Source organism: Juglans microcarpa x Juglans regia, chromosome 8D (genome assembly GCF_004785595.1).
Source record: "Juglans microcarpa x Juglans regia isolate MS1-56 chromosome 8D, Jm3101_v1.0, whole genome shotgun sequence".
NCBI classification, from domain to species: Eukaryota; Viridiplantae; Streptophyta; class Magnoliopsida; order Fagales; family Juglandaceae; genus Juglans; species Juglans microcarpa x Juglans regia.
In genome coordinates, this window is record NC_054608.1 from 7,954,104 (window position 1) to 8,026,192 (window position 72,089).

Genomic DNA, 72,089 nt, shown 5'->3' on the forward strand with positions numbered 1-72,089 from the left:
TCTCCTCTCCCGCGCGCCGCACTCTCTCCCTCTGTCTTCCCGTTCGTCGCCCCTCTCCCCCAGTCCGCCGCCGTGAGCCGGCGGTGGCCGTCACCTCCCAGTCCGTTCGCCTCTCCTGCCACCGGCGACCTCACCCCACCAACCTCACCTCCATTCGTGCTGCCGTTAACCACCAGCAGCCCTTCAAAGCCGCGGCGTCACCTTCGCTCCAGCGCCGCCGTCGCGCCACCTCCGGCCACCATCTTCTCACCACTTCATCCTCGACCTCTTGGCAACCCATTGGACCCAACCCCACCTCCGATCTGTCACCGGTGAAGCCTCACCATCAACATTTCCGTTTTGGGTGTTTTTGCACTTCAACCGCCTCTTGCGCCGCCACCCACAGCCAACCACCACCACCACTAGCCTCACCGACATCCCTAAGCCCTACCCTATCAATCTCGGGTCTTCGTTTACACCCGTTCAAAAGTGGGTTTTTGAGACCCACGGCCACAGTGCTTTTGGCACTGTTTTGTTGCTGCGTTGCCACTTCTAGCACCTCCGTGATCTCTCAAAAATTATATTATAGCATTGTAAGTATTTTTTTCGAAGAACTTTTGAGATTTAAATGTATTTCTGCGCTAATTCATATTTACTGTGAATTTATTGGTTGTGCCGGACTGAGTCCGAGGAGTAAGGGGATCGGTTAGATTGGATGATGGAGTTGTTTGTGTGAGATTGGTTTATGTTATGAAATTTGTTGGCTGTTTCGGGTTTAAATATTGGTGTTTTGAGTTTGACGTCGGTCATGGTGAATATTGATGATTTTTAGGAAGTGATATATTTTTGGATTATTGGTTTGATGTATTGGAAATGTTTAGAAGGGTTTGTTGGGGCCTTTTAACATGTAGAAGTGTTGAGATATTTTTTTTTCCTGTTGTGGAGTGTGAACGGAGAGAGAGTAGTGTGTAGTGTCGTCCTGATTAAATTGCTAGTAATTGTTTGGGACTGCGAACTGTAGGAATAAGTGTGAGTTATTGGAATTTGAGTTGACATTGGTTTTGATGCTTGTATTGGACAATATTGAGATTGGTATAGAATATTTTGGGTCGAAGTGCGGGCTGTCCGGATTATTATTTGGCTGATTGAGTTTGATTAAACTTACTGAATTATGGTCTAGAAATTGGGTATTAAGTTGTCTAAGACCAATTTTGTGTTGTTGGACTTTAATATTTAGTTTATATTATTTTTATGAATAGGTGACGAGACGGATAGAGACCGTATCCAAGTCATAGATAATGCGCTACAGGAGTCAGGTAAGCGGGGTTCCTATGCTAGGCCTTACACGAATTATTTGAGACTGAGGTTGATTTTCTGAAAACTTTACATATTTTTGTGGTGAAATGAGGACTTTGGAAAAACAAAACCAACCTCGGTCGTTTATTTGCATACTCATGAAATTTGTACAAACAAGAGAAAAATATGTTTTGACATGCATTGTGTAGACATGAGCTAAATTCTGTCATGTGATTTCTGAAATCTGAAAAATGAGCGATATTGAGTATATGAAAAGTTGTGCATTTATTTGAAAAGATGTGCTGGCTTTTGTGTTCAGTGTGTGTAAACTATCTGATTCTGTTTTGATACTTTGTATTATTTTGATATAACATCTGAAAACCTTTGGCATGGTGAACTGGTTTTCGTATCTGACTCTGTCTCTGCTTTGCTCTGCTCTGCTCTGTTATGCTCTGCTCTGTTTGGGTTGGTACCAACTTCTCTGTCTCTGAGTGCACCCACTTTGGAAACAAAGTGTTTTTATTGTGGTCTTTCCTGTGTGCACACTCGGGGCTTCGAGAAGAATAAAGGAAAGATTTCACCTCTGTCTCTGCCTGGTTTGGCCACCGGGGTTAGCACAACCCTACCACGGGGGTGAAACATGGTCTCTGCTCTGTTTGATGCTCTGTTTTGATCTGATAATGATACTCAGTTTATGTTATGCCAAAGCACTATGAGTTTTACTTGTCTTAAAACCATCGCTCTGTTACTTTTGAAAATATGTTCTGTTCTGCATGATAACTCTGGAAAATATTTTGTTCTGCATGCTTTACTTTGTAAATGCTCATGTTTACACGCTAGCATATGATTTCTGCTTACTGAGTTGTTGATAACTCACCCCCTATCTTCATAATATTTTTCAGATGATGTGGAGAGTCCAACTGAGGACCTGGATTAGATTGGTGAGCATGATTAAGCTGAGAGAGGATGTTAGAAGAAGGAATTTTGATGTCTTATATCTTTTAGATTTAATTTTATCTTGGGCTTGGGTTTAGTAAGACTTTTGAAGTTATTAGTTTGGTTTGTTATGACTATCGGGCGATTTTGGACTCCTTAGCTTATTTTGCTGCAGTAATAACTTTGTAGAGTTTCAATGTGGTTATTTAGAATACTTGAGATTGAGTTTTGCTAAAAAAGTTTTGGAGTTTTATTTTAGTTGTGTTGGAAAATATATTCTTAAGTGATAGGTAGTAATTCTTCAGGCTAACTGGGTTTGGGACGTTACAATAAACATCAAGTTTCTTCTCCATTAATGGCCATGCAAGGATCATCAGGTCAGGTTTTTCCGGTGCAATTAAGCATTTGACACAGGTTTAATCTATATATATATATATATATGATATAACCCCAGATCTAGATCTGAGTATGTCATGAATTTCTTAAGTTGTACGAAGCCTTAATGAATCATAACTTCAAACCATCATTGGTCCAGATTATAATTGCACATGAAGGCCATTTCCTGGTCAGCTTAATTATTACGTACCCATCATGAATATTTATTATTTTCTATTCATGTGCATGCATGGCACTACAACAGTTGTGATTGAGGAGTTTTGGAGGATTCTAATCAATGTTGGACAAGCTGGAAATGTGCATGATCATTACATGAAGACTTCCTAACCCACTTACAATACTACCATTCATTCCTACCACCTTTCATTTGTCAAGATCACCAGATCATCATTAATTCCTTCTCACAATAGTACTATTGCTCCAAAATACATAACAAATATATATATAAATATATATATATCGAACAGTACTGATGAGACAAGACTTAGTATTATTGCCCCCATAAGCTTTGTCTCCTGTTGCATGCATGCACCCAAATCAAATATAAAATGCTTATTATCATATATAGTCATGGGAGGAGGCAAACCTTTATCAAATTCTATTCTTGCTTTGAATTACCATTAATGTTATAGTCGAAGCCCGACCCCAAAACTTGGTTTCCTCAGCCCTCAAGTGCATCCATCTAAAACTCTTCTGTGGATATATATATATATATATATATATATATATATATATATATATAATTATAATAAATCTCAAAACAAGTGATGCATTGGATACAATGACTTGTAACAAAACTTAGGCTTCGTTTGCATTCAAAACCCACATCAACTCATCTTATCTCATCATTATAATTTTTCTAAATTTTCATACAAAAAATATAATAAACAATTCAACTTTCAAATTCCAAAACAACTTTCTCAAATTCTCACACAAAATATAATAAATAATTCAATTTTTATTCTACTATTCATAAACCATCCCAACTCATCTCTGAATTCAAACCACTCATTAGTTTATGTATTAAATTTTGCATGTCTTTCCAGCATTGTCAATCAAAAAATATATTAAAAAATTAATGTAACATCGCGTGATATATATGTTAGATTTATTTTATAATAAAAAATTTTGTTACAATCTAATTACATATTACATTAAGCCGCGTCAATTTGTGAGTTTACTTTTCTAACATTCCTTTATGATTAAAATATTTCTCTTGCCAAAATTTCATTTCTCTTGTCAAAACTTCTTTGGGTTCCTAGTGTTAGGTACATTCAGATCTTTTTTTGTTGTAATATGCTAACATTAGATAGGAAAATGCTAGTTGAACTTGAACCAAGAATCCCTACCAACAAAATGGACCCATTTTTTAAAAAAAAAATATATATTTTTTTTACTTAATAATTAAGGAAGTATGGCTGTAAATGAACCAGTTTGTTCGATAACCTGCTTGGTACTCGCTCGGTTAAACTCGAATCAAACTCAACTTGTGAAAAAAAAAATCGTTCATGAAAGTAGATATCTGCTTGTTTTGTATATGACACATACCCGACAAAACTCAACTCGACTCGGTTAAATTTCATTAACGCTCGCTCGTTCATGCTCGAATCGACTCGTTAGCTCGACTTGATTAAAACTCTTTTATATATTGATAAATATATACATACACAATACACCTATGTATATATGCATATATATATATATATGTGTGTGTGTGTGTGTGTGTGTGTGTATATTAGCTAATAATATAAGCATACCACTTTTATAATTAAATATATAATATGTAATCTAATTACTTATGTCTATATAGTGAATATACTTCATTCATAAGTATATTTTACAATTTGTATAATAATTAATCGATAAAATTTAATAATTTCATAAATTAGTATGTGAGAACCATATATGAAATAGATATATGCTATCATCTTAAGTGTATATATTAATAATATATATAGGCATATAATATATTGTTATTTTGGATAAATATCAACTAGTTAGATATTAATTATTTATAATTTTTTTTAATTTTATAATTCAATAGAGGTTTTACTTGTTAGTTGTATAAATTCAATATTAGATCTTTTATTTTTTATTTATTTAATTTATTAATTATTAAATCTTATTTAAAAAAAAACAATTTGAGCTCAAGCTCGAGCTCGTTTATGGGACAAGCTTGAGCTCGAGCTCGAGTTGAGAGTTTAGCTTATCAAGTCGAGCTTGAACAAAGAATAAAAAAAATTTTGAGTTCGAGTATTTTGAGTCGAGCTGAGCTCAACAAGTCAAAGAGGCCCTATAAGGAAGTGATTATTAATGAATTTGTTTTTTTTTTAAATATTTAAAGATATATAAAAAATGTTTGAAATAAAAAAAAATAAAAAATTGCATTTGGATTTATCTGTAACACCCCATATTTTAGTGTATTATTTTTATTGAATGATTATTTTATTAATTCAAAAATTTATTCTCTTATTTTAAAATTATCAGATATTTTTAAATGGTTTCTTTTATGATCTTTAAATTGTGAAAATTAATTTGTTATATTTTCTTAATATTTATTATTGTGATGCATTTAAATTGTTCTTTATTTTAAATTAATTTATTATTGGATTAAATTATTTTATTTTCATTGTATCATTACGTTTAAATTATTTTAATTGACTTGTTTTGAAATAATTTTCGTTGGATCATTTTTGTGACCCAAGATGTGAGGATTGGACCTCATTTCTTTCCCTCCATTTTCTCTTTCCTCTCTTTTTTCTTTCTTCTTTTCCTTTCTTTCTTTCTTCTTTCTTTCCCCTGCTGCTCCCCGTGCGCGTGACACCATCTCCCTCTCTCTCCCCGTGCATTGCTTCTTCCTCACCCAACCCACCGCCATCGCGCCGCCGCGCGCAACACCGCCCCTCCCATCAGCTTCCCCACCAGCCGGAGACCACCTCCCTCCGTTTCCAGCTCCTTCATCACCGCCAATAGCCCTCACGCCCAACACTAAGTCGCGACACCTCTTGTGCTCGCGCGCCACCTCCGGTCACCATTTCTTCATCATTTCATCATCGACCTCATAGGAACCCAATGGACCCAACCCCAGCTCTGATCTGCCACCGATAAAGCCTATCTATCTCCATTTCCGATTTGGACATCTTTGGCCTAAAACCACCCTTTGTGCCGCCACCCACGGCCAACCACCACCACCATTGGCTTCAACGATCTCTCCAGGCCCTACCCTATCAATTTTGGGTCTTGATTTGTCTTCGTTTAAAAGTGGGTTTTTGAGACCCACGGCCACAGTGCATTTTGCACTGTTCTGCAGCTATGTTGCCACTTCTTGCAGCTCTGTGATCCTTCAGAAATTATTATATAGCACTGTAAGTATTTTCCTAAAGAACTTTCATGATTTAAATGTATTTTTGCACTAACTCATTTTATCTGTGAACTGGTTGGTTATGCCGGACTAAGTCCGAGGAGTTCGGGGGTCGGATGGATTGTGGACGGAGTTGTTGTGTGTTTGGTTTGCATTGTCGGTTATTGTTATGGCGTTGTTCATGTACATGGCATAATGCAAGCATGATCATGTTTGTAAACGAAACTGGGTTTTCGTGCACATACATTCATGTTCATGTGTTTATTGAAAACTGGATTTTCATGTGTTTGTTTGAAAATTGGATTTTCATGTGAAATGATTTTGAGTGTGTTTGAAACGACTGGATTGACTGGTTTGAGAAAAAGGAAAAGAGACTGTATGGATGGTGGTAAGCAGGGATGGTGGTTGTGTCCCGCCTGTGATTCCTGCTTACGGTGCACGCGGTAGATGTGGCACCCCCAATCCCCCTTACATAAATACACAGGGATCGAGACGCCAGGATGGTGACAACACGATCACACATCCCAACGAAGTGCCAGTGTGTGTACATGCAACAGTGTACAAATAAAATAACGCAGCGGATAGTCAACTAAGTACCAGAATTTATTTACAATCAAACATCAGTAAAAATTTAAATAGCAGTTATACAGTCATCCATAAAAATATAATACAATAGTTTTCAAATAAACAAACGAGTGATCCTAGATCACTCCTCAGGCAGAGCCATCTCCTCAGGCTCGCCCTCCTCCTCCTCATCTGCATCAAAATCTGCGTTACCACAAAATGGTATCGCAGGTAAGTATAACCCAAATAATCCTCAAGAATAAAATGCATTTAATGCAACCAACATGCATGCATATGATGAAATATGCATTTTCCCTCAAAACATCATTTTTCCCGAAAATGATAATTTTCCAACATATGCCAAAATCCCATTGGCCTAAAAATAATCCATAAAACATTTTCCCAGAAAATGATTTACATAAAATCCAGCGCACACTATTTTCCCAGAAAATACCCAATTAATCCGTTATTACCCTATGCACCATGGCCTCCCCTAGGGACCATCCGCACGTCCTGGCTTCGTAGCGGTGCTCAGTTCCGCGCCCGGTGCGTACATGGCCAAGCACCCACATTACGCAATGAGTAATGCCCAGTTCCGCGCCCAGCGCATACGTGGCCAGACATCCTCTAGTCCCCGCCAGCAGAAGGACCACGGAGTCGGCACGAATCTCTCGTCCGATCCCATTGTCGCCTGGCGACAATCCAGGGGACGTTACTCAGTTTATTCCGCTCCCGAGTAACCAGAGGAGCTCCACCGAGATAATGCCCCATCTCGGCTTGGGGTCATGATACACACGCACCCAAATTTCATACTCACATGAAAATCCAGTTTTCATAAACACATGAACATGAATGCAATACACGAAAACCCAATTTTTCTCTACAAACATGATCATGCGTGCCAAATGCAATGTACATGAACCAACACAATATCCAAACCAACAATTACCAATCCAATCAAACAACTCCAATCACCAATCCATCCGACCCTGTACTCCTCGGACTCAGTCCGACAAAACCAACCAACAGTTCAAATACAGTGAATGCGTTAGTGCAAAAATACATTAAATTCACAAGAATTCTTTGGAAAATACTTACAGCGCTATATAGCAATTTCCGAAGGATCACGAAGCTGAAAAAGGTGACGTCTTAGCAACACTACAGTGTAAAATACACTGTGGTCGTGGGTCACAATATCTAACTTTTCAACGGGTGCAAACGAAGACTCAAGATTGATAGGGTAGGGCCTAAGGAGGTCGGTGAAGCTAGTAGTAGTGAAGGTTGGCCGTAAGTGGCGGCGCAATGGGCGGTAGAAGACCAAAATACCCAAATCAGAAATGTAGATGGTGGAGCTTCACCGGTGGCGGATCGGAGCTGGGGTTGGGTCCAATGGGTTGCCAAGAGGTCGAGGATGAAGTGATAGGAAGATGGTGGCCGGAGGTGGCGCGACGGAGGCGCAGTGGTGCATGGAACGCTGCGGCTTCAATGGGTTCGTGGTGGTTAACGGCGGCGATGGAGGAGCTGGAAATGGAGGGGGGTGATCGCCGGCAGCAGGGGGAGCGGAGGAGCCGGGCGGTGTCGACCACCGCCGGCGCATGGTGGCAGGCTGGGGGAGAGACGAATGCACGGCGAGAGAGAGAGAGAGAGAGAGAGTATCGCGCGCGGGAGATGGCCAGGAGTGGAAGAAAAAAAAGAAAAAGAAAAGAAAGAAAAAGGAAAAAAGAAAAAGGAGAAAAGAAAAAAAAAAAAAAAAAAATCTAGGGAAGAAATGAGGTTCAATCCTCATAACTTGGGTCACAAAAATGATCCAATGGAAACGATTTCAAAATCACAAGTTAAATAAAATAATTTAAACGTAATGGTAAAGTGAAATTAAAATAATTAAATCTCACAGTAATTAATTAAATATGAAAAGAAATTTAAATGTATAACAATAAATAAATATTAAGAAAGCACATAAAAATAATTTTCACCAAATTAAAATCATAAAAATAAACTCACTAAAAATCCAACCAATTTTAAAATAAGAGAATAAATTTTGAATCCATAAAAATAATTCCTTCAGTAAAAATACACTAAAATACGGGGTGTTACATTCTCCCCCCCTTAAATAAAATTTCATCCTCGAAATTGGCAAGGTCAACATTAAGACTAAGACAGGAATAAGATTCAACTAAGAGCAGACTTAAGAACATACCGCCAAAATAGTCCGGTAAAACCACTCTATAAGCAACCAGCAAAACCTTCCCTACGATCTGAAAAAAGGCCAACATATCTTGGGCTAAGTTTTACTTTCTTATCAAAGCGCTTAACGCCTTCCATAGGAGAGACTTTAAGATAAACCCAATCACCTACATCAAAGGATAAGTCTCTTCTTCTTGTATCTGAGTAACTCTTCTGGCGACTTTGCGCTTCTGCCATTTTAGTCCTTATAAACTGAACTTGATCCTTCATTTCTTGAAGTATCTCAGGGCCCAAACAATTTGTTCTCGCCAACTTCATCCCAACATAAAGGCGATCTACACTTCCTTCCATACAAAGCTTCATACGGAGCCATCTGAATGGAGGAATGAAAACTGTTATTATAAGAGAACTCAATAAGCGGTAAGTGATTCTCCCAACTTCCTTGGAATTCCTATGACACAAGACCGCAACATAACCTCAAGAGCTTGAATAGTATGCTCTGATTAATCGTCTGTTTGTGGGTGATACGTAGTACTAAACTTCAACTTAGTGCCTAAAACGTAGTGCCTAAAACTGCCTGCAAGCTCTTCCAAAAACGGGATGTGAACCGCGGATCCCGATCCGACACGATATTCTTGGGTACTCCATGCAAACGCACTATCTCCTTGACATATAATCGAGTCAACTTACCCAAAGAGTCAGTATTAATAATGAGCACTCTTGATCAACCAATCAACAATCGCCCAAATTGAGTTCTTCCCACTAGGAGTCCTCGGCAAAACCACAACAAAATTCATAGAAATATTATCCCACTTCCACTCAGGAATAGGGAGAGGTTGAGGTCTACCTTGATGCTCAACCTTAACTAGACGGCACGTGGCACATTCCTCAATGAACATGGCATTATCCAACATACTCATATTAGTCTCCCAGTGGCACATCACAACCAGTATTCCCAGGGTGACTATACTATCCAAAATCTCATTTCCTCGAGAACCTTAATACCACATCCAAAAATTTCCGATGATCAAAAGCCCTTACAATAATATGTGCCAACTGCAATCAACTCCTATGCTCCAACTTCTAAACCTTCATTGAATTCTACTATTGGAAACCTAATAGCCACTTCCAATGTTAACCATCAGTAACAGATTTTGCACAACCAAATGATTAATCTCCAATTACAAGTATCTTCTCAAATTTCAAGTCACCATTAATTCTTCAAATCAGCACAATTTGAACTTCTGACTACAACAAAAATACCACGCTTCTGCTGCGCACTCTAATATTCGCCACATGCATAAAACTTACGTCCTCATGAAACTAACACCATTGAGTACAAGGTGGCTCCATTCCTACTAACCAAAACTCTTATCACAATTTGGTAGAAAAAATACCCTCTCTCCCAAAACCACGAGTTATAACTCAAATTCCTCAATTAACTCCAGCTGTCTTGATCAAAATCAAATTCCATAAAATACATCCCTGATCAAAGACAGAAACCCAATATCAAACAACTTCAGCATCCCAAATTGAAAATAAGCAACCTCAACCCAAAATACACTCATCTCCTCTAAGATAAGAAACATACTTTAAAAGACTCAATTCCAATCCGACCAACTAATAAGAGCGCCTATAAACTCCTACCTAACAACCTAAACCCAAAAGCTAATCACATACATTCTAAACAACATCTAATCTAACGGTGATTAACTCATTACGAACCATTATTGACTTCACCAAAACATTAACAAAACCTCCTTGGTAACTCGCCCAGCTACTTCTACTCCTATAAGCTAGTATTAACACAACTAGTTCCTTCAATAGCACATCACTATTAAACCTCAGGGCAAACCATACTGATCAAATCTTCAATCTACCAAAAGCCATTGCAAAGCACCCAAGGATCCTAATGCTTTATTACCCCACATACTTGATCATATTATCCACTGTTGATGCCTAAGCTTCAACTTTGAAGATCTTTTCATACACCATACATGACATCCCATCAATCTCTCTTCAAGTTAAATAACAATGTCCTTCATTCAACCAACTAGATGCTCAAACTCCAAAAGAAAGTATAGCCTCAAAAATTTAAATTCCTAGGTGACCTCAAGTCACAATTAATTCCTGAAGATAATCACAATAACTATTCCCAACCATGATTTCATTGAGTAACCCACTCGACTACACACTTCGATCAACTCACCAAAAACTCCAAGCCAATGTCTCTTAAATTACTACTATTGTGTCGACTCCTCTTCTACACCTACCAAAACCACTTCTTTCAAACCAAAATGAGACTAGGACCTGAACTCTCCGAAATATCCATAAACACTCACCACTACCATGCATCGATCACATGCACCCTTAGCCAAAACCAAAAATGCTCCAAATGTGCAAGTGATCATCATTACCATTCCATCACTAAACCTATATCCTCGAAATCAACAAGAATCATTTCTTAAATCCTCACCATCTATTATCCTTAAAATTGATATAAATTAAATCCTCAACCTGACACTGTAACCTCAAGCTAAAAACAATTATTAACCGAACTAGATCAACATCTTCCATCTCCAAAGAAATTCTCCCTAAAAAATTCTCATATCAGTAACTTAACTCAGATCAATCCTATTTTAATTCAGCCATTCAACTCTGCAATTCTAAAACCTTAACCCAGATATAAATCATTTCCTGAAATCCTCAAGATCGATGAACTTAAATCTAAAACATTCGCCTTATAAAACTTGTAAATTCTAAAACCCCAAATGTTATCAAATTGCTTATCGAGGTCGGCAAGATCAAAAACTTTTAATCTAAGTAATCCCTTAATTGCTTGTTGAACCTACCAGCTTAAATCCCATTAACTTATTTCCTAAAAACTATGGGGCCACAAACCTTAGATGAACTTCTCATAAATCTAACATTGACATTCGTTGAACTTACAACCTCCTACCCATAGACTCACTACATAAATTCTACAGAACCTAAAACCCCAATTATTCTAAGCAATTAAAAACTATTCCCCTCCCTAGCAGCAACTTGAGTACCTAATCCAAAGAGTTCACCCAGACCCTGATATTCGAGCCTTGATATTAAAACAACCAATCACCAAGAGTTCAGACCTACTACACCAATGTTTAAGTCTAACAATGGCATTCTCAGTCGTACCATCTTCCTGTCATAACATAACCCTTAACCCGCCTTTCAATTTCGAACAAAACAAAAAAAAAACAAAATTCCATAAATAAAATAACATACGACAAAATGCATAAAACCAATAAAGTAGTTCACAATAAAATAAATAAAACAATAAAATAATCCGCCATAAAATAAAACAATTAAATTAAAATGACATACAATAAAATAAATAAACAACAAAATTATTATACAATAAAATAAATAAAGCCAATAAAACCATACTCAACCAAAGGTAAACACTAATTAAAGCAATAAAATAAAATAAATCAAATAACATCAATTAACATAAAATAAAATAGCAATAAACTCATAATATAAAATAAATAACTTAACTTACACCACTTAAACAAAAATTTTATTATTTTAAAATAATAATAAAAATAATTTTCTGGTACTATCCTAAGGGACATGTGGTTTTACCCAGAGCCGAACTGCTCTGATACTACCTGAGGCGCCCCCAATCCCCCTTACATAAATACACAGGGATCGAGACGCCAGGATGGTGACAACACGGTCACAAATCCCAACGAAGTGCCAGTGTGTGTACATGCAACAGTATACAAATAAAATAACGCAGCGGATAGTCAACTAAGTACCAGAATTTATTTACAATCAAACATCAGTAAAAATTTAAATAGCAGTTATACAGTCATCCATAAAAATATAATACAATAGTTTTCAAATAAACAAACGAATGATCCCAGATCACTCCTCAGGCAGAGCCGTCTCCTCAGGCTCGCCCTCCTCCTCCTCATCTGCATCAAAATCTGCGTTACCACAAAATAGTATCGCAGGTAAGTATAACCCAAATAATCCTCAAGAATAAAATGCATTTAATGCAACCAACATGCATGCATATGATGAAATATGCATTTTCCCTCAAAACATCATTTTTTCCAAAAATGATAATTTTCCAACACATGCCAAAATCCCATTTGGCCCAAAAATAATCCGTAAAACATTTTCCCAGAAAATGATTTACACAAAATCCAGCGCACACTATTTTCCCAGAAAATAGCCAATTAATCCGTTATTACTCTATGCACCATGGCCTCCCCTAGGGACCATCCGCATGTCCTGGCTTCGTAGCGGTGCTCAGTTCCGCGCCCGGCGCGTACATGGCCAAGCACCCACACTACGCAATGAGCGATGCCCAGTTCCGCGCCCAGCGCGTACGTGGCCAGACATCCTCTAGTCCCCGCCAGCAGAAGGACCACGGAGTCGGCACGAATCTCTCGTCCGATCCCATTGTCGCCTGGTGATAATCCAGGGGACGTTACTTAGTTTATTCTGCTCCCGAGTAACCAGAGGAGCTCCACCGAGATAATGCCCCATCTCGGCTTGGGGTCGTGATACACACGCACCCAAATTTCATACTCACATGAAAACCCAGTTTTTATAAACACATGAATATGAATGCAATACACGAAAACTCAATTTTCCTTTACAAACATGATCATGCGTGCCAAATGCAATGTACATGAACCAACACAATATCCAAACCAACAATTACCAATCCAATCAAATCCAATCAAACAACTCCAATCACCAATCCATCCGACCCCCGTACTCCTCGGACTCAGTCCGACAAAACCAACCAACAGTTCAAATATAGTGAATGCGTTAGTGCAAAAATACATTAAATTCACAAGAATTCTTTGGAAAATACTTACAGCGCTATATAGCAATTTCCGAAGGATCACGAAGCTGAAAAAGGTGACGTCTGAGCAACACCACAGTGTAAAATACACTGTGGCCGTGGGTCACAATATCCAACTTTTCAACGGGTGCAAACGAAGACTCAAGATTGATAGGGTAGGGCCTAAGGAGGTCGATGAAGCTAGTGGTAGTGAAGGTTGGCCGTGGGTGGCGGCGCAATGGGCGGTAGAAGACCAAAATACCCAAATCGGAAATGTAGATGGTGGAGCTTCACCGGTGGCGGATAGGAGGTGGGGTTGGGTCCAATAGGTTGCCAAGAGGTCGAGGATGAAGTGGTAGGAAGATGGTGGCCGGAGGTGGCACGACGGCGGCGCAGTGGTGTATGGAACGCCACAGCTTCAATGGGTTCGTGGTGGTTAACGGCAGCGATGGAGGAGCTGGAAATGGAGGGGGGTGATCGCCGGCGGCAGGGGGAGCGGAGGAGCCAGGCGGTGTCGACCACCGCCGGCGCATGGCGGCGGGCTGGGGGAGAGACGAATGCACGGCGAGAGAGAGAGAGAGAGAGAGAGTATCGCGCGCGGGAGATGGCCAGGAGTGGAAGAAAAAAAAGAAAAAGAAAAGAAAGAAAAAGGAAAAAAGAAAAAGGAGAAAAGAAAAAAGAAAAAAATTGTAGGGAAGAAATGAGGTCCAATCCTCATAACTTGGGTCACAAAAATGATCCAATGGAAACGATTTCAAAATCACAAGTTAAATAAAATAATTTAAACATAATGGTAAAGTAAAATTAAAATAATTAAATCTCACAGTAATTAATTAAATATGAAAAGAAATTTAAATGCATAACAATAAATAAATATTAAGAAAGCACATAAAAATAATTTTCACCAAATTAAAATCATAAAAATAAACTCACTAAAAATCCAACCAATTTTAAAATAAGAGAATAAATTTTGAATTCATAAAAATAATTCATTCAGTAAAAATACACTAAAATACGGGGTGTTACAGTAGAGATGGTGGTATAGTCCCGCCTGTAATTCCCTCCTACAGTGCTCTGATAAGTATTCATTGTGTGTGATAAATATTCATTGTGTGGAAATGAACTATAGGGATGGTGGTAAGCAGCAATGGTGGTAGAGTCTCGCCTGTGATTCCTGTCTACGGTGCACGCGGTAGGGATGGTGGTAAGCAAGGATGGTGGTTGTGTCCCGCCTGTGATTCCCGCCTACGGTGCAAGCGGTAGGGATGGTGGTAAGCAGGGACGGTGGTAGAGTCCCGCCTACGATTCCCGCCTGTAGTGTCCGATAAATGGTTTGTTTTGTGTGAATCATTTTCTGGGAAAATGACGGACTATATTTTTGGGCCAAAATGGGATTTTGGCGTATGTTGGAAATAATCATTTTTCTGGAAAAAATGGTATTTTATGGCTAAGTGTATTTTTTCATATGAATGCATGTTGGTTGCATTAATATGTTTTTATCCTGAGAGTTGTTTGGTTTATACTTACCTGTGGTACCATTTTATGGTATCGCAGTTTTTGATGTAGATGTGGATGAAGAGCCTTAAGCTTGATTTCGTTGGCGGAGTGATCTGGGATTATTCCTGTTTATCGAGATTCGATTTATCAATTATTTATGTATTTGTTTTGTAATATATTTTGGGATGACTATATAACTTTTAAAGATGATTTATTTTGAATATTTGTATTTAAAATTCTGGTACTTAGTTGACTTGCTTAATTTATCCGCTGCGTTGTTATTTGTACACTGTTGCATGTACACACACTTGACACTATCGTTGGGATGCATGACCGTGTTGTGATCATCCTGATGTCACGATTCTCATATTTTTTTATACGTGAGAGTCGGAACGTCACATTATCGGTCCAAACTATCAGCACCTTCTCCTGGTACCGGTAGCAAGACTCTATTAGATAACCACCCAGAGTAAAGTACAAGCATGAAATTAGTAGATCCTCAATACAAAGATCAACAAAAAATGATTTTTTTTTTTTTTGTTAACGTAGGATGTCCAAAATAAAATCTTGACTAATTTTGGATTGACATAATATAATTGTCCATATAAATATTATAGTCTTAAGATTTTTTTACTATGAGCAGGAAGCTAAATACAAGTTATAAGTAACAATAATAATAATAATAATAATAACAATAATAATAAGAACACAAGACATGAATGTTGCAGCACAGAGCAAAAATGACTAGGAGTAGTAAATTTTTTGTTGTCAGAGAAAGTTTGGAGAGCCGAGATCCAACAAAGTTCGCCTAAATTTGGCTAATCAATTTACTTTTATAAATTTAACTAGTTATTTTTTAACAATATCAAATAATAGACTCTCCAAATCTATCATTATTTTATTCAAATATTGATTTTGATATTTTTATTTATTTTAATTCTAATTATAATTTGAATATTTATTTGTTACTAAAAAATTACATATTAATTTTCTAACATTCATATTATTCCTAATGGATATAAGTTTCTAATGGTATTTTTTTTACAACGGTCATATTTTTTCAATTGATATATTTTTTTAATGGTCATATTTTTCCAACGGTCATATATTCACAATAGATATATTTTTTCTGTAATATTTTTGCCAATAGCTTTATTTTTAACGACTATATTTCTCCTACCAATATATTTTTTTAACGATTATATTTCTTGAAGCACATCAATTGAAGTTGGTGTTCCTTCATCTTTCTCTTCTTGCGTGGGAGTAAGATGAATTTTTCTTTATCTTTTCTTCTTGTGCAGGAAGAACAGCAGGCAACGAAAAGAAAATTTTTTATGGTGAAAATAATATTTGGCTAGCCCTTGATTTGGCCAGTTAATAAATTTTGAGTTGAAATTATTGTTTATTTATTGAGTCAATTATAGTGGATTTTTGTGCAACCTACCTAAACTTTGGTCAAAATTTGACTAAGTTGAGTCCCTATCAGTGCTTTTAAAAAGGAAGAAAAGATAAATTATATTTGTAGTTATAAAGTGTGTAAATGTAAAATAATATTTTTTTTATAAAAATTAAGTAAATATAAGATTTACATAAAAAAAATGTTAATCTTTTAATGATAATTCCGACTCTTTTAAAAAAGATTGTGCACAAATAGCCTCGTTTGTTTTTTGAATTGAGATGAGATAAGTTGAGATGAAAGTTAAAAATTGAATAAAATATTGTTAAAATTTATTTTTTTAATAATATTTTTGTTTTTATTTGAAAAAATTGAATTAAAATTTAAAAAAATTAAATTATTTATTATATTTTATATGAAAAATTAAAAAAATCATAATGAAAAAAATGAGAAGAATTGAAATAACTGTAAAAACGAACGAATCGCCAATCATTGCGCGAAGAAAATTTGTAAATAGAGTTTAGAAATCATATGTTCTCAATTTTGTAAAGAATAAATATAGATAGAAGTTATTATTAAGAGTAATTATTTTACATATATGATATGATATTATTTAGACTATACATCTTTTAAGTCTAAAATAAAAAAATTAAAAATTAAAAATAATCATATAATAAATACAAAATATGCACTGCAATAATAATTTTTTTTTAAGTATTACTCAATTAATTCCTTTTTAGAAAGAGAAAAATTACTCGGAAATTCAACCGCGTACATGGTCCAAGGGGCGTGTAGATCGACCTTACTAGAGTATATTGGCAACACGACAATGAAAGTAGCCTCGGTATTTGCGTTTTCTGTAGCTCCATAAAGTCTGCATGCAGGCTATGGTGGAGGTTAGGTTGGATGAAGCGGTGGAGAATACGACTTCTTTGACTTCTACACCTCGCGCTGACGAACTGCAGGCGTTCATTCATTGAAAAAGAGTGACAGAAAATCCAATAAAAAAACCCCACATGCAATCTTTCTTGCTATGGTGATTAGGGCGGGAGAGTAATCAAGATTCAAAAACCTCCATTAGAGGAGCTTAAACCCTCTTAAATGGAGCTAAGAAAGAAAGAAGAAAAAGTTCAGAATAAAGCCAAAAGGGTACGTATGATCAGAGACGGTTTTTCTGTCACCCAAGGAAGATGCGGACAACAAACGTAGCCCCCGGTTATTCTTCTTCCTTTCCCCTGGCTGATATGTACGAAGCAGCCCCATCTTCGGTCACGGGTGGCGCACCGGTGTCCGAAGAAATGTACGTGTCTACCTTTCTCGACCAGTTCTTGCACCACAGCTCGTTCTCTTCTTCGAAGACCAAGTACGGGCATTTACACCATTTACCGATACTACCACAACCACCGGAGGCGACGTCGGCCTCCGGAGTATTTTTCTCCGGGGAGAATTGTCGGGGGTGCATCCGATCGGCTAACCGGGACGAGTCGGAGTCGGAGAGCCGAGTCCGAGACCGAAACTCGGGTGCCGCTGTTGATTCTTCGTACGGCGTCAATATCTCCAATCCCGGCGGTTATTTCATTGCCGACGCGAAAGTGAGCGATGAAAAGACGTTTTCTTCGGCTGGCGTTGTGGATTCTAATGCGAAGGAAAGGAGAGTTTCGTTTGAGAATTATCTCGGCGAGTTGAGTTGTGATAGCGAGGTATTTTAATTTTCCGACTTCTGTTTGGTTGTTGGGAAAATCTGGAAAAGGAAAAGAAATTGAATTCCTCGAATGGTAAATCAATTATTTTCTCTGGCTTCAAAGAGTTCAAATTTAAATTTTCAGCCAGCAGAGTGCAATGAATTATTTCTGGTTTTAGATAATTAAGACTAAGTATTGAAAGTTTTAATTTTTCTTTCTAATTATGGGAAATTAAGAGTGAGTGGATTCTTGATGTCCAACTTAGAAGGTTGCGGGCGGATCAGAAGTAAAAGCCAAGCCAGTCCCACTTCGTTCTTCATCGAAGAGGAGTAGAGCTGCTGAAGTCCATAATTTATCAGAAAAGGTTGGCCCACAATCTTACATTCTTTTTGTGCGTAGAAATGCGTTAATTTACAATCTTCCATGCGGAACTATGATTTCTGTGTTTGTGTTAATTTCATTGATTGGTCGGCAGAGGAGGAGGAGTAAGATTAATGAGAAAATGAAAGCCTTACAGAACCTAATTCCAAATTCTAATAAGGTACATTAAATCTTCTTCTTCTTCTTCTACCGTTTGAGCTGGACTTTCATAAAGTTGCTTCAGTACTTTTGTTTTCAATTTTTTGTGATAGACTGATAAGGCTTCAATGCTGGATGAAGCGATCGATTATTTGAAGCAGCTTCAGCTTCAGGTACAGGTGAGTTTTCTCTTTCAGTCAATGGTCTTTTGGGTTTATGTCAACTGATAACTTTGGCTTGTTTCCTTTTTGTTGTTTGCAAATGGTTTTTTTTCCCCCCTCTTAAGGTCCCAATTTAAAATGATAAAATGCCTGTTCTTATATTATATGGGGTTAATTTATGAAGAGCATCTAGCTTGCATGCACAACCATTTGGGATGCAAGTAGAAGATTTTTTTGTTCAAGGATAAAAGCATGAGAGTTCCAGCTAGGAACTGTGGAACATGCAAACTAGTTACCATCATTTTCGTGACATCCCGTAGGACTGGATTTTTTTATGCTCTACAAAGCTTGAGATTTGGCAAATTTGGACTATCGTCGGATCAGATTACAATTGTACAAGGCCTTCTCTTGATCTTAATTACCCATCATTTATTGTTTTCTATTGTTACACTACAACAGTTGTGGTTAAGGAATTTCGACAGATTCTAACCAATGCTGGACAAGGCGCTTCAATTTACAAGGTCATGGTGAGGACACCGGAGAATTATAAAGTTATGAGAGGCAATGGTACAGTCATTATGACGTACAGAGGGCATAATGATGGACAAGTTTCATTTGGTGAACTTGTTTGGGCTGAAGAAAATGGAAAACACACCATGAGGAGCCCCATTGTTGTCTCACATATGTTTCATGCAAGAGACTCTAGTTTGTGTTACTCCTAAATTTAAATTTATAGGTACTAAACAAATTGATCAATGTAGGAATCATGAAGAAAAATCTATGAGCTTGTTGAACTCAGATAGGAAAGAGTTTTCCTCTTGAATCTCATGGGATGACTTTCTCGCCATTAGAAACAGGCAGTCCTGTATAACCAGTCAACCACTAACCAATTCTTAAACTACCAGTAAAAGGAAATTCTTGTAGGTACAAAATTTATTTTTTGCATGTACATGACTTGCTCGTACATGAATCTGTATCATGTTTGCACATTTTTCATGCGCCCCTTGCTTTCCCCTTCCAATTATTCAACAGGCAAGAAATATGATCTGTGGATGTGATTTATGCATGAGATGATAATTTTGCATAATGACTGATTAAAGCAAAGAGTCACCCTTATAGCAATGTAGATTTTATGAAGTGTTTTTTTCCCCATGATCATAGTAGTAATATTATTAGAAACAAAAAGGTTGAGGTATAGGGGTGACAATCCCTAACAACATTCCCATACCAGTTTCCACACTTCTACAGAAAGGGGGAAAAGCTGGAAATGAACCAAAAAGGTCTTGTGCAATAATCCCTGGGGCCAAGCCCAGGAGAAAGGCCAAAAAGGTCTTGTGCAATTTTCCTCTTGCTTCTTTTATCCAACATATAGTGCTTCTACTGTGCCAATTGCATAGAATCTTCTTGAAAGTTTTTTACCTGTAAAAAAAATTTCTTTAAAGTTTTTTCAATGTGTTCCAGCTAGCTAAGCACTATATCCAGTGGATTGACAATGTTACCTGGCAAAATTCAAATATATTATTGCTAGTGATCTCAAAATTTTATCATAAATTAATAATAACCGCAAGGCCTGTTTGCAGTTGATTACTCAAAAATTTGTTCACTGTTCAGCTCTTAATGAAAACTATATCCTGCATTAAACCGTGGGCACTTTTTTCTCTCTGTTTTTTTTCTTAGGCCCCGTTTGAATTCAGAGATAAGTTGAGATGGTTTTAGATGAGTTGAATAAAATATTGTTAGAATATTATTTTTAATATTATTATTGTTTTGGGATTTGAAAAAGTTGAATTGTTTATTATATTTTGTATGGGAATTTAAGAAAGTTGTAATAATGAAATGAGTTGAGATGAGTTTCGAATCCAAACGGGTCTTTAGTGTCTGTCTAGATCTTGTTCTCTTGTTGACCTTCCTTTCTCCTGTTTATACTCAACCTTGAATCAAAGTACTTCTTAGTAGTGATGCACAAACTTTTTATAATAGTTCTGTTGTCTGATGATGATTGATGAAGACAAGAAAGGAAAAAGAAAAAGAAAACATGGAGAAAGAAATATGATGATTATTTGGTCAATGTTTTCAGATTTGAATGGCTCACTTTTACAATCTCTGTGATTTCTGTGCAACTACTATGCGTATATTACCTTGTGTTTCTGCGCTCTCTGGGACCAACGCATAAGTTGGGTTACATTTGGGTACTTCAGAGATTGTTATGTTTTTCACAACAATTCAATATACCTCTCTCTTGTGGTTTGTTTTACAGATGCTATCGATGAGAAACGGATTGAGTTTGCACACGATGTGCTTACCAGGAGTACAGCAGCCTGCACAGTTGCCTCGGACGGGAATCAGCTTTGGTGAAGGAAATGGATATCTGAATTCAAGCAGTGGAATGGGAACATTTCCTGGGAATGAAGAAAGCTGGAGGCAACCTGTTTACAATCTTGGCAACCGATGCACCCTCCCCAGTCAGCCATATGTTATATCTTCAGGGACAAACGCCACCACTTTAGAAACCTCATTAGGTTTTGAAGAATCATCCCAGGCACACTGTGAAACACTAAATCTTTCATATTCCAAGGTAACTCTAGCATGAAGAGCTAACTACATTATCAGAGTTTTCAGATTAATTCCTTTGTTTTTTTGTTTTAATGTTAATCATTTTGCAGTCTGAAGGAAATTGATGATGATGGAACACTACAGCTAGAATCAGATACCAGTGAGATTGAAAAGATCTCTGCATCAAACATGTCTTAACCATGAACTGTCCACAAAGAGGTAGGATGTAAGAAATTGCTGCATCCATCTCAAACAACTCCAATTGAATTAATTATGGGAATATACTGTAGGTATCATGGTTTTTGTATCCATGGGCTATAACTGTTTCTGCACTATATTATATTTACTTTGGTTTTGTCATATATATTTGTCTCAATGTAATTCCTCTATACGCCTACAATGGATACGTGTAATAGAATAGAGGTGAATAAAAAAGACATATTGGCTTGAGGTTTGTACATTACAGATATATGTTCTGAATTACTTAATTTATGTTATCTTTGTTTCTTTTCCTCTTTCTTTTCTCATCTCAAATTTCTCTATGCTAGTATGAGACTCGATTTGGAGTGGTGCTTACTAGATCCTTTTAAGACAATATATGGTTTTCCCAATCATAAGGTGTGTTCTATGCTTTACATCTCAAACTATCAAAATTGATATTGTCAAGAATATAATTCAAATAATTAAATTTACTTCTTCACATCTGTTTAAGTTTTTTAGACAAGTGGTAATTTTACATGGTATCAAAACAAAGGTTTTGAATTCAAATCTCGACTCTACACTATCTCGTCTAATTAAATATTCTACGTGTTGGATTTATTCATTGAAGAAGAGTCTAGTCTATATATGAGGAGAATGGTAAGAATATAATATAAATAATTAAATCTATTTATTTCTATCCGTTGAAGAAGGTTGTAAACAACTCAAGGTTGAGCAAGCAGTACTCGTTAAGCTCGGCATGATTTTATTGAAACCAAATTCGAGTTCAACTTGAACTCAAATAAAACTCAAGTTGGGTACTCGGTTCAACTTGTTTATTGGGTATTATATTTTTTAGAAAAAAACAAAGTTTTAAAACATCAAATGCCCATTTTTTTTTTAAGTATATTTTAAAGCCAAGTATCCCCTTTGTCCATTTTCAAACTGAAAAAACCAAAATTAATTATAGAGGTCATTGTAGTTATAAGTGGAGGAGGTTTGAATAGCAAGTTGAGTTGAGATGAAATGAGATTAAAGTTGAAAGTTAAATAAATGTTGTAAAAATATAATTTTTTAATATTATTTTTGTTTTGAAATTTGAAAAAAAAAGTTGAATTATTTATTATATTTTGTTTGAAAGTTTGAGAAATTTGTACTGATTAGATGAGATTAAATAAGATGAGATGAATTAAGAGTTCTTTTAATCCAAACAAGGCCTAAAACTAGGGGGTTTACATAATATACATTACATCACATATATGTACTTCATATACACTTAAACTAACTAAAATTTTCATAATTATTTATCTTAAATATTTTTTATAATAATGAAAGAGATAGACACAATATTTAAATTTCATATTTTTTATCCATGGATAATGTAGGATTTATATGCTCTATTTAGTTCTTAAAAAAAAAAAAAAAATTGGCCTGAGAAATTGTAGGTATCCTTATACATCCTGTCTCGTTTGGATGTTGAGCTGAATTGAGATGAGTTGAGTTCTTTATAAATAATAGTGAGTTGAGATGGTGGAATGAGTTTTGTGAGGCCAATTTAAAATGAATTTAGATGTGTTTGGAAGTTAAAATGAGTTTAGATGTATTTATAGGAAGTTGAAAAAGGTTGTGGGTCCCGCGTGTAAAAATGTATTGAGTTAAAAAATATTATGGATCCCACGTGTAAAGAGATTTTGACTTGAGATGAGTTTAGTGATTTAAAAGTTAGATGTTTAAACGTTAGACTCAGCTTAAGGCTGCGTTTAGATATTAAACTGAGTTGAATTGAGTTAAGTTGAGATAATAAAATATTGTTAAAATATTATTTTTTTAATATTATTATTATTTTAAAATTTAAAAAAATTAAATTGTTTATTATATTTTATATTAAAATTTAAAAAAAATTATAATAATAAATTAAGATGAATTGAAATGATGTTTTAAACGAAAATATCTTAAGTCAGTCCAAATTGGGACATTAAAAGCTGAAAAGTGGAAATCCTAAGTTGTAGGAATCTAAGTTGATGGAACTCAATTTTGTAAAATGAGAGCAATCAGTAATTATAACAATGATCACGTGCTTCAATTTATTGCTGTTGGTGTTTGTCATTGTCATGTGTGCTGCTGGTAAGGGCACAACACAACATGCCGCAAAATAATCAGGAAGGACAATTTGTCGGACTATTTAGTTTTGTATCAGATCAGATGTTTGTTATAAAAAGATCCAATTCTATGTTAATTACAATATTTAAATGTTTTTGTCTAATAACGAGAATGCTCAGTAACAATAAAATTTTATAAAAATAAATTAATATAATTTAATGTGACACATTAAATTATAAAATTATTTTTATTATAAAATAAATGATCTGACATGTTATATAAAATCATGTCAATTTAAAATTTATTTTTACAAATCTCTTTTTATAATTGTAGTTGTTCTCATAAATAATTTGGTTTCGTGTTGATTTTATTTATTTGATAAAAATATATTACATTCATTAATAACGATTGCATTCATTAATAACGAACATTACAAACTTGGCCAAATATACATTACAAGTCAACTACAAAATTAGTAGCTTCTCAACACACACTTGTGACTGATATAGTCTAGTCCAAGCTGTAAACTTCTACAGTCCTAAAGTCTCAGAGACATCACTATTCTGTACAATATAAAGTTAACCAAATCTCATACTTTATCTAAAACAGAGTAGGGTTAACCAAACCTTACACTCCATCTAAAACGACGTTAAAGACATACTTTACAAACGAAAGTCCAAGAGATTATATATATATATATATTTTATTTTTATTTTTCTAAAAACAAAAGACATTACAAAAATTAAAAATATATGAGAAAATAATAGATTACATCTTGAAAAAATATAGATCTACATTTTCAACCTTGAAAGAAAAAAAAAACACAAATAGGACCGTGATGGCATGTAAGAGTCACGTGCCACTCTAGTGGTATGGCTGACGGTCAGGTCTGAAGTAGCCGGTGGTCCTGGACCCAAAGAAGCCGCGCGTGGTGGCAGAAGGGCATCCTGAGTGGTGGCGCGTGGAATATATGCACTCCCTTTAGGCCATGCGTGTGGCTCACTCGCTGCTCCGTTCGGTAAAATTCTTTACTTGTCTTAAAGATCGACACCTTGGGAAGCCTGCGGTAGGGCGTGTGATGGTTGTCGGACATAGGAGAGCAACAGATTAGCCTTCCTCCATACTTAACCCTGAAAAACATACAAAAATGAAAAAAAAATGGAGAAAACTAGAGATGGGGGAGGGAAGAGTGGCTCCCATTGTACCGTTTCTAATCTGGGTAGTTTCTAGAGAAAATGAGGAGTCTCTCTCTCTAAAAAAACTAGGGCGGGCTCTATTCTAGTTCTGTGTTGATTTAATTCAAGTTGGTCTCAACCCAATCTTATTTTTAGCACTCTCCACAACTATGAACACGATTTTTAACTAGTTTATTTCAATCATCTCGTTATAATCTAATCCTTCAAAGTACTTGCTCATTTTCTTCCTCAATTAAAAATATGTTATAAATTTGAAAGATTTAAATTTTCAAGGACTCGAGAATAAATTGGATATTCAAAATAAGCAAGTTATTTTATAATTATGAAAGGTTTAAATTTTAGAATTTAGCTATATATCAGTCATTATTCATTCCACCCAACATCTAATAATTTTTTTTATAGGAAATGAAGTAGTGAATAGTAGTTGATGAGAAAATTTATTCTAAATTTTATATATTATGTAATTGCATTGTAAAAATAAATCAAAATAAAGAATCGAATAATCAAATTGATTCTCTAATCATGCCAAAATTTGTAAATTTCAGAAAGAATAATGCTAGTTAGCCTCTTTTTTTTATCCTCTCAAAGTTATAACCATGAAGTTATTCCATTTTTTTTTAATGATTAAAAATGTTACTACTAGTTATTTGTGTATGTTTTTTCTTTAACATTTTAAAAAATAAAAATAAAAAACACACTGAAAACTAATTTGATCTAGTGTAACTTTGAGAGGGGCAAAATGATGAAAAATTATTCCATGCCGCCGGAGTTCGACCATTCAATTTGAATGCTAATGTAATTTGTATTTTTTTTTAAATATTTAAGAAATTGATTATTAGTAAATTAATATATATTTTTAAATATTTAAAAATATTTTTAAAAAAATACAAATACACTAGAGTCACATCGAACAAGACCGACATAGTAGCACTATCCATGAATAATTGCTAAGGTCAGATGATTCGATGGCTAGGAGTCATGTGGCCGCGGGTAGCATCTGTTATCAAACGTAATTGTCGTATTTATGATTTCATCAACTCATTTGGTGCTTTTCATTTGCTACCAAACCTAACCTGATCAATGAGGTTTCTCATGAAAAGTCGACAAATGTGCATGCTAACAAGGACAAGATAGAAAATTAATATGTAACATTCTATGTATAATCAAAACTTTCTTTTTCTTTCTTTTCTCATCTCTTCGGCTGATTGAGACATATCATCACATTTCCCATGTGGCTCGTCATGAACACTATGATTCTTAGGTGTGTTAATGATCTCTTTTATGAATTGCTTTACGTGAATTTGATACTTCTTTTTGGATATTTAAAAGGGTTTTATTATGCATCAGTTATTATTTACTTTCACATATCACATTTAACAATTTTTTTTTTATTTTTTATAGGGTGTGGAGTGTGCACAATAAATAATGATTGATGAAAAGAATTAGTTAAAAATTTATTACTTGAAATATGGATTGAAGTTACAAATCAATTACATTTATTTTTTTTAACATAATTTATGTTATATTTTAGTTTTTATTTATTTATTTTACTTTTATGTCTTTAATATAAGTTTTAATTTTGTTTATTTTAGTTATTTTTTTGTAAATTTAAGTTTTCATTGTAATTTATTTTTAAAAATTTAGTGGACCAGATCTCAAATACAACTAGAAATGCATAAATAAATACTTTTTGACAATTAAAATTTTCTGTTCAATAATTCAAATTATCAATACAATATAAAATCAACCAAATCAGCCAATGCAAGAAAAATCACCACACAGCAAGTTTGGATTGTGGAGATCAAACCACATGGAAGTTTGGTATATTCGCATGCATATATGGTTTTAGTGTCTTCTCATTTTTGTTTCTGTCTCATCACCATTGCTTCTTCCTCTCCATCTCTTTCTCAAATTAGTTTCATCACAATGGGTTTATTGTCGGCCTCTCCTCTAGGTTTTCTTTAGGTTTGGTTTAGGGAATGAGATGAGATAAGAAACCAATAAATAATAATGAAATAATTTGTGAATAGTAGTAAAATAATTTGAGTTAAAATGTTTTATTGGATTTTGGATTTTTCATGTTTCTGTTTGTTTAGCTAGATAATAAGTATATTAACTAAGACCCCGTTTGGATGTTGAGATGATCTAAAACCATATCATTTCATCTCATTTCATTTCATCTCAACATTTGAACTCCACTCAAACATAAACACTTTTTAATTTCAAAATTTCAATTTTTTCATCTAATCATTACAACTTTTTCAAACTTTCAACAAAACACAATAAATAGATTCAATTTTTTTAATCCAAAAATAAAAATTATATTCTAACAACATCTTAAGATTTTAATATTGTTATTCAACTTTTTCTCTCTTATTTTTTAAAATCTCATAAAACATCTTAATTTAAACTATTTCATTACTATTCACAAATTTATTTTCTCATTTTATCTCAATATCCAAACGAGACCTAAATGATAATAGAATAGTAGAGAATGGGAACTCCAACAAATACCCTAAATAAGCTAATACAAAGTAAGAAATAAAAACCTAAAAAAGGGAAATTAACTAAAATCTCATATTTCATAATCTTGTGTTGGATTGTTATGAAGTGTGCTCTATGGAATTTCGGTTGCGAAAAATATTGAAGGACACTAAACTTAGGTTATCAATAGGGGTGGGCTCTTTGACTCCAATTCTAATTGGAGTTTAGAGTTGGAATTTAGAGCTCCAATCGAAGTAGAAAATGGGCTCGAGTAAACAATTTGTGTGACATTCGCTTGAGTCACACTCGAGCAAATGTCATCTAAAATAAAAAAAAAAAAACTCAATTTTTACTAAAAATCAGAGTTTGGGGCCCACATGTGCCTGTGATCAAAATGTGACTCAAGCTAGCTGTGATTTTTGTCTAGTGCAAATCTAAGCTCTAGTTTCTAAAAAAAATGCAAAAATTTGAAAAAAAAGAAAGACAAAATCACAAACCATTATACACAAGCTGGGTGACAATAGTAACAATTAAAGCCCCGTTTAGATGTTAAGTTGAGTTGAAATGAGTTGAGTTCTTTATGATTAATAGTGAGTTGAGATGATGGAGTGAGTTTTGTAAGACTCACTTAAAATGAATTTATATGTGTTTGGATGTTAAAATGAATGTAAATGTATTTATGAGAAGTTGAAAAATATTGTAAGTCCTGCATGTAAAAATGTTTTGAGTTGAAGAATATTGTGAGTCTCTCTTTCTCTTGGTTTTGTTCTTTGATTGGTTGTAATAAAACAACACATGTTTGTTAAGGAATAAACCAAACTAGCAAGACCACATCAACGAAGGTCGGGATGGATGTTTTCCTCAAGTTGATCCTCTCATGCACCAAAGAAAAGGTTCCATTTACACCCCAAAATTTATTAACTTTTCCTTCTCGATTGTCTTAATTATTATTCATTTTATTATTATTTCTTCATCATCATGAAATCAAATGATTGATTTAAATATAATAAATCTTTTTAGGTTTAATATTTTAAATAAAATAATGGGAAAATAATGATGAATGGGACTACGGGTATCATTATTCAAGAATTCTATTTTATGACGTGAATTTTTGTCTGGTTCCCAAACATTTCATGTAAAGGACAAGGCATAGAAAGAGACAACAGCGGAAGATAGTCAAACACTCTTTTCCAATACACAATAATAAAAACGAAACTGAAGCTCCAATAAGCCAAATTTATAACACTATTCACACATAATATATGCTTCCATCATCACCGGAAAAATTCATTAAAAAAAAAAAAATCCATTCCCATTAATGGAGACGAGATTTGTTTGGATAGTAAGATGAGATAAGATGATTTTTTATAAGTTGAATAAAATATTATTAAAATATTATTTTTTTAATATTAGTATTGTTTTGAGATTTGAAAAAATTAAATTATTTATTATATTTTATATGAAAATTTAAAAAAATTATAATAATAAAATAAGATAAAATAATTTTTTCATCCAAACCAACCCAATCGTCAAACCAAATCTAGACGGCACCATACATTTAAACATATAATAATAATAATAATAATAATAATAATTCTTTCTATTTTTTTAAAGTTGAAAGTTTTTAGTAAAAAAAATAGATACATATAACAAATTTATAATATTTATTACTGTTGCATTAGTTTTTTTTAGAGGAGAAATCTACATAACATTACTTACCAATTTTTTAATTTTCTAATAAAAATAAAAGGTAAGCCAAATTAGCTTGATTGTTTGGCTTTGTTTGTTTTCACAATTTATTTCAATTCATATCATCTAATCGTTACAATTTTTTTAAATTTTCATACAAAATATAATAAATAATTCAAAATTTTCAAATCCTAATTCAAATTTTTTAAATTATAAAATAAAAATAATATTAAAAAAATATATTCTAACAATATTTTATTCAACTTTCATTTTAACTTATCTGATCTCAAAAAACAAACGAGGTTGTCCCCTCTCAATTAATTTTTGAGAAGTGTAAAGAAATTTTGATCCCACATTAATAATATAATTAAAATTACGAGTTATTTTATTTTTAAGTCGGTGTGTAGAGCATACTATTTACTTCGATAAAATATCTCATTATTTAAATAAATAATTTATTAAATTTTTTTAAAAATATTATTTTATTAATAAATTATAAATAAAATATATTAAAGTTTTAAGGGTATCATTATTATTCTTTATTTTTTAAGGGTTTCCTTATTTATTTTATTTTTTATAATTAAAAGAGGGAATTTCGAATTACAGATTTCCATTTTAAAAATTATGATAATCAAGACGCGTACCAGTGTTCTTTATTAAATATACTTTACTCGCCGCATGAAAATAGAATTTTAGAAATTTTTGACTGCATTTAGATATTGAATTAAGTTTATAAAATATTATTAAAATATTATTTTTTAATAATATTTTTATTTTAAAATTTAAAAAAATTAAATTATTTATTATATTTTATATTAAAATTTTAAAAAAATATAATAATAAATTAAAATGAATTAAGATGATTTTAATTAACAAGAAAACTAGCCATAGATTCGCATTTAACGATAATGTCCCAAGTCCCGAAAATATAATATATATATATATATATATATATATTAGTTGGAGTTTCTGTATTCGAAAGTCCCATCATGCCAGCTTTTTCTGTGGGAGTGTGTACTGTGCAGTCCATTTTCCAATTTGACTCATTTACAAATTTTGTCCCCCTTCTTTCTGCTTCTGCTTGATTTCTATGGTTGTCTTAAAGTAATGACCGATTTGACAGTAAGTTAAGAGGGGGGAGAAGAACCAAAGGAACCATGACTGGCTATCTGTTCTTCAACGATCAACTATCAAAGCGTACGTCGATTTTCGGTCTCCGTTTGTGGGTTGTGCTTGGTATATGCGTAGGAGCAGCCATCGTTCTCATACTTTTCCTTATATCTCTCTGGTTCACATCCAGACGCAAGAGTTCTTCTCCTTCTCCTGCTTCCAAGTCAGTTAAGAAGGCCTCTCAGAATCCCACCATCCCAAACATCTCTAAAGAAATCCAAGAAGTTCGAGTCGACCCTTCCTGGAAACCAGCTCACCCCCACCCGGACCGCAACACTAATGCCTACCACCACGCTTCTAACCCGGACCCATTGCCGGAATCGGAGCCGTTTGGCAGAGCTCAACCCCTGCTTATTCAGCAAGAGGAAGAGAGCCTGGTGGGTGGCCGGAACAGAATTCACATAGAAATCGGGAAAGATCACCGGATTTCGTACCCGGAGCGGGGTGGAGGGTCTTCTCATTGCAGTGGAGAGGCCCGGTCCGGCGACCAGGCGATGATTGTGGCCCCGGAGGTCTCGCATTTGGGCTGGGGGCACTGGTACACGCTCAGAGAGCTTGAAGTCTCCACCAATGGGTTTGCTGACGAGAATGTGATTGGTGAGGGTGGGTATGGGATTGTGTACCGGGGTGTGTTGGAGGATAATAACATGGTTGCTGTCAAGAATTTGCTCAATAACAGGTAATAATCCGTTACCGTTGCATGTCTCTATAACATCCTCAAAATCTTAATTTTTTTTACTTGTTATGTTATTAGTTATGGACCCAGTTGGGAATTTGATGCATGGTGGGGGGGGGGGGGGGGGGGGGGGGGTGAGGGGATTTGCTTTTTACCATATTATTATGTTGTTACAATTGTGTGAATGGGTGGAACCTATGTTGACCGAGTGTTGCATGGACTTTGTATTGGGGACTTATGACAGAGAAAGCTTAATTGGGGCCGTTGTTTTGCTTTAGGGGACAAGCTGAGAAGGAGTTCAAGGTTGAAGTTGAAGCAATTGGACGTGTTCGGCATAAGAATTTAGTGAGGTTGCTCGGTTATTGTGCTGAAGGAGCTCATAGGTATTTTAATTTTCATTGTTACAGTTTGTCCTTCTGATCTTTAATATTTATGCATAACCCTACAAGTTATATGTTTTCGGACTTTATAAAGGAGTGGAAAAAATGATTTAACTAAGGTGGTATGGGCTTCCACCCCCTTCGTTCCTTTAAAAAGCATGGGAATGGTGGGACTTACCATTCCCTTTCCATTCCGTTCACTGCAATCCCTTCTATCCACATGGGAGATGTTGATGTTTATAATTATTGGATTTATTGCCTTCTCATCGTTTTAACGTAAAATATAACCTTTTTATTTTTTTCAATTTATCCTTAGAAAAAGGGAACAGAAAATATTGTTGTCTTACAGGGGTGTGATGTACTTGAATTGTTATAGGATGCTTGTCTATGAGTATGTTGACAATGGAAACCTAGAACAATGGATTCATGGGGATGTTGGGCCTTGCAGCCCTCTTACTTGGGACGTTCGAATGAATATAATACTTGGAACTGCAAAAGGGTATGTGTTAGAGTTGAACAATTTTATTGAATTAAGCTTCTGTTTGTTTGATTGTCTCTCATCTATCATAACCTAACCGAACTTAATTACAAAAATAGGTTGACATACCTGCACGAGGGCCTGGAACCAAAGGTAGTTCACCGTGATATAAAGTCGAGCAATATTTTGCTTGATAAGCAGTGGAATCCAAAGGTGTCTGACTTTGGCCTAGCAAAGCTCTTGGGCTCAGAAATGAGTTATGTGACGACTCGTGTGATGGGAACATTTGGGTAAGTTGAATCTCTGTTAGTTTAAAAATGTCATAGTCACATATTGTTCTGACCTTCAGGGTACTAGCTGAGAAAATTAGAATTATATTTTTGCGGGTTCTGTTGTGTAGATATGTGGCTCCAGAATATGCCAGTACTGGCATGTTGAATGAAAGAAGTGATGTATATAGTTTTGGTATTCTTCTTATGGAGATAATCTCGGGAAGAAACCCAGTAGATTATAGCCACCCTGCTGGAGAGGTATGTATTCATTGATCAAATTTACTTCACATTGTAGAATGAGCAGCTCAAGATAAGCCTTTTTCTTCTGATATCAACTAGCAAATCAAACTTTCAGGTCAACCTAGTTGAGTGGATTAAAACTATGGTTACGAATCGAAATACTGAGGGAGTTTTGGATCCTAGATTACCAGAGAAACCTTTGTCAAGGGCACTGAAGCGAGCTCTGTTAGTAGCTTTGCGCTGTGTGGATCCAAATGCTCAAAAGAGGCCAAAGATGGGGCATGTGATACATATGCTCGAAGCTGACGAGTTCCCCTTCCGCGACGTGAGTTTGCATTTGCTTCTCCCTAATTTATCTTGCTGATTGAATCTTTATCTCCATTCCTTATCTTGCTGATGCAACACAATCAAAGATGGTACTATTAGTTCTTGTGACTTTTTAGATTTGGGCTTTGCACAGAGAGATCAAGTGCACATGTTCATATCAGGTTAAAGAAAGTGAGAAAAAAATTACAAATTTTTAATCCCATTTTTTCGCCATGTGAAAAGTGCATCAGTTTATGTTTTACAGTGTGTTACGCAACGTTTCCTATCTGGAATTAACTTCTGGTTGCAACTATTTTTAGGACCGTAGAGCTGGACGGGTTCAGCATGATGGTATTATGAGGGACACGTTGATGGAGAAGCAAGTAAATGAATCTGGTGATAGTAGTGGATATGAAAGTGGTGCTCAAATCAATAGATCTTTGTGGAGAAAGCAAGGACCTGAAGAGCAATAGCTTCTCCCTAATAATGTATAAGGTGAAATGACACACCTTTTCTTTTCTTTTTTTTGCCTCTTTATTATCTTCCAGAACTGGATTGTGAAGTATAATTTACTTTGCCAGCATGTCATTCGTCTAATATGAATTTAGTTTGTAGATTCCATATCATATTGTGCCATACACTTTATACCTATTGAATTAATTAGTGTCCGAAACACAATTTGTCCTGATGCCATCCGAATTTTGTTAGGGGAAATGCTTTTTATTTGATAGGATTTTCCTTTGTCAATCAATTTTGCTGATCTATTGACATCTTGCTAAGAGACTAGGACTTTGTCAAAGTGAAGTGGAAATATTTTTAATCAAGTTTCCGTTCTATGGAAAAACAAAATCAACTCATCTCATATGCCTTGAAAGCCTGAAGGAATTCCCTCATGAATATTATGAAATTAGGGTTCTTTTGCAGAAGCTATGCCATTATAGCTCATATTATCATTAAAAGATTTTTTCAATGAGCAAGTAGGAAGTGAAACCCCAATCATCTTTTGTGTGTGTGTATATATATATATATATATATATATATATATATATATTTCGTATGTAAGCATGTACATGTTTGAAGTATCTTGCCAATATGACTTTTATCACATTTGAAGAACTACAACATTGGTATCCAGTCAATGGCCAAAGACGGAAAGGTCAGGTAAATTATAACCGGTTACTTCATGATTCTTTAAGCAACAGGATTATCATATGCATCAGGATCAAATTCCCTTGATTAAGGGTGGCTAATAAAAAATATTTTTTTCGTGCAAAGTTAGGAAATCATGGGTTTTAAAATTCTCAGGCATCACTACTGCATTCTACGGTAGTTCTTAAAGGTGTGGGGGGGAAACATTGACAGGAGAATCTTTGGTACAACTCTTCTCTTTTCTGCTTTGCTGTTTCGATTCGAATAGAATTGTTGTAGTAAGGATCTTATCTGTTTCTGCTATTTGCTTTTGACCTTTGGTTCCCTATTAATACATCCACACTCAGCATTCTCAAATCGAAGTTTTGGTGGTTCTGAAAGTAGGAGACCGTCTAACGTTTATTAGCTTTTCAGTGATAAATACTCCAAAGCTTTTTTATGTGAAAGATAAGACAAGGTAATATAATTAAGATTAGCCTCTGAAAGTTAAGAGGGCATGACTTGTTAGCTTTTGAACTGTTCTTTAAAGTTGCCCCCCACATTCCTAATTCATTGGCATCTAGATATGTCTAAAAGCTTGAGCCAGCCAGAGATAAGAGCACAGCACTGCACAATTTTGGGGGCACTAATTGATGGAGATCTAAGACCACGGCCGGCATGTGAGAGCAGTTTTGTCTTTGCTCTTCTAGATAATGAAAGTCTGCATCTCCATGCTGGAATGCCCAGAATGGGACTTACGTTGTTGAGTGTCAACTGTAATTTCACCTTATCGAACCGCACAGCGCATAGATAGATGTATGGTAGGGGAATGAGAATTTGTTATAACCAGCTCGCATTCAAAAATGGGCTCGGAATGCTCAGAATAGTAGGGAAAAGATGCAAGTTTCCTCTGCTAAAAATAGACGAGTTTGGTCGATAATAATAGGGTGAGTATGTATATATACTGATAAGGTTCCCTTCTCATCTTGCAATTTGTGTTCCGAACCATGCCTAGCCACTGCCATAATTCCATGGCTTCTCATGCTATCCCCTTGCATGTGTGCTTTCTCTTTTTCTTCTTTTCCCACCTCAGCTCCACCTTGGGAGCATCTGAAAACTATATCATTCAAATGGACGTATCAGCCATGCCTAAAGCCTTCGCTGCCCACCATAACTGGTATATGTCCACTCTTGCCTCGGCCCTCGAAACTTCTAAAATTAGCACCACTGGTACAACCACAACCACAATCAAACCCTCTCCTATTATCTATAGCTATACTCATGCTCTAAATGGTTTCTCTGCAAGTCTTTCTCCATCTGAGCTTGAGGCCCTGAAAAGCTCTTCAGGTTATGTTTCCGCAATTCGGGACTTGCCCATTAAACCTGACACGACTTACTCGACCAGTTTTCTTGGTCTTAACTCCAACTCGGGTGTATGGCCATTGTCATACTATGGCGAGGATGTCATAATTGGGGTGGTGGATTCAGGAATCTGGCCAGAAAGCAAAAGCTTCAATGATAACGGCATGTCCAAAATCCCATTAAGGTGGAAAGGAGAATGTGCAGGTGGCCGCCAGTTCAACTCTTCTTTGTGTAACAAGAAGCTCATTGGAGCTCGGTTCTTTAGTAAAGGTCTAGTTGCTAATGATCCTGATGCGAGAGCAACTATAACTAATTCTGCACGAGATAGACTAGGACATGGCACCCACACGTCAAGCACAGCTGCCGGAAATTATGTTGATGATGCGTCGTACTTTGGCTACTCCCCAGGAACCGCTAGAGGTGTTGCTCCGCGAGCACGGGTTGCCTCGTACAAGGCAATTTGGGAGGAGGGTGCTTACACATCAGATATTATTGCAGCTATTGATCAAGCAATTATTGATGGTGTGGATGTCTTATCATTATCATTAGGCCTGGATGGTGTTCCTTTGTATGAGGACCCAATTGCCATAGCCACATTTGCAGCCATAGAGAGAGGTATTTTCGTCTCTACATCAGCAGGAAATGCAGGGCCATTCCTTTGGACTGTACATAATGGTGTGCCATGGGTTCTAACTGTTGGTGCTAGTAACATGGACCGTGACTTTGTTGGAGTTGTTACTCTTGGAAATGGAGTTTCGGTGAATGGTAGGACTCTGTATCCGTTGAATTCATCGTTCAACCAAACGCCAATGGTTTTCATGGGTGCTTGTGACCGCTTGAATGAATTGAAGAAAATTAGGAACAAGATTGTTGTATGCGAAGAAACTAAGAATGCAACCTTGCATGTGCAAATTGATAATGTTAAGCAAGCCAAAGTGGCCGCCTGTGTCTTTGTAACGAACACAGCTGACTTGGGATTTTACCTCCAAACCCCAATGCCGACAATGTTTTTGAACTCAACGAACGGAGAAATTATAAAAAACTACATCAAAATCGACTCCAATCCAAAAGCAAACCTGAAGTTTCATAATACATCTCTTGGTTCGAAACAAGCACCAGTGGCTTCTGCCTTCAGTTCTAGAGGACCATCTTCAAGCTGCCCACATATCTTGAAGCCTGACCTAATGGCTCCAGGTGATTTCATCTTAGCTGCATGGTCCCCTACATCCCCAGCGACCACGGTGGGGAATCAGAAACTATATAGTAACTTTACTGTCCTGTCTGGAACATCCATGTCTTGCCCACATGCAACAGGAGTGGCAGCTCTTTTGAAAAAGGTGCACCCTGAATGGAGCCCCGCCGCCATCAGGTCAGCCATGATGACTACATCTGACAACATCGACAACATGAACAGCCCCATCAAAGACATTGGCCGACCTAACACGGTGGCTACTCCTTTGGCCATGGGTGCTGGGCAGATAAACCCCAACAAGGCGATGGACCCTGGACTTATTTACGATGCAAAATTACAAGATTATGTGAATCTTCTCTGTGCACTAAATTACACCAAACAACAAATTCAAACTATCACCAAGTCGGGTTCGAACAACTGTTCCTCCCCGTTCTCAGACCTCAACTACCCTTCTTTTATTGCATTCTTCAACAAAAATGACACGAATCCTGATGCGATAATAACACAAGAATTTCATAGAACATTGACCAACGTTGGGGAAGAGCAGTCAACCTACATTGCAAGCTTGACACCCATTAAAGAGATTCGGGCCAGCGTCACGCCAAACAAATTGGTGTTCACGAAGAAGAATGAGAATCAAAGTTTCAAGCTGAGATTAGAAGGTCCACGATGGCTGAAACAAGATGAAGTTTTCGGCTATCTCAGTTGGGTTCACACTGCGGGTAAATACATTGTTAGGAGCCCCATAGTGGCCTCAAGGCTTAGTCTGTAGCATAGCAAACTAATTGCCAGCGTGAAGCATGATCATTTCCATTTTGTACCTCTGTTTAAGCATGTTATCATTATTAATTATTAAATTAATTAGAAGAATAATTATTTCACCAAAACAGCATTGAATTCAACAATTGGTATTTTTTGGATTACATCAAAAATAGGTCGATGAATCTTCTAAATTCATACCGATTTTTGCAATGGAAAATGCCAGTTAGTCCCCTTAAGTATACTGTTCAAAGTTACTACTAATGTATTTTATTTTAGTTTATTAAAGTTATTACTAATGAATTTGTGTGTTTTTTTAAATGATTAAAAATATTTTTTTAAAAAAGGAAGAATGAATTAGTGGTCACGCCTAGCCGTAAGAGAAATGCGGCCAACTAGCAGGACCCTTTTACAATTTGTTCCTTACAGTCGCATTCCAACAATTGGTATCAGAGCAATTCGATTTGTGATGGCGGAGTTGGGTTGCACCAATCTTCAATTCTAGTTTAAGAATTACCATCTTTGCTATAATAAGAACGAGCCTCTCTCTCTTTTTCTTCTTTTTTTTTTGTGATGTATCTGTTGGTTTTAGAATGATTGTAGGGGATTTTCATCCCACTAAAAAACTTGTATCATGTAATCCTTTAGTTTATCTATAAAATGCGAAACTTGCCTAGAAAATAAAATAAAATAAAACTTGTATCATGTAATCCTTTAGTTTATCTATAAAATGCGAAACTTCCCTAGAAAATAAAATAAAATAAAAAATAAGCCTATCCAATTTCCTTGAGAAACGATTCTCACCAAGAAGTATAACGCTAAGGGTTGGATGCGGTGTTGAGTGGAGATTTACACCATCCAATGATACTGTGACATGTATATTTTTTTTCCAAAGAATAGAAGATTTTGGTTGTACTTTCGTTCAACTTTTGTTCAATGTTTTTATGCGAAGCTTAATATTGATAAGTGCGTGCATGAGAGAGATATCTATCCATTGAAGAGTATTCTTGCATTAGGAAACTATGTTGGCAGAAATCATAGTCATGAATGAAGATGGGTACGTATCTGTTTATGTTGTGACGCAGGGCAGAATAAATTCTGAAGACTAGTTAAACAATAAAAACTAGGGATTAAGTATGAAAAAAGATGCAAAATAGAGAGAAAAATCTGAAAACTATCAATGATAAAATTTGAAATTGTTATATGAAGCTTACTTAAATACCTTCAAAATTCGAAATTATGAGAATTTTGACAAAAAGTAGAAATCTAAATTATTGCATGATAATTAAATACGTAAGTAAACAAGAATCTTACAAAAAGAATTGGTCAAAATTGAAATTAGAATCACTTCCAAAACTTGAAATGAAATATTTTCTAGGAAGGCAAAAATGAACGTAAATAGATGATTTGAGAAAAAAATAATTGATATTGCCCAAGTCTAAGAAATATTAAGCTTTTCTTGCCATATTTGTGTAGATTCACATTCTCAAGATAGTTTGGCGCATTTAACATAGAATCTGAACCTGGATACCCTATATCAGTTTAGGTTTGTATTATTCTCACCGGGTTTGAGAGAATTCATTCTCGAATTCTAAACTTTTTTATTTTGATCTTTTGAATGTCTAAAACCCACATTTCTTTTTCTTTTTTGTAGTCTCGTCCCAATGATCATAGCAAAATTGAAATTGATTTGACAAGCTTGAAATAAAATAACATTGAGCATCTTATACTCCAAAATTAATTCCTTCTCACATTTAAAATCCAAAAGCAATATTTTGCATATGAGAAATTGAAAGAAAAATTCTAAACTCCATGAAAATCAACATAATTAATTGCCTCAAAAGTTATTCCATCTTCAAATTTCAAAATTTTCATCATCATTTTCGTTATTAAAATTTTCTATGTTTTTAATAAAATAATTATTTCCTCTACTAAGTTATTCGTCTAGATAGGCATCATAAACTCGTGTAGAATCCCACTCAATGGAAGAGTATACATCTTTGAAGTCTTTTTCTCAATAATAGTAAATCCACTCAACCTCATGTATCAAATCAACAAAACTCTCGGCCTATAGAGTACCAGGAAATTCTAGTAAAACAACTTTAAAGCCTATGTCTTCATGTTTTTCCTTTCGAACACAATGCTCTCGAAATAGAGCATGATTGTGATACGGGATCTCAAAATTGGAGTTAGAATCATGGTTAGATTCATATGATCATCCAAGTTCTACGCCTCTAGGCTTAGATTAATTCCAATATTTATCTCTGCAAATCTACATCCTATTCGTTATGAAACCTATCTACGCTGACTATGACCTCTAACACCAACCATGAAAACTGTTGATAAATCAATTCGAGAAAACGCTAAACCTCTGGTGCCAACTAATGCCGGACAGAATAAGAATTATTCTAAAAGCTAGTTAAACAACAAAAAGTAGGATTGAGTCTCAGAGAATATGCAAAAAAAAAAAAAAAGAGACAAAACACTGAAAACTATCTATTAATGATAAAAGAAATTATTTTATGAAACCCACAAGCCGGGCTTAATCGCTTCAAAATTCAAGATTATTAGAACTTTGACAAAAATGAAAAATCTAAATTATTGCATGAATATTAAATATTTAATTAGTAAACAAGAATCTTACAAAAACTTTGGCCAAAATTGAAATCAAAACCACTTCCAAAACTTGAAATGAAATATTTTCTAAGTATGCAAAAATGAACCTAAATAGATGATTTGGAGAAAAAATAAATTGACTTTCTGTAGATTCACTTTCTCAAAATAGTTCGGCACATTCAATATAGAATTGAGACCCGAATACCTCCATATCAGCTTGGTCATGTTGTTTGACGTAAGTGAAAATTGAGGCATGGTAGAAAAGACAAACAAATTAAGTATTGCTGGTTTAACTTCGACTGATACGAAGTCAATAAAATTAGAATAAAAATGAAATGAGAATACAATATATAAGTTACTGCGTCGCCATCCTATCACACCATGCTGATATGGTATATATTACCCGGTAAGCATTAGGTCATATATCTTATTTTTAAGACAACAAATTCAAAATTGTATGAATAATGTCACATGAATATAATAGGAAAAAAAATATGATGATAAACGTAGCATATAACAGTTTTCTATAAGATTTATGTCATATAAGACGATTATATGATATTCTTATCTCACTATGTTGATGTGGCATACCCTATCAACCCTTAGGTCAATTAAATTCAAGAATAGATAGAAAATATTAATTTACAAGTCTCGAAATATCGGAATCAAGTAAGGATTGATTCAATGAATAAGGCGATTTGGCAATTTGAGTTGGGCGATACATAAAAATTTTGAATCGGTTATTTCAATGGTGATAAAAAAAAAAAGTATTAAAAACCATATATAATACAATTTAAATATTTAATCTTAGGTATAAAAAGAGTACAAAATATAAATTCATTGGCTAGTTTCAATAAAAATATGATATGAATCTAAATAGTTTTAATAAACATGTAATTTATATATTTAACCTCAGTTGTCAACATTTTTTTGCCTCATATATGAAGAAGATAGAATCATTAAGTTATAAGCACATGACACATGTAATATTTTATGCACAACCACAAATTTAATACAAAATACTCATTCACCTCCTTATCTTTTTATTCAATTAAAGAAAATAAAGATTTATATGTTTTATCTTTCAAATTTTCTGCGATTCTTTTTTAATACAATGATGAAAAAATTTAGTTCTATCATATTTTTGTGCAAGAATTTTTTTAATAAAAAACTTTTAGATAACTTAAAAACAAAAAATATTAGTCTAAAATCGGCTAGAATCAGCCTAAATCAGTTGATTGAAGCAGTTCAGTAAAAGATTAAAAAAATTCACTAAAATCGGTTCGATTTCTTATCATTTCAATTTGAATGGGTTGAATCAACCTAAGTTCAACCATTTTTTTCGAACCTTCGTTAAACTTGTTTTCCTTGTGAGACTAGGATCCGTTTGACAATACTACTGTTTTCAAGTATTTTCAGATATATCCTTTCCAAACATCACTTAAACACATAACATTTTTTAATTTCAAATCATCAATTTTTTCATCTAATAATTACTAAATTATTACAATTTTTCTAAAGTTCTAAAAAAAACCAATACTATTTTTTCAAATTTTAAAATAAAAATAATATATTAAAAAATTTTAATTCAACTTTTTTAACTTTATAATATTTTTACTTCACTTTTTATCTCTTTTCTCAAAACTCAATAAAACATTTTAATTCAAGAGTTCTGCTAGTCGACCGCCCAGCTCTTACCGTTGGACATGACCGCTAGTTCATTCTTCTTTTTTCCTAAAAGACATTTTTAAACATTTAAAAAAATGCACGCAAATTCATTAATAGTAATTTTTTTCAACATTTAAAAAGAATACACTAGTGATAACTTTGAGTTATATACTTGAAGGGAACTAACTAGTATTTTTCTTAATTTAAATAATTTTATTACTATTTATAAATATAGTAAGATATTCTAAATATCGAATCATATCCTTAAAAACAAACTTGTTATTGACCTTTAGCAAGGGAGAGAAGTTAAGAATAAAAATCATACACTGAAAGAGGCGGTGATTTTCTAATTTTCTATGTATTTGTTGGACTCTTGATCTCTTTGCATTCAAAACCTTTGGCTGCCAGTCTGTCCATGAGTGTACATTTCTGCTATAAAATAATAATACAAACATGCAAAACGACACACGCAGAAACATATAATTGTGGTATTCCACACGTCGTAGATTTAATCAAATTGCAATTACAATACTTTCTTGCTTAAACGCTACGAGCAAAAAAGCAGCCTTCCGCGAAAGAAAGTCAGCTGCTCAAACACTTTCTCCAACCCCTGGAGGCAGGAGCAATTCCAATCGGTTCTTTCTCAAATCTGAAGGAAACCCAGAAGTGGGAGTACTGATCTGAAATACCAGAGAATGCATGCGAAGACGGATTCAGAGGTGACGAGCCTCGATGCTTCGTCCCCTAACAGATCTCCTCGCCGGCCAGTCTACTATGTACAGAGCCCGTCGCGGGATTCCCACGACGGGGAGAAGACAACGACGTCTTTTCACTCTACGCCGGTCCTTAGCCCCGTCGGATCTCCGCCTCATTCCCACTCGTCGGTGGGCCGGCACTCGCGGGAGTCCTCCACCAGTAGGTTCTCCGGCTCTCTGAAACCTGGATCTCGCAAGATCTTGCCCAAGGACGGGAACCGTGACGGCCACAGGAAGGGTCAGAAGCCCTGGAAGGAGTGCGATGTGATTGAGGAAGAGGGTCTTCTTGAAGATGAAGAGCGTCGAAGGGGAATCCCTCGTCGCTGCTATGTTCTGGCTTTTGTTCTTGGTTTCGTCGCTCTCTTCTCTATATTTTCCTTGATCCTATGGGGTGCCAGTAAGCCTATGAAACCCGAGATCGTCGTGAAGGTATAGCATTTGACCAAAACATTGTAGTAATTTCTCCCTTTTTCTATTCAAATCTTGTGAAATGGGTTTTGATTTCCGTATCGATATTCTTCTTCTCGCAGAGTATGACATTTGAGCAATTCAAGATTCAAGCTGGTTCGGATTCTACGGGGGTTGCCACCGATATGATCTCCGTCAACTCCACGGTGAAACTCATGTATCGGAACACTGGCACATTCTTTGGAGTTCATGTCACTTCAACTCCTTTCGATCTATCTTATTCCCAGCTCACAATCGCTTCAGGAACAGTAAGAACAAAGACCCTTTCTTTCTCACAGTCACTACCCAAGATCTTAAGATATTTGGTCTCAATTTCTTGCACTTTCTCTGATCCGGTGAACTGGGTTATTGCAGATTAAGAAGTTTTATCAGTCGAGGAAGAGCCGGAGATCATTCGGTGTGACAGTGAAGGGAGACAAGATTCCAATGTATGGAAGTGGAGCCGATTTGAGCACTTCCACCGGCACATCAACTTTACCGGTGCCGTTGAAGTTGAACTTCGTGATCCGATCGAAAGCCTACGTTCTTGGGAAATTGGTGAAGCCCAAGTTTTACAAGAAGATCGAGTGTTCCGTTACATACAATCCCAAAAAGCTCAACGTCGCAATCTCGCTCAAGAATTCTTGCACGTACGATTGAATCCACAGGAGCACGGCGTTGGAAAAAAAAAAAAAAAAAAAGGAATAGTTATTTATATTTTTAATTAATTGTTGAAATTTTTTCTTGGTTTTTTTGTTTCAATTATTAAAAATAAGTGTGAGAAACAGCTAAGCGGGGGCAGCTTTTGGGTGTGTTTGTGGGAACATTGGGCAGGGAGGAAACGCGGTTTTGGACTTTTTGACTGCCCAATCTGCCCTAATTGTTGACAACAGGTTGGATTCCATTGTAACTTTTGGAGTTATGCCTTTTGCTTTTTGTGTAATTCTCAATTTATTGTAAAATTAATTTATAATTTATTTATTCTTAATGGTGTAATTTTATACTTGACTCTAGCCCCGTTTGGTCTGAAGTCTCAGTTGAGAGTAATTCAGTTTAGTCTAATTTTAAATTTAAATCTAATATCTAAACATTCAATTATCAAATTATTAAATTTATTTCAATTCAAAACTTCCTTATATATGTAATTCATAATTTTTTTCAACTCAATATATTTTTATACGTGAGACTCACAACTTTTATCAATTTTTTATAAATAGTATTAAATTTTTCTCAATATCTAAACACATCTAAACTTATTTTAGATGAGTTTTACATAATTCACTCTACCTACTCAACTCAATATTATTTGTAAAGAATTACTCCGTCACATACAATCACTTATATACTTTTGAAAAAGAATGAGACCATCATTTAAAAATATTTTTTCTTTTATATAAGTTTCATATTTGTCTATAATTTTAAACGAATACATAGTGTTTACTTATCGTAAGACTGTATTTAGTGTTAGTCAAGATTAATGTTCATACTTTTAGGTTGGGTTGGAACTTTGAGCTTTGAGCTTTGAGCTTTGAGCCTTCAAAGTGTGAATTAAGATTTTCCAATTTTTAGAATTTTCGTTATGATTTTAAGATTTATAATGTACATACGGATAAAGTAAGATTTATAATATTTATTGAGCGTTTAATATTATTAAATAAAGACTATATAGACATAAGATTTGTTTTATGTGTATATCTCTCATATTCAGATCTTAGAGTTTCAACAAAATCTCTTAGAAATCTTACATATTGTCATTTGTAAAATGAAGTAAAGAAGAAATATATATATATATATATATATATATATTTATATATATATTGTTCATGGTTTTCTTATTCATTTAGGTGCTGAATATATTAAAACCACTTGATCATCTATTATCTAGCAATCTATGATTTGTCAACAATCACTTGTGAGAAAAACTGGACGAAACAGTACGTACGAACTTTTTTTTTTTTCTTAGCTGCCTCCTCCCCCCCCCCCCCCCCCGTCCCTCTCTCTCTAAAAAAAAATAAAAAAGAAAATAAAAGACTCTAAATCTGATTTTCATTCACCTACATTGTCTATCAAAATTTCTTTTGTTTAGTTTTATTTTTCTTTCTTTAAGGTAGAAAAAAATAGATTTACAACTTTTGACAACTCTCGAGAGACACGTGCGACACAAATAGATTCACAGGTTAAAAATCGTTCGGAAGAAAGTGAGGGATTTTCAAAAATCATTGTGCATGGTTCTCACACATTGCCCACATTTGCGTGTGGTTATCACATATTGCCCACATCTGCGTGTCTCACGCGTCACCCATTTCGACAACTCTTCTCGACACGCGCCTGATCACCAGACTCGCCACCACCAAACCTTTTAGATCTGACCTTCGTAATTGAAAAGAGACAAGTGTGTTGCCTTCACGGACCGTCACAGATTCCGAAGTCTACCAGAGTTGGTCCAAATTGTAATCCGTCATTTTTTGTATTTATCTTACTGCTTTCCTTTTTGGTTTTCTTATTATTAATTAAAATAAAAAAGAATTCGTCTCTCAGACTTTTGTTTGTAGAAGTTGACCAGACTAATTAGAAAAAGAAATAGTGTACTGGTGGAGCTTCAAATGCATTATTTTAGTTTATGATGTCAAATTTGATATGAGAACATCCTAGAATATCTGGTCATGTATATAAATTTTTCTAATGAATGAATGATGACAATTTCTCTTAAAAAAAAAAAACAATCACTTGTGAGAAAATTAATTAGTAAATATGTTCTAAAAACCGAAGACTTTATTGCTGGATTCATGGGTCCAATAGCAACCAGCTGATCATAATTTTACTGGACTTTTAAGGATCATTAATTAGGTTCACGGACAATGGTGTGTATACCAACCGATTTGTACTTCTAAGATTTATGAAGATTGAAGATAGAATATTACAAGTATCCTCTGGGATCATGATTTTATATTTTCACACATTACATTTGTTTCCTTGTCTTTGGTTTGATCACTTATTATCCAAAATGGGTGCACATTGGCAGCACCCCCACAACAAAAATAATGAAAGTTAAGCAATTTATTTGAGTTTAAAAAAATAATAAAAAGGGGACCCATATAAAAAAAAAAAATAATAATTTTTTAATAATAAATCTCACTCTTTTTTAAAATAACTATATAATATTTACGTATTTCACGACTATACGTAACATTACTCACTAAGATTATGGTACAAATTAGCAACCAAGGGTTGGGAATTATCAGGCCAGGCTGAAAGAAAAAGTGTGTCGAACTGGACTCATGCTTTGTCAGTGACAGTCAGTCCATTTTTCTCACTAAGAACCTAACAATAGAGGCCACCCAAAAAGGCAGCCCAACTTGATCAATATATATTCGTTCCAGGATCTTTATACTTTCAAGCCCAAAGGCATATCTAACTTGAATTTGGGTTGCCTTTCGGGTTCTCTGCATTGGCGGACTATTTTTTGTTAATATTTTATTTAACAAACAAAACAAACTCTTTTTCTAATTATTTATACTTTTTCTCATGGTTGAAATTTGGCAAAAATGTCACCATTGAGATTATCTAATTTTTCTGAAAAAAAAAAGCACTGATTTTGAAAATATTACCGTTTAGAGAGATAAATAGTTTAAAAAAATCTCATTACAAATGAAAAGTCGAATACAGGGGTAAAAAAATAATTAAATAATTACAAAAATGTGAAAAAATAAGTTCAAGAATTTTCTTCCGCTCTTTTTCTCCGAAAGAAAAAAATTGAATAGTTAAAGTTGAACAAATAAATGAGTAAAAAAAATAATAAAAAAAGAATAGAGAAATATTATTTTAACTGAATAAAAAAAACATAGGGAGTAAGATGCAGTAGGAGGTTTTGGAAAGATGAGTAGATAAAATAGGGAAATATGATTTGTGAGTAAAATTTAGGGAAGACTTTGGTCATCCCGATGTGGATACTCTTAATGAGAAAAACGGATTGAATGATAAATACATGTATAGAGTGTGCCAGTTACGGGTAAATATTTTGAAAAAAAGTAGAATCTATTAAAAAAAATTAAGTTTTTCATAGTGGATTCTATTTTTTCTTAATGGGTCTCGCATTTTCTCAAGAGGATTGCACGAGACTTGCACCTGACCTAGGTCTATACAAATAATTTTCCTGTCAATACTGGATGTGATCTATATTTGAAAAAGAGAGGCAGTTGAAATGATCAGTACTCGGTTGAAATTCGCATATTCTGGTTCTCCTTTGTTAAAAAACAAAAGATGCCTTGCCATTAGGGTGAAAAGCTAGAAGGGCAAAGGAAGATGAATAGGAAAAACCGTAAAAATCCATTTTAATAGAGTAACAATGAGAGAATCGTAATGTGATTATTACAGTGAATTAGACCATACTCAATCATCAGTAACCGATCGACTCTAGGATTATTAATGCAATCTTATACCCTTTGAGCATAACCAATATATGATATTTCTTGCCGATGTTTACTATATTAACGTCTTGACGACATTTGTCAAGGGATGTTTGGGGATCGAATATGTCACACCAACCAATATGTCATATTTTAAGTGATTATTATTCGTTTAATAATTAAGTGGTTATTGAATTCATTTAAAATATACTACATTAATTAATCGGTGTAATTAAAGACGATAAAATTAGAAAGTAAGTACTAATATTGCTAACTACAATATTAGAATTCGAGAAGTGTTATATACACAAAAAAATTTCATAAAAGTAAATTCATAAACTGACGTACGTGATTTCTTGTGAGATGTTAGATCTATATTTATATAATAAATTAAGTACTTTACAATATGACGTACAATATCATGAAACTAGGTCAATTTGTAAATTTACTTTTATAAAATTTCTTTGCAGATAAAGTATTTCTTAGCTTAAAATTCACCTATAAAGTTTATTGATCTCCTCTACTCAATATTCTATTTAGTGCGGTAGAAGTCTTGGGGAAGCAAGCTTTTGTTTTTATTGTTGTATTGAATAAAGTGATCAATAACATGAGGGTGTGATATGGGAAATGCTTTTCTTTTAGGGGGGGGGAGAAGATTGATGAACTTTTTCCTAATCATGCCTTAGAAAGTGATGACAAAGAGGAAAGTGAATATGCTTCCCCCATAATTACAAACTCTCTTGCAATCCACTATATATTATGATTATTTTTATTTTTATTTTGTATTCCCATGCCACCATGCACCTTCCACTTTCACCTTCCACTGCAAAATCCAGCCGATCGATCTAAGTCATGTCATACTCATACCCTTTGCCTTTTTCTGCTCATGATCTCTTTTCTTTCTTAAAAGGAACCATCTAAAAAACCCTATTCCATAAAATATATATATATAAATAATTTTATTTCCCAATCAATAAAAATTGATCAAGAAAAGGATCAAGTGTATAGGTTTACTTCAGTTCAATCATCCAAAACTCCCCTCCATATTCCCTATAAAGCTGTTTCTCCTTTCCTTTCTCTTTGTGGGGACTTTGGCCCGCCATGCATCTCAAAGGCTTCCTTCCACTTTGTATCTCTTTTGCCTGCTTTTCTTAGATATTGCATGTACATCATGATCATGATCAGTGAATATATAATTTGGTACTCCTCCAATAATATATTTTCTTTTTCCATACGCTTTTTTAATCAAATTCAACATGATATTCATGTGACTTCTGTAAGTTTTTCAGTAGTATTTTTTTTCTGCCATTCTCTTCTCTTGGTTTTGTAATATATTATACAAATATATTATATAAATATATACTATTGTATTTGTGACATATTATTTGTGACGATAACGACTATTTGCCATAAAAACAGATTCATTTTGAAAGAAAATAATCATTTTTATTGAAAATAACTGATCATAATTAAACAGTTTTCTTAGTGATATATGTAGTACATACGTACCTTAATCAGAAATTCAAATACATAAGCACTTTTTCCATTTTCTCTTTCAGTACAGAAATTAGAATTGGTAGCATTTATCTTGCAACTACTTCTGCTGTTAGTTTTGGAATCTGATCCACAACTTCAGCAGCTAGCTAGCTGATCTCCATATATATAATATATTAATAGACAAGCATGCCAACTAATTAATGGTCCAACTCATTAAAAAAACAATAATTCTCTGATCTCTGCATGCATAAATCTTCACGAACTAATTAATAATATTAATTCATCCACTCATATATATTATATATGTAGTACTTTTGAGTGCCCCAATTAAACTTCAATCAGCTCCCTGAGACGGTTTGTCTCATTTGCTTGTATGTATCGTGTGTTGATCTATAGATCTTTTTTGCTTTTTTTAGTATATATATTACGTACGTATGATCCATTTGATGATCTTCTGGGTGGGACGTGATCAGAATATATAGCTAGCTTCATTGTCGATCGATCCTTCATGTATAAATAAAGCCAACAGCACATGATGAGAAGCATGAGTCGTATACCCATAGGCGTACTTGGTTCCACTTTTGGCAAACAGTGGTACTGGTGGCCCTAGAATTAGAAAACCCACCACCTTAACTTTCACGTCCTTAACCCTTTAGTCCTCCAATTCTGATCACTTTCCTAGAAGATCAGTACTCATATCATATGTATTAATCGCACTGATCTTGAATGACTAATTTATTCTCTCTTCAATCTTCATAAATTAGCTAGCTAGAAGCACGGTAACAATATGAGTTGTGTATATATATATATATATATATATATATATATATATAGGCCGGGTAGTGGGCTATCTGTTAATTATATATATATAGTTCTTCTACTTGCATGTCAGTGTAGAAAACATTGATATTAGGGTAATGCTAGGTTACCCCCTAGCAATAACCGCTGACCGTGCCGCCTAGGCAAAACCAATCATTTTTATTTTTTATATTTTTTCATTTCATATTTTTTTAAAATCTTTAAACATTTTGAAAAGATAAGAAAAAATATCAATACACTAATTATAGTTACTTCCTTAATTAGTAAGTAAAAAAAAATTAAATACATGAACGGTCAAAATGATAAGGCAAAATGAGAGGACAAAGTAGCATTTCTCAGTATGATGATATATATATATATATATATATATATATATGTAAACCACACCGACTTGTAAATGGAAGAATGATAATCATTGTTTCCTTCACGATCTCGACCGATCGATATATATATCATGATGAACTACTGAGTGTTTGGTGAGGGATGAACACCTAAAAGGTTAGTCTTGAGTTAAAAACAAAAGCATGGTAATATCATGTAGTTAATCCTATTGATGAAAAATCGTCTTACAATATGATTGGAAAACAAGAGAAATAATAATGGTTGTTCCCCTATAATTGGGGAATCCTTAAAATTACACCCTAGCTCTCCCCCTAAAAAAAATATCATACTAGTGGGGAATGATATCCTAATTAGCACCTCTGTTAAGGGGCGCGTGAGAAGAAAACATGATCAATGGGAAAGGATCCATTGTGGACCTTTCAATATTCTGCAAGCTCTAGTTGAATGATCAGCATCAGATCATGACTTGCAGAACTTTATGCTTGACATGATTGAGTAGCCAAAAGGGGTTTTCTTAGTGGATAATTAGTTGGCAATAATATTAGTATGATTATGGAAATTATATGTAAAACTAAAATCAATGAAAACTAGGCAAGCACATGAGTCGGTATCAACCCTGCAAACAAATGCAAATAGTTTTACGAAAAAGGCATATATGCATGGTAATAAACCGATGATCAGTACTCATAATTGTGATAATTTGCACCGAATTTCGAGGAATTCTATCGATCTAAGGGATTGCCATGCATTTTTATATATCTTGCATTATTGGCTGTCATCAGAACCGAAAAATTGCAACTTTAAGAGCATTTGCTTTGTAAGTAATGGGCGTGAGAGGTGGGTCTTCTATATATGCATGAAATGATGGCGAAGATGATGGAGGGACCCAGATTGGCTTGATCATCACACGCAATCCCTTGGATTATGCAGCAGCTAGCTAGTCTTGAACATTGGGACCCCTTTTTTTTTCTCCCTAAAAACACTTTTTTTTTCTTTCTTTCTTTCTTTCTTTAACGTTCATCAGCCACAGTATAAAAAGAAGAGAAGAGAAGGAGAAAAAGAATGTGATGTGCATGTGATCCAACAGCCTTTATGTTCCCCTGATCTTCTTTCTAACCAAAATACATGAGGCACGAAACCACCATTAATCCTTCTTCTGTCTTTTTTGACATTCGGTGACTAAATACTACTTTTTTTGATTAATCATGTTTTAGGTCATATATAGTGTCTTTGTTTTGTACTAAAAACTTCATTTTTGGGTCCCATCTTTAGACATGCGAGGTCGGCCATGGTGTCATCTGATCATCGACCACAACGATTAAAAAGCATGTTATTAGTGGAATTCAAAGGCCCCAAATATCACATCAAGATCAGGATTATATCATGTTTATATATAACCCTTCTTTATTTTGGAGCAAGAGTACATATACATTTCTTCTTGTAGAATATACTACTGTATTATTGATTGCAAAGATTCTGATATTTATAGAATTAAGGATATCCTTATACTTTTTCATGCACGTCGAAGTTTGAATTGGTACTACTGTCTTTAACAAAGAGAGAGAGAGGAAAGGAAAAGAGGATCATCGAGGGAAAAGAAGAAAGAAAGTGAAGAAAGATAATGGAGGAAAGACATCTCTTGTTGTTCTCTCCTTTTAATGCAACTCTAAAGTGAGTTAAAATGTGCTTTATTTATTGACATGAAACCATATGCGCCATGCATGCAAGTGATCTACAATATTATTTTTCTTTAATATTATGGAAACCCTTTCGGACCTAAGGTTTGGGGTAATTAGCTAGCTAGATGTTATACTTTGAGGAAGGAAGCTGCTTTTGAACGTCTTTTTTTAGGGGGGAAAAAATATACTTTTGCATGGAAACAAGATCCTCCATTTGTAAATAATCTATTCTTAATTTGAAAAGATGCCTTCGAATTATATAATTAATACCCTCGTCTGCCTTTTACTTCATTTGAGACAATGACTTTGTCAAAAGTGATAGCTAATAATTAATTATAACTTGCAAGCAAATTTGATCTGATCTGGAAATGGAAAATGCTAAATGTACTTAAAAAAAACTTATTTTTCCACATGTCAGTTATTGATATGTTGAAAATCATGAAATTTGAAATTCAAAATTTGAATTTAAAAAAAAAACTATCAAAATGAGTCTTGTAAGTAAAATTGTAAGTATATGTAGCACTACTTCTTTGAAAATTATTTTGTGGGAAGAACAATTAATTACGTAGACAACATATTTATAAGTACATGTACGTGTGTGCGACCTCTCATTATGAGCTTCTAATTCATGATAATGAGTAAACTTGCACACAAGTGTGAACATTATCATTGGTGTAAGCATTTAATTAATTAGTCTATAATAATTAATTAATTAGTGATTAGAGAATGGTTTTGTTTCGGCTTCTTCTTCTTTCGGTTTTGAAGGAAAGCAACTTTTTTCTTCTTTTTGCTTTATTTGATTGAAGGTAACTAATAGGGTAAGTAGGAGCTATATAGTACCCTAATTATCTTTCGGTCAACCTCCTCCTCATTTACAATGATCACTTTATTGAGAAATGCATGCATGTCCTTGAACTCTAACTCACATGGAGGAATTGGGTTTATTTACAGACAATGTATGAACATAAATACCTCTTTTTCCAATTGAATCAGAAAATTTACTTAGAAAATAATAAAAAAAATTATAAAAATTGACAGGTTATAATGAACATGTGAATATTTTCACATTTTTGCATATATAAAATGCAGCTGCCTTTCCTCAATGGGACTGGAAGAGGATTGGCTGATCATCTAGAAGTACAGATCTAGATGCCAATCTCATGCATGCACAATGGACAAAACCTGGAGCTGGGTACATTAGTGCACACAAGAAGGACAAACAGGTATCTTGTCCCGTCCATTATTACCAGATGCCATTTGATCCTCATGCAGTATGTGGGATCCAAAACTCAAATCCCCTCGTGAACCCTTAATGTTGTTTCTCTTACTTTCTTATACTCAAAAAGTTAAAAGCCTCCTGAAGAGTTTGAAAATCTCTTTGACTCGCCCCCACTAATTTCTATATCCATTAATATAAGTATTACCATAACCACGATGAATATATATATATATATATATATATATATCCAGCATTGCTTTTGATCCTCAGTTTAAATATTAACTATATATATATATATTATATATATATATATATCTATAACAGATCATGAGAATCCGAGAAGGAAAAAAAAAAAAAAAAAAAAATAGAGCAAGAAAAGATCGATGTTTGTGTTTCTGCAATTTCTCGTATTGCAGAAAAGGGTCCAATGAAACGGACAAAAGGGATTGCAAGAAGAGACAGAAGAAAGAACCTTGCAGCTTGTCGTACGTGTAGAATACTTGATTTTTTGATCACTTTCGAAAGAGTGAGAGATCATAAAGAAAGTGTAAGCTGTGTAATATAATATATATCTGCCAATATTCATTTAGGTCACCGATTGTTTTTTTAATCAGTATTCGCTCTATGTTTCAAGCTGTCTCTCCTTGAAATTCTCATTCATATTATAAAAATACAGTAAAGCTGGGTGCCTTCAGGCTTCATACAGTTAATTTATAATTAGTAGAGAGAGAGAGAGAGAGAGAGAGATGTATTTTTCGAAAGAAAGGTATCGGCGGTGGTCATGTGAGGGGCGGGGGGAGGGGGAGGTGTGTGGGGTTTGGTTTTCACTTTCACTGCGTTTTAGAAATTAGAATAGAATCTTCTTGGCTCTCAATCCTGTGCATGGGAAAGAGAAAACAGGCCGGGAAGGGTTTTCTTTTGTGTTGTTTTGGGTGATTTTGCTTGTGATGATCATCATGGTGGTGTGGGGCTCTTCAGGATCTGTGTGAGCTGCATACTGACAAGATCAAGCTGTGAGGGAAATCAGCCTTTGTTTCTAGATTTCCATACGCTCATGTGGACCCCTCCATCACACTCCAACACAGATGTCTTGCATTATTCAGGCAAAAAACACTTCATAAAAATTAATTACTACTCGACCGCTAGCTTCTGATCATCATGCTTGCTAGCTGATCATCATCAACTGTATATTCATGCTTATTTTACGCGCACCACGCTTGCTTGCTTTCTTTGGTCACCATCAATATTGAGATCATCATCATGTATAGAATATGATCTTCTCTTTCTCCCTCTCATGATTAATATATAATGGAGTACTATGATCCATGCAGCTTACATAATGGTTATTAATTCGGTTTCGGAGCAAAACCAGAATATTATAGATTATAATTAGTCTTGTTTTTTTATAGTACTTTTACACCAATGTAAAAAAATATCTATACGTACTTTTATTATAAAATGCATGCATGTCTTCTAAGAAATATTAATTAGATGGTACTGGTGGAAATAAATATACGTGTCGTTTTGGAAGAAAAAAACAAAACAAGAATCACGAGAAGGGCATAGCTGCAGATCCGTAAAAATTTAAAGGACTAGGACTAGTACCATTACACCATACTGCCTCCTCGAAAGCCGCTGCAATTACTCAGTAGTACTGCATGCATGCAGATGGCTAAGGGTGTGAGTCGAGGAGTTAATTAAATGGAAGGAAAAAGAAAGTAATCTAAATAAACCAATAGACATATATAATTAGGAGAGATTATATAAAACATTAATCTATAATTAAGTAATTTTATATGATCCGGCCGTTAGATATATTTTATAATAAAACTTTTGTAAGATCTTCTATTTTATAATAAAAATAATTTATAATCTTTCCCACCGCATCAAATCGTCAATTTATAAATTTATTTTTGTTTAATTTCTCTATTAGTAAAGTAATTCATATATATATATATAACTGTTATAGAAATGACTTTATGTGATTCGTTAGATCTATTTTATATTAAAAAAACTTTATATTTGATGTATTACATCAAGCCACATTAATTTATAGATTTATTTTTATGTATTTCTCAATATATATACACACACATATGCATGTACGTATGTCTTCTCCATTTTCCGCTCCTATAAGTGAATATTGGAACTTGAAGCTGACAGTGGTGAACTTAAATATTCGTGCTAGCTTCTAATTTCTCTCTTTTTTTGCCCCAAGGAAAAAAAAATGTTGCCTGTTAATGCTAATTTCCTGATTGAATTTTATAATTTTGCTCAATGATTTATGCATGTGGGTACTTGTAATTTCTGGCTTAATATTAATTGAACAAATATATTGCTTTAGAAATTTCCTTAATGATATTTATGCAAATGATTGGAAGGAAAACAAAAAACTTCAACGTTTTACATTTATAGGAATGATATTATAGGCAATAATCCACCTATATATATAGCATTTTGGAGTCATTATATTCTATATAATATCAAATACATATTTGCATATCATATTGATTGAGAAATAATACACGCACAACCATTTTTACAACCATATTTTAAAACTAAGTATCTATGTAAAGTGATATTATTTTTATAAATTATTTTATAAAAATATCTCTCGTTTTAAGACATAATTACATAAATGATTGTAGAAATGATTGTATTACACCTATCATTTTCTCTAATATTATAAGTTACTGTTTCTTTAACCACTTATCATTATTGTTGAGGTAAAGAAAAGTCTGGGATGATCACTATATATATATATATATATATATATATATATATTCTTCAAATGGGTTTAAATTGGAGACTTTAATTGGGATATAATTACTAATAACAATATCATTCCAAGTTTGATTTTTGAATATGGAAAAAGTGCAGAGAACATGTAAAAAAGTGCGAAATTTTATGGTGGGGAACCGGCCGGACAGTTTAACTTTGTTCTTCCAATAATGAGAATCACAGGCATGATCAAAATAATCAGTTGAGTATCTGTGTGAAATAATTAGTCATCATTTTCAGCTTATTCTTTTCACTCTGGCTTGCTTCTCATGTCCCTACCCCCATGGCAGGCCTCTTACTGTTACTCACTTATCACTCAATGAAATCCATCTCCTGCTTTTAAAATTGGATGGTCCCTCATTAATTAATCAGTACTACTACTTATTGCAATGGTTTTCATGTAATCTTGTTCAAATTGTGCCACTTGTTGCATTTTTAAAGCAGAAGTAGGAGACTTTTAATGAGTAATGTTACATGTAATTACAGTTTTACTTACAAGACTCATTTTATTAATTTTCTTTTAAAATTTAAATTTAATGATTTTTAGTATATTAATAACTGACATGTGGAGAAGTACGTTTTTTTTTTTTTTTTTTTTTTTTTTTTTTTTTTTTTTCTGTAAATTTTTCTTATATACATTTAACATTTTCCTATATATATTATTTTTCCATGATCTCTTTCTCATGCATAATCTGTCATTCTATGATCATTAGAAGGCATGCATGAAAAGTCCATATGCTGCACTGCCTCATATACAGGAGAAGAAGATGAGAGAGATGGGGATGAGTCATGAGGATCGCTATATGTACTGTGTACGTATATAAAACCAATATTTCTTGGGCCATTACAAAGAAATTAAAAAAAATGTTGCAAATTTTTTTACTGTTATTGGGAAAATAATAAACTTTTGAGGCCAATAATTTGAGAATCTTGCTGAAAAAGTGGTTGAAGAAGTGTCTCAAATTGTAAGTTTATGAGTAAAGATAGTGCTGGTGGCCAGTGAGCATGGCCCTATCCCATATACGATATTGAAGTTTGGAATATTGCGAGAGAAAGAAGTAGAAGAAAGAAAGCAGAAGAAAAGTTGAGAGAGAGAGAGATGCAATGGAAGAGAAGCATTAGAAGGTAGAAATGTCGTCACTGAGAATTACAGGCTTTAAATCCCATCACGTAGTTCGATGTATTGGATAGATTGTTTTCACCAAACTTTCATTTTATTTAATTATTATAATTTTTTAAATTTTTATATAAAATAAAATAAAAAATTTAATTTTTTTAAATTTTTAAATAAAAAATATTAAAAAAATATTTTAATAATATTTTATTTAATTTTTAACTTTTATTTCAATTCATAAACAAACGAGTTTATTGCTAGACAGAGATGAAAATGGTAGAAAATGATAGGGTTTCGAAGTTGGGGACTGTGTTGGTTGGTGACAATAAACAACAAAGGTAAAGCCACAAGTTAGAAAAGAGGACACTCGTTTGACGCGAAGTGAAACTCTCTCTCTCTCTCTCTCACTTGATTTCTGATCAAAGTATTCACTTGTCAAAGACACACCATTTCCTTGACAGAAATACCCTTTTCTAGGTTTCTTAATTTATGTGCAGCATGAGCATGTTCATGAGCTATATATAATTGATGGGTGAAAATTATATGTTGACAGTTATCCATTAATATTACAATTAATGCTAAGATCTGGAGACTGCAAACAGATCGATCTCTGCTAAAAGAAGCTGTCGTTCTAGCTTCCAAAGATGCAGAATTTTGAAAAGAAAAGAAAAGACTACGATGAATGTGGGAACAGTAGTATTGAAACGTTTGACTATTTAGTATCATAAGATAAAAAAAGCATAAAGGAAAAGATCAGGCGAAGGAGGGGGGTTGCCATGTCAATTTCCAAAAACAGTGCGCTGCCCTGCACTGCACCGCACCGCACCATCCTCCTCATGTGGTTGATTTTAAGTGGGTGTGCGCGCGCGGGATCAATGTCAGGAGTACCCGAGAGAGAGAGAGAGTGAGAGAGGGAGGGTCACGGGTTTGCCTTGAAAGGCCCTTATTTCACAGTCCTAGACAGACAGACACATATTCTTTCCTACGAAACCGAGGAAGGAAACAAAATTATATTTATATATATCAGATAAAATAAGTTAAACAACAACAGTTTAGAAAACAAAAAAACAGGAAAAAAACAACCGCATTATACAGTAGTACCACACCCCCTTCTCCTTCTCCTTCTCCAACATTTTTATCAAGAACAGTCTTACTCATTCAGTACTCAACCCATCTGTTTTCTTCTCCTCCATCTCTGTCTTTCTCTCTCTCTGATCTGCTTGTGTGGAAAATTAAAGAGGTTGTTCTTGAGCTTTCGATGGCTCTTATGTTAGATAATTGTGAGGGAATCTTACTCTCTTTAGACTCCCACAAATCAGTCCCAGCTCCATTCCTCACCAAAACCTACCAACTTGTAGACGATCCCAACACAGACCACATAGTTTCTTGGGGCGAAGATGACACTACCTTTGTGGTTTGGCGGCCGCCTGAGTTCGCTCGCGACCTCCTCCCCAACTACTTCAAGCACAACAACTTCTCCAGTTTCGTCCGACAGCTCAATACCTATGTGCGTTTATATCTACATATAGCTTCAGTCTCCCACGCACTATTAGCACTGAAATCCGTCTTTGACGTATGTCTTGTGTTTTCGCTAAATGGGTTTTCCTTGTTTTTATTTTTATTTTTTAATTTTCTGGTTTCGAAAAAATTAGGGTTTTCGAAAGATCGTACCAGACAGATGGGAGTTTGCGAACGAGTTTTTCAAGAAAGGGGAGAAGCACTTGTTATGCGAGATCCATAGAAGGAAAACTGCTCAGCCACAAGTAGCCCTCAACCAGCATCATCATCATCAACACCACCCGCATTCTCCACTCGGCGTCAATGTCCCTAGTTTCTTCCCCTTTCAAGGCCGAGTTAGCATATCCTCCTCCGATTCGGACGAGCAAGCCAATTGGTGCGACTCGCCCCCACTCTCTTCCCCAAGAGGAGGAAGCACCGCCGGAGTCTCATTCGTTGGCGCTAACTACAACAGCACGGTGACGGCGCTCTCGGAGGACAATGAAAGACTCAGACGAAGTAACTCTATGCTAATGTCTGAGCTCGCGCACATGAGGAAGCTTTACAACGATATCATATATTTTGTGCAAAATCATGTAAAGCCTGTGGCTCCAAGCAATTCTTACCCTTCCTCTTTACATCTTTGCAACCCACCCGCAGCAACGGCCACTCCAATTACTACAAATAGTCCAATGGTGCAAAAGCCTTTGAACCAGATTCTTGGGTACTATCCGACTAACCCTAAGCAAGCCCCTTACAGTACCCATGCTATCAACTCTCCAAGCAGTACTACCTCAAAGAGTTCAGTGACGATTCTTGAAGAACCCAACAGCAATAGCTGCAAGACTAAGCTGTTTGGGGTGCCTCTTCAATCGAAGAAAAGATTGCACGCTGAGTATGTTGCTAACCCAACGAACATGGAAACTAGTATTAAGGCTCGTTTAGTCTTGGAAAAGGATGATTTAGGCTTAAATCTCATGCCTCCTTCAGCATGTTAGCTAGCTTCCTCGAATCTAGGCTCTTTATTCACTTTCTTTTCCTTTGTTTGATTTATTTGATTTTTAATTTTTTTGCTTAATTTCGAGTCTGAAAGTCTGGAGATATTAATATTTGATGATATGTGTGCGCGTGCGTGTGGGTGTTTGTGAGTGAGTTCGTGTATATAACTTTAGTGCCGGTATTATCTTTGTTCCCCCCCAACCATAAATGCAGGTGGGTTTTGGTTAGAGTGAAAGATCAAAGAGATCACCAATGCCATCTTTTTCTTTTGGGCATTCTTCATTTTCGGCGTTGCAATTTATTGCTGTCCTTTATCGGATCTCTTCTGCTGCTTGATCTCCTTCTGTTTCTTTTTCTGATTTTGATCTTTAAGTGTTCAGTTCATTAACGCACGGGACACAGAGAGAGAGAGAGAGGGTAGGCATTATCCTCAGTTTTATTAAAAGGAAAGAAAAAAGGCTGAGAAAGTTGCAGGCTGGTTCATTGACAATTTACTCTAGGGCTTTCTCTGATTAATCCATAAATGGTTGGTACGTTCACGCGTGAAGGAGAAGAGACACTTCGTCTAAATTCAAAGACGAATACAAAAAATATATTATAAAACCAAAAAGCAGCTGACACCAGATGTCCACGCGTCCCTCAAAATTCTATCTTAGCTAGCAGAGTCATTATTGTTTTTATCATCGCTATTATTGTCATAAAAAGAGGGTATACTAAGATTTACTGAAAAGAAGGCTATCATGTTGTATAATCAGTAATGAAGGTTATAAACTCTATTTCTCGTTTCTATGAACTGTCAGTCAAGAGAGAGAGAGAGAGAGAGAGAGAGTGGGGGTTATTCGATGAAAGCGAAATGTAAGAAGAGATCTGACTAAACGTGTGGTTTGAAAATGTTACTATCAAGGCTTCTATGCTTCTTCTTCTGATCAGGACCAGAAACCTTTGCCTTTCCCTACTTTGAGTACCTGATCAGCATCTTAAAACTATCTTTGGATCCTATATATCCTGAGTATCCACCACTTTCCTTTCCCCTTCTTTCACCAATTCCGAGCTCTTTCTCCGCCTGCAGCGTCCAAGCTAAAACCAGAAAAAAAAGCTATATGAGCGCGCGCGAGAAAGTCTTGAAATATGGAAGATAATCAAATTACTTTTACTGATCCAGAACCCCATCTCTTTTACTGCTTTGTGCTTGTCCATTGTCCAACATCTCTATTCGAGTAAAGTTTCATATAAAGTTTGGCTACGCATTTCCACTGGCTTTTTCCCCTTTTCTTGACCCTTGTTGATAAAAGATCTCTTTTATATATATATATATATATATATATATATATATATATATATATATATGGGGATTATATGGGGATTGTTTCACATCTGCTAATAGTGATTCTGTTAGTATTTTTATATTGAGAAAGGCGCCATCTCCTTCACAAGTGCTTTTGTTGGATGAGTTCTAACCTTTTCTTCAATACGATTTAGTTGTTAACTGATAACAAGGAAGAGTTTTATTAACAAATTGTTTTGTTCAATAATTCTCTTTGTTTCAGTAAAATAGTAGCATCAAAATGTAATTTAAAAGAAGCATTTATATCTCCTCATTTATGAGAAATAATAATTGTCTCTAAAGGGCATGACTAGATCTTACGATTGTTTTCCTTCCTTCCTTGACAAAACTTATTTTAACAACATTCAAATTATTTTTGGAAACATAATAAGTTTCAACGAAGTCAAAGAATAATATATTCTTTTGTAAGGCATACATTTTGTTTAACACGTAGTTTTTCTGAATTAGAGAAAGTAATATAATAAGATTTTCTCTTATCACGATTTTTAACAGAACTATATTAATAATTGTACAAAGCAATCAAATTAATTTCAAAGTCTGTATTGATCACAATTAATTGGTTGTGATGAATAGGAACAACTATATCTGAAACTGTTGGGGATAAGGAGGAAGCATCTTCTTCTTCTTTAGCGGCTTCTTCCTTTATGGCTTTAATTTTGGATACTTTTGTATATTTGGTAGTGCAGTAAGCAGAAGTAACTTGAGAACATGTAGAAACACCTTTCAGTTTTAAATCAGGTTTAACAGTTTTGACTGAATCTTCCATAAAGTTTTTAAGATTTTGATCTCTTCTTTCGGGATTGTCAGCTGTAAGTCCAACAAAGGAACTTCCCCAGATGAAGAAATAGTAAAAAAGCCAAAATATGAAATGGAAAACTACTGCAAACAATTTGACATTCCTCCTATTGCTCATTCTAGATAGAAGCACAATCATTTTGATAAATTTACTAAAACTCACGCCAAGAAAAGATCATATAGTAAGCATGATGATTTTTATAAAAAACTTTCTGATTTTTATAAGAAAAAAAAATCTTCTTATTAGAAAAATACTTTTCAAAATCGTTCAAAAGGAAAGTGTTCTAATTAACTGTGGCAAGTATGATCATTTCTCCAAAGAATGCACCAAAAAACTCAGTAAATTTCAAAACAAGTTTAATCAATTAAAAGTTGATAACAATTACCGTGATGAACTTATTCGAATTTTAGAATCAAAATCATCTGAATTATCTGATATCAATGAGTTTAGTTCAAGTGATTCTAATTATCACTCAGAGACCGAACTATCTGATTTTCCAAATATTAAGCTTGGATGTAATGATTCTTGTTGTAAACATTTGGATAAAACAGTCAATGTTTTAACCAAGGCCAAAGAACAAGAAAATCTTTTATTAACTTCCAAATTACTAATCTTTTGCTTAAAGAAGAGTATCTTCAAAAGCTCAAGAAAACTATGGTTCGACAAGAACTTGATATTTCTAAATCCAAAATTAGTTTTCAAGAAACTTTAGGAAGATTTGAAAGGAAAAAATTTAAAAAAATTTCTGCTAATGATTTACAACGAAAAATCATTTCCATTAAAAAAGAAATTGCTGATCTCAAAACTAAGATAAACAATATCAAATCCAAAAATAATTATTTTAAACATGAAACATTATGATGAGCAACAAAATGATGATTCTGATTCAAGTCCTATATATATATATATACACACACACATAAGGTGTTTTCAAAACTATGTGACAATACACGGTTTGAAAGCAAGATAACAAAGGCAAACAGTTTTCAACGAGTAAAGTTACAAGGAATATATTATAGAATGAGAATATCTTTTTCCTGCAAGATTTTCGTCTCAGATCATGCCATAAAAAAGACCAAACCCCGATATAGTTTGACACCAGGGGTTGTCCTATGGCCCTCCCTAAGCTTTTGTCCCTTTTGAAGAGTCGCACGTGATTACAAAAGCACATGTTTGAAGTAGGATATACGTACGCCCAGTTTGATCCAATCAAAGGGCAGTAGAAAAGTGGGTATATTAATGGGCTTCAAAAGTGGATACGAATCCTGGTAAAAGATGCCTTAGGAAAGCCATTTGTATCATTGTATGCGTGTTGCTTCCTGAGCAGCTACAATAATGAACCACGCAATATTAGTTTTTTTTTCTTGTTTTTTAATGTGTAGAATGTATAACTTAGAAATGAAATGTATCACATAGTTTCATATGATATATTAAATTTATTTTATAATAAACATAATATTATAATTTAATGTATCACAATAAAATTATCGTTTACGTGTTTACTTTGCTAAATTAGTTTTTTATATAATTATATATAAGAAAGGGAAAAGAAAGAATTTTGATTTTCTTTTTAAAAAGATAAAACGCATCATGCATTTTCGCTATTTTTTTTTTCGTTGAGTCGGGGAGGGGTGTTGAACCCAAAACCTCCATTTTGGAAGTTTGGGTGTTATGCAATCAGGCCATATGCCTTTGGCTGCATTTTTGCTACATTTTGAAATATACTTTTGTTGATGTTTTTGTTCCTTGCATTTCTTTCCGGTACGTAAGGCATGACCTTAAATTTTAAAGAGTATTTTATATGAGCATTGGCAATGGTCTAGCCAAAGTCAAAGTCAAAATAAATGTTTTGCCTAAAGCCAAAGCCATTCAACATATAACCCCACATTGAATTATTCATATATTAGTTAAAATATTAATATAATATTCTTTTTTGAATAATAATATTTTTATTTTTATTTTTCATATTTTGCAACTACACTAACCATATGTTAATAAATAATTAGAGATAGAAATATTAATAACCATGCACAACATCAATTAATTAATATTATTTTTGACAATGTTAATTAATAATTGGAGATGGCAATATTTTGGAATACAATGTGTTTTGGCTATGAACAGTGTCTAGCCAAAGATGGAGAAATGTTTGGATTTACTATAGCTCATAGTCTTACTTGAAGGACTTTAGCTAATTAAAAATTAGCCATATTTTTTCCTTTTCTGGCATTTAGCTAGTCCAATACTAGTACTCTAATATGGTACTGCAAGAATGTAGAAAGTAATTACAGTCTACGTGGCAAAATGTTTAGATTAGATGCACACATGATTTTATGCTTGCATGAGAATTGGTACAAACCTTTTGCTTGGTTTTTATTTTATTATTTTTTTTTCCACTCAGAAAATGTTAAGATTATTATAATAGTAAAAACTGTAAACTACTACATGGTACATGAGATTGATTGATAAGGCTCTAACCCAGGAGATGATAATGGTGGACAAATGTATTCAGCCCTGAAGTATATTCATAGATGTTATTTCCGATATTGAAATGATAAGAGTAAGTGGTGTATGAGATTTCATATTGATTAGTAAAGAGAAGTTTTTGCTCTTTATAATGGTTTCAATTGGGCTCTAATTATATCATTGACTAGTATTTTTATATTAGAATAGACCCATTATATATGTGGCTTGGACATTTTTGGAGCATTAGAAATAGTATCAGAACTTATTCTAACTATAGATGTGGAATTTGAGACTTTGACTGTATAGATAAAAGTAGATAGTATAAGAGATTCTATATTCCTTGAGAAAGTTGCTCTTTATAATGGTCCTCGGCCCATTGTATTTTGAGATAATTTTTGTTCAGAGTATCGTAAAAATTGTTTTCAATTTCTATTTATTATGAAAGCGAAAAGCTTGCAGTCGAATGGGTATAAATTCCTTTCCACACAGGCTAATCACAACACGACACGTAAGGCATCCAACAAAAGAGAACCTGCATCTCAAAACACCCGATCTCCTCTTTTACTTCATTTCTCCACACGTAAACGTCTCTCCCTCCCTCCCATTTTTTCCCTCTCACTGCACCAAACTTGGTCCTGCACCAAAGAAGCGACTACATCTCCCTCTCCCTTCCTTTGCGACGGAACGCTACCAACCTAGAAAAGAATCTGTGAAAAACCTCTCCCTTCCTCAAGTCGACCAACCCAAACACATTGTCAGCTTTGAAGTCGGGTGCAATCAAAGGTTTGGATATTATAACCTTAATGCACTAAGGTTGTTAAATAAAAAAAAATATGATGAGAAACTTACCTCTTCTAGATCAGAATATAGCCGTGTGTGAAGGTTGAATGTTGGGGGAAACAACATAGAGAATCCTTTACAAAAGGAGAAGCATGGAGAGCCAAAACAGTTTTGGAACTTGTGTATACAAATTTATGTGGTCTTATGAGAACTCCTTCACAAAGTCAAAACAGGTACATTATCTTATTTATTGATGAACTTTTTAGGATGACTTGGGTGTACTTTCTCAAAAAAAAAATTAGAAGCATTTGAAATTTTTAAGAAATTTAAATTGCTTGTTGAGGACCAAAGTGGGAGAAAACTCAAAACTTTGAGAAGTGATAGAGGCACTGAGTTTAACTCTAAAAAGTTTGATGAGTTTTGCAAAAAAGAAGGGTTGGAACACCAGTTGACTGTTACCTATACTCCACAACAAAATGGAGTTTCGGAGAGGAAAAATAGGATTGTCATGGAGATGGCCAGGTCTATGCTAATGGCAAAATGACTTCCTAAAAAGTTTTGGGCTAAGGTTGTTAACGCAGCTGCGTATCTCTTGAATATATGTCCTACAAAAGCTATGAAAAATTTAACTCCCATTGAAGCTTGGAGTGGGATCAAACCTACTGCTGAGCATCTGAAAGTTTTTGGATGCATTTGTTGTATTCATATCCTTGAGCAAAAAAGGCACAAGTTGGAAGAAAAGTTAGCAAATGGAACCTTCCTTGGATATAGCTCTCAATCCAAAGGATATAGGGTCTTCAACTTAAAATCACAGCAGCTAGTTACAAGTAGGGATGTGGTGTTTGATGAGTATTCAACTTGGAATTGGGAGAAAGATGAAGAATTAACTCAACCACTTATCATACCAGTAATTAAAGAACCCGAGACAAGAATGAAAAATGATGATGACAGTCAACTAGCAACTCCAACCTCAGACAAAGGGCTTATAGTAACCTTGAGTTCTCAAATTAGTCTACTCCTGAAACAACTCCAAGAAGGCTGAGACCTTTGAGTGAGATCTATTAATCTTGCAACTATATGTCTTTAGAGCCTGAAAGCTTTGCAGTAGCTATAAAAGAATCAGTTTGGGTTGATGCAATGAAGGAGGAGATTAAGATGATTGAAGAGAACAATACCTTGGAGCTTGTTCCTTGTCTTGACAGCAAAGAAATCATTGGAGTTAGATGGATTTACAAAAGGAAGCTTAGTCTTGATGGTTCATTAAAGAAATCCAAAGCAAGATTAGTTGCTAAAGGGTACTCACAGCAGGCTGGAATCGATTTCAATGAAACTTATGTTCCTGTGGCAAGATTAGTTACCATAAAAACTGTTTGTGCACTTGCAACTCAAAGAAGTTGGAAGATCTCTCAACTTGATGTTAAATCAGCTTTCCTCAATGGACAACTTAAAGAGGAAGTGTATATGGAGCAACCCGAAGATTTTAACAAGGAAGATGGCAGGGTGCTTAAATTAAAAAAGGCTTTATATGGGCTTAAATAAGCACCTAGAGCATGGTATAGCAAGATCGATGGTTACTTGGGTGAACAAGGCTTCAAGAAAAGTGTGAGTGAACCTACACTTTATGTTCGAATCAAAGGTCAAAATCTACTCATAGTCTCCTTATATGTTGATGATTTAATCATAACTGGAAATGACTCAAAGATGATTGAAGAATTCAAGCAAGAGAAGATGAAGTCTTTTGAAATGAGTGACTTGGGTTTAATGGATTATTTTCTTGGTATGGAAGTATGTCAAGATGATGGCATCTTCATTTCTCAAAAGAAGTATGCTGACGATTTAATTAAGAGGTTCAATATGGCTGATTGCAAACCAGTGGCAACTCCTCTAATTTCAAATGAAAAACTTAAGAAAGAAGATGGGAGAAATTAACTGATGGGGCTACGTACAGAAGCTTGATTGGCAGCTTGCTATACCTCACTTCTACTCGACTTTATCTCATGTTTGCTACAAGCATGTTGTCTAGGTTCATGCAAAATCCCAGTCAAGTGCATATTGGTGCTGCAAAAAGAGTGTTGAGATATGTTCAAGGAACTTTGAAGTATGGTATTTCTTTCAAACCATGTTCTTATTCAAAATTAATTGGGTACACAGACAATGATTGGGCTGGTTCTATTGATGATATGAAGAGTACATCAAGCTATTGTTTTAATTTGGGATCTGGAATTTTCTCATGGGATTCAAAAAAATAAGGTTTCGTGGCTCAATCTACAGCAGAAGCATAGTATGTTGCTGCTGCCAATGCTGTAAATCAAGCTATATGGCTGACCAGAATACTTGAAGACATGGGAGCAAAGCAACAACTTCCAGTTGAGATCTTCTATGATAGTAAATCAACAATTGCAATGGGAAAAAATTCAGTTTATCATAGTTGAACCAAGCACATTGCTATTTAGTATCATTATCTTAGAGAAGTAATTACTAATGGAGATGTTGAGTTGAAGTGTTGGAAGCCAGAAGAACAATTGGTTGATATCTTTATGAAGGCACTTCCTAGAGACAAATTTCAGAAGTTGCGTTTGATGCTTGGAGTTGAAGAAAATGCATCAAGGAGGAGTATTGAAGACTGATGCAATTTTCTATACAAGCTATATTTAGTTTTCTGCTATTATTAGTCATCTGATTTATTACTCTGGCTTGGAACAATATGTTATTAATTGTTGTTATTCCCAAGATGGCATATAAGATGTATTTTGGTGAATTGTAAACAGTAGAACAATAGAATCAATCAAAGAATTGTTGGTTGAATTCTCCCCTATTTTTCTCCTTTGGTTTCACTATTTTTCTGTAATCTGGTTTCTAAAACCAATAGGATGTCACCCTTAAGCCACCACTACCGCCCTACGTTGGAAGCAGAACCATAAGCCACCATCATCTTCAGCCAACTACAAGTGCACGTCCAGACCAGTTCATGCGAACCAATTCGAGCCCTTTTGTAACACCCCGCATTTTAGTGTATTTTTAATTGAATGGTTATTTTTACTAATTTAAATATTGGTTCTCTTGTTTTAAGTTTATCGAATTTTTTGTTGGTTTATTTTTATGATTTTTAATTTGTGAAAATTATTTTGATATGTTTTTTTAATATTAATTATTGTTATGCATTTAAATTGTTCTTTATTTTAAATTAATTTATTGTTGGATTTAATTATTTTATTTTCATTTAATCACTACGTTTAAATTATTTTATTTGACTTGCTGTTTTGAAATCTTTTTCGTTGGATCATTTTTGTGACCCAAGATGTGAGAATTGGACCTCATTTCTTTCCCTCACTTTTTTTTTTCTTTTTCTCCTCTCTCTCTCTCTCTCTCTCTCTCTTCACCTGCGTGACTTCCCTCTCTCTCCCCCCGTCCGTGAGTCGTCCTCCACCCAGTGCTGCCGAGCGGCGTCGTTGCAGTCATCACCCCCCTCCATTTCCATCCCCTCTCGTGTCGCCGTGATCTCTCATGCACGGCTTCAAGCCCCGGCACCTCTTGTGTTCGCCAGCCGCCATTGGCCACCATCTCTTCACCACATCACCTGCTACCCCCAAACTACCTAACCCACTCATCCTCAGCTCCGATCCGCCACCGGTGAAGTCCATCTAAGTCCATTTCTATTTTGGGCTTTTTGGACTTCCACTACCCTTTACGCTGCCACCCACGGCCAACCACCACCACCATTAGCTTCACCAACATCCTTAAACCCTTCCATTGTAATCTCAAGTCTTCGTTTGTCTCCGTTCAAAATCTAACATTTTGAGACCCACGGTCATAGTGCATTTTGCACTGTTACGTTGCCGTGCTGCCACTTCTAGTACCTCCTTGATCCTTCGAAAATTATATTATAGTACTATAAGTATTTTTCCAAAGAACTTTCGTGATTTAAATGTATTTTTGCACTAACTCATTTTTACTATGATTTGGTTAGTTAAGCTGGACTGAGTCCAAGGAGTAAAGGAGTCGGATGGATTGGATGATGGAGTTGTTTGTGTGACTAGTCTATGTTGTGATCTGTTGGTTGTTGGATATTGTGTCGTATCATGTACATTGCATATTTGCATGCATGTTGATGTTTGTAAATAAAAACTGGGTTTTTGCTTGATTGCATACATGTTCATGTGTATTTTTGAAAAATGGGTTTTCATGTGAGAAATGGTTTTTGGGTGCGTGTGTATCACGAACCCAAGTCGAGATGGGGCATTATCTCGGTGGAGCTCCTCTGGTCACTCGAGAGCTGTATATACTGAGTGATGTCCCCTAGGTTGTCGTTGGGCGACAACAGGATCGGACGGGATGGTAACGCTCTCATGTCGACTCCGTGGACCCTCTGTTAGCAGGGGTTAGAGGATGCTTGGCTACGAACGCGCTGGGCACGGAACTGGACATCATTCGTTATGAAGTCACTTGTACAGTCGTTACCCGTGGTGTGACGAAGGGAGCCAGAGTGTGCATATGATCCCTAGGGGAGATCATGGTGCATACGGTTAAAATGAATTATTCGTTTGGACCATTTTCTGGAAAAATGGTAGATTATTGATTTGGGCCATTTTTTGGGAAAATGGCAGGAAAATGTTTTTATGGAAATATTTTGGGCCAAATGGAATTTTGGCGTAGGTTGGAAAATATTCATTTTCAAGGAAAATGTTGTTTCGGATCTAATGCATATTTCATCATATGCATGCATAATTGATGGTTGCATTAATGCATTTTTATTCTCGAGAGTTGTTTGGATTATTACTTACTTGCGGTATCGTTTTATGGTAATGTAGATGTTGATGCAGATGATGCTGAGGGTGAGCCTGAGGATTCGGCTCCGCCGGAGGAGTGATATGGGATCACTCGTTTATGTATTTAGACTTTGTATTATATTTTTGGGATAACTGTATAACTCTTTTTAAACGTTTTACTTATGTAAATTTGTATTAAACAATTATAGTACTTAGTTGACTTACTTAAACTATCCGCTCGTTGTTCATTGTACACTGTTGCATGTACACACACTTGGTACTATTGTTGGGATGTGTGACCGTGTTGTCATCATTCAGGCGTCTCGATTCCTGAGTTTCCGTACATGGGGGTCGGGGGCGCCACACCTTTTGTCCAGCTGTCGCCCATGTCCACAAGTCCAGTTACACCATTGTTCTCCTTTATGTACCACCACGGAACAAGCCTCCACGTCCCTTGTTTTCCCTTGCCAAAAAAAGAGTAGTTTTTCCCAACAGGGTGCTTAAGTCACCACACTCTCTTCTCTCTCTATACTCCACCACGAGCTGTAGCAACCTCCACATGCAGTGCCATCAATGCCCACCCAGATCCACCCAATCTTGGACCTTCCTTGTCGTATGGCTAGTTTCTTCCACAAGTGAGGTTTCTGTAAGGATAATACTAATTTACTTTATTATCCTTGGTCTGAAGGGCATCAACAATTTTGATCATCCTTTCACGTGCAACATATTTAAGTTAGGCTTCATTTTTACCTTGGCTTAATAGTGGTGGGTTTGATTTTTCAATCTTTGAATTTATACATAAAATGCTAAGGGTTTAAATTATATTACTATATATTAGTTTTAAAAACTAAAATTGTAGTAGTAAATAATAAAAGTCAAATTTATTCTTAACACTTTAAATATGAATAAGCCTATTTTATGAAATGAGTTTTTCACTATTATTTAATATATTTAAATACAATATTTTAAGTGTCTCAATCTCTCTAGTGAGTTAGATTTTTAAGTTTGACTAGTTTATAATTATGGTAGAACAACACTATAAAATTCTGTAGTGAGCTAGGCTGAAAAGAGAATTTTAGGTTTAGGATTTATGCTTATTTAAGCATTTTAGGTTTTTAATTGTAAAGTATGTGCTTAGTTAGAAAGTCACCCATGATTGAAAGTTGATGCAAGTTACGTGCATATTTATAGGCGACAATTGATATTCGCTTGGTACTGTTGTAAGGAAATTTAGATCAGTTAAAAAGTTTAGGTAAGTGGGGTTTCTATACTAGATTTTACATAAAAAAATAAAATGAACCGAGGTTGATTTTTGGTAAATATGCATGATATGTTTTGAAAAGAAGTGTGAAAACAATCTTAGTTATGTGTTCTGCATTACTCATGAAATATGTATAAAAGAGAAAGCATTTTCTTAGACATGAGAAAAACGTTTAGCATTATGTTCTGAATTGTGCAAAAAGAACGAATATGAAATTTAAAAATTTATACTTATTATATGAAGATGCTCTGGATCTGTTTGATATGTGAAAGTGATATGAATCTGTTTAGTACTCTGTTCGATATGATATGGCATTTGAAAAACATTTGGCATGACATTCTGATTCTGTATCTCATTTTGATTCTGGTTCTGATATGATGATTTTGATTCTGTTATATGGCTAGTACTAACATCTCTGATATGAGTGCACCCACTTTGAAAACAAAGTGATTTTTTCTATATGATCTTTCTTGTGTGCACACTTGGGACTCCGAGAATGAATAAAGAAAAGTTTCACATTCTGATATTGCTTGGTTTGGCCACGAGAGTTAAATATGGTATATGATATGATGATACGATATGATAAGATGAATATGTTGACTCATGTTATGCCAAAGGATCCTTAAATATTAACAATTGATTTTTGAATATGAACAGTTTGAAATGTCGCTTTGATTTTCTGATAATACATTTTGAGATTTGTATATTGAAATTGAATTTTTTTGGTTCTACATTTTGAACTCTCTGAAAATGTTCATGTTTGCATACTAATATATGATTTTTGCTTTTTGAGTTGTTGATAACTCACCCCTTATCTCTACAATATTTTCAGATGTTTTGGATGCTTCAACTGAAGTTCAAAAATGGGGAGCATGAGTAAGGCTATTAGAGCATAGTGGATTAAGTACAAAGAGCGTATTTTGGTTATTGGAGAATTTTATTTAATAGTTTTGTTTCTTGTGTTGACTTGATATTTTGAAAGGTTGACATTTATTTTGAGGCTTGGTGGTGTTCTTAGTTAACTACTTTGGGAGTAGTTGGTTTAAAACAATGAGATTTATGTATAATTGAGAAAATTGGAGTTTATATCTTTACTGTGAGATACGATTTTAAGTGACAAAAAGTAACTCTCCGACACATTCGAGACCAGACCGTTAAAATGTCAGTTTGTCGGTTTACTTTTTATGAAATATCTATGTGACTAAAGCATTTATGTGGATATATATAATATATAGTAGTGGAAGATGATGGTGGGGGAATGTAAATAGTTAAGTGAATTAAATTGGGAATGTAAAGAGTTAGATGACTAGTTGTAGTCATCTGATTCAGGAAATTAAAATGTTGTTGTCTACTTTCCCATCTTTTGAGGTTCTTCATGTTGGTAGGAATGTGATTGAGGTAACCCATCTTTTAGCTTGACATGCACGTTTTATGGATGATACTCTTCAATTGTGGCATGTACCTCCAAATTTTATTGTGGGCAGTTTTGAAGTGGATGTAGCTAGTGTATTCTGGTATGCCATTTTATCTGTTGATTATGTATTTTGAATGCTCATTATCCTGTATAGTTGATATGTTTATTGAATGAAAATATGTTTTTCTTCTCAAAAAAAAAAAAAAAAAAATGGGGGGGGGGGGGGATAAGGTGGTAAAATCGATTGTTGTGTGAGGATTTCATAAGACTTTCATATTTATTCTTTCTCATCTAGTTATCTTCTACATTAGTGGAGATTTTTCTAGATAATATTTAGGTAAGGTATTACTTTGTACGTCTTTCTCTTGAAGAAGATTTTGTTACTCCAACAGTTTGAAGAAATAGTTGCCATCAAGAGATTGAGG

At 34.6% G+C, this 72,089-nt stretch overlaps 5 protein-coding genes across 8 annotated transcripts; all 5 read left to right on the plus strand.

Annotated features, from left to right (window-relative positions):
- The first annotated feature begins 17,522 nt into the window (after positions 1-17,522).
- On the plus strand, positions 17,523-21,817 carry LOC121241822 (transcription factor SPATULA-like). Of its 4 annotated transcripts, none has more exons than XM_041139667.1 (6): positions 17,523-18,152; positions 18,400-18,498; positions 18,610-18,675; positions 18,767-18,832; positions 21,072-21,389; positions 21,485-21,817. In XM_041139667.1, the coding sequence occupies exons 1-6, from the start codon at positions 17,643-17,645 to the stop codon at positions 21,563-21,565; spliced, it is 1,140 nt and encodes a 379-aa protein (XP_040995601.1). In that variant the 5' UTR covers positions 17,523-17,642; the 3' UTR covers positions 21,566-21,817. The 4 variants fall into 4 exon arrangements, with proteins under 4 accessions (XP_040995601.1, XP_040995603.1, XP_040995602.1 ...); XM_041139669.1 differs by having other exon boundaries at positions 18,767-18,826; XM_041139668.1 differs by having other exon boundaries at positions 18,403-18,498.
- An 8,204-nt stretch (positions 21,818-30,021) lies between these two features.
- Positions 30,022-33,244, plus strand: LOC121241821 (probable serine/threonine-protein kinase At1g01540). The gene is made up of 7 exons (XM_041139665.1): positions 30,022-30,883; positions 31,159-31,263; positions 31,637-31,759; positions 31,858-32,028; positions 32,139-32,268; positions 32,366-32,575; positions 32,877-33,244. Exons 1-7 carry the CDS (start codon positions 30,192-30,194, stop codon positions 33,027-33,029), a joined length of 1,584 nt encoding a protein of 527 aa, XP_040995599.1. The 5' UTR covers positions 30,022-30,191; the 3' UTR covers positions 33,030-33,244.
- A 277-nt stretch (positions 33,245-33,521) lies between these two features.
- On the plus strand, positions 33,522-37,115 carry LOC121241823 (subtilisin-like protease SBT3). Its single transcript, XM_041139670.1, has one exon. The coding sequence runs from the start codon at positions 34,692-34,694 to the stop codon at positions 37,008-37,010; it is 2,319 nt and encodes a 772-aa protein (XP_040995604.1). The 5' UTR covers positions 33,522-34,691; the 3' UTR covers positions 37,011-37,115.
- A 4,607-nt stretch (positions 37,116-41,722) lies between these two features.
- On the plus strand, positions 41,723-43,460 carry LOC121241824. Its single transcript, XM_041139672.1, has 3 exons — positions 41,723-42,465; positions 42,567-42,752; positions 42,859-43,460. The coding sequence occupies exons 1-3, from the start codon at positions 41,977-41,979 to the stop codon at positions 43,141-43,143; spliced, it is 960 nt and encodes a 319-aa protein (XP_040995606.1). The 5' UTR covers positions 41,723-41,976; the 3' UTR covers positions 43,144-43,460.
- Positions 43,461-57,375: 13,915 nt separating this feature from the next.
- Positions 57,376-59,118, plus strand: LOC121241825 (heat stress transcription factor B-4-like). The gene is made up of 2 exons (XM_041139673.1): positions 57,376-57,847; positions 57,993-59,118. Exons 1-2 carry the CDS (start codon positions 57,599-57,601, stop codon positions 58,833-58,835), a joined length of 1,092 nt encoding a protein of 363 aa, XP_040995607.1. The 5' UTR covers positions 57,376-57,598; the 3' UTR covers positions 58,836-59,118.
- The last annotated feature ends 12,971 nt before the right edge of the window (positions 59,119-72,089 follow it).

Excerpts from the sequence above, each read along its gene's own strand:
- LOC121241822 (XM_041139666.1), top strand. The coding sequence starts at position 17,643 with ATGCGGACAACAAACGTAGCCCCCGGTTATTCTTCTTCCTTTCCCCTG. Across the intron at positions 18,153-18,402 it reads AGTTGAGTTGTGATAGCGAG|GTTGCGGGCGGATCAGAAGT; the intron begins GTATTTTAATTT and ends CCAACTTAGAAG. Across the intron at positions 18,833-21,071 it reads AGCTTCAGCTTCAGGTACAG|ATGCTATCGATGAGAAACGG; the intron begins GTGAGTTTTCTC and ends TTTGTTTTACAG.
- LOC121241821 (XM_041139665.1), top strand. The coding sequence starts at position 30,192 with ATGACTGGCTATCTGTTCTTCAACGATCAACTATCAAAGCGTACGTCG. Across the intron at positions 31,264-31,636 it reads TGTGCTGAAGGAGCTCATAG|GATGCTTGTCTATGAGTATG; the intron begins GTATTTTAATTT and ends GAATTGTTATAG. Across the intron at positions 31,760-31,857 it reads ATACTTGGAACTGCAAAAGG|GTTGACATACCTGCACGAGG; the intron begins GTATGTGTTAGA and ends TTACAAAAATAG.
- LOC121241823 (XM_041139670.1), top strand. The coding sequence starts at position 34,692 with ATGCCTAGCCACTGCCATAATTCCATGGCTTCTCATGCTATCCCCTTG.
- LOC121241824 (XM_041139672.1), top strand. The coding sequence starts at position 41,977 with ATGCATGCGAAGACGGATTCAGAGGTGACGAGCCTCGATGCTTCGTCC. Across the intron at positions 42,466-42,566 it reads AACCCGAGATCGTCGTGAAG|AGTATGACATTTGAGCAATT; the intron begins GTATAGCATTTG and ends TTCTTCTCGCAG. Across the intron at positions 42,753-42,858 it reads TCACAATCGCTTCAGGAACA|ATTAAGAAGTTTTATCAGTC; the intron begins GTAAGAACAAAG and ends GGGTTATTGCAG.
- LOC121241825 (XM_041139673.1), top strand. The coding sequence starts at position 57,599 with ATGGCTCTTATGTTAGATAATTGTGAGGGAATCTTACTCTCTTTAGAC. Across the intron at positions 57,848-57,992 it reads TCCGACAGCTCAATACCTAT|GGTTTTCGAAAGATCGTACC; the intron begins GTGCGTTTATAT and ends CGAAAAAATTAG.